General features: G+C 41.9%; 1 protein-coding gene across 1 annotated transcript; it reads left to right on the forward strand.

The window, feature by feature from the left end:
- The first annotated feature begins 32,558 nt into the window (after window positions 1–32,558).
- On the forward strand, window positions 32,559–36,929 carry LOC106571852 (amphoterin-induced protein 3-like). The gene is made up of 2 exons (XM_045695244.1): window positions 32,559–32,989; window positions 34,340–36,929. Exon 2 carries the CDS (start codon window positions 34,359–34,361, stop codon window positions 35,766–35,768), a length of 1,410 nt encoding a protein of 469 aa, XP_045551200.1. The 5' UTR covers window positions 32,559–32,989; window positions 34,340–34,358; the 3' UTR covers window positions 35,769–36,929.
- The last annotated feature ends 35,160 nt before the right edge of the window (window positions 36,930–72,089 follow it).

The following is a 72,089-nucleotide window of genomic DNA, read 5'->3' on the forward strand; positions in this document are numbered from 1 at the left end:
AAAAAAAGAAGTGGTTTGCTAATGACAACGTTGTGAACAGTGACCCATGGTGGCGGCGAGTTAATGGTATTGGCAGGCAAAAGCTATGGACAACGAACACAATTGCATTTTATTAATGGCAATTTGAATGCACAGAGATACTGTGAAGAGATTTTTATTTTATACATTTTTATTTATTTAACAATGTAGGCCAGTTGAGAACAAGTTCTCATTTACAACTGCGACCTGGCCAAGATAAAGCAAAGCAGTGCGACGAAAACAGCAACACGGAGTTACACAAACAAACGTACAGTCAATAACACAATAGAAAAATATATGTACAGTGTGTGCAAATGTAGAAATGTAGGGAGGTAAGGCAATAAATAGGTCATAGAGGCGAAATAATTACAATTTAGCATTAAAACTGGTGTGATGTACGGCCCCATGTGTACGGCCCCATGTGTCAAATATCTGTACAGAATTCCTGGAAGCTGAAAATGTCCCAGTTCTTCCATGACCTACACACTCACCTGAGATGTCACCCATTGAGCATGTTTGGGCTGCTCTGGATTGACGTGTACAACAACGTGTTCCAGGTCCCGCCAATATTCAGCAACTTCGCACAGCCATTGAAGAGGAGTAGGACAACATTCCAAAGGCCACAATGAACAGCCTGATCAACTCTATGCAAAGGAGATGTGTTGCGCTGTTTGAGGTAAATGATGGTCACACCAGATACTGACTGTTTTTCTGATTTTTTTAAGTCTCTGTGACCAACAGATGCATATCTGTATTACCAGTCATGTGAAGTCCATAAATTAGGACCTAATCTATGGATTTCATTCATTTCAATTCACTGATTTCCTTATATGAACTGTAACTGAGTAAAATCTTTGAAGTTGTTGCGGTTATATTTTCATCAGTATATGTTTCACCTGGATTAATTTAGGAGAAGGTGCAGGTGACAGTTGAAAGAAGGTGGCATCCTCACAAGCATACAGGAAGCTCAGCTGTAAAATGAAGCAGCATGTAGCACAGGTGTCATGAAGAAGGCAATCATCCAAATGAAGGAAGTCTATAGTATAATAATAATAATAATACACCCATAGTGATTCATTGCACACACATTGAAACAAAAATATCACAAAGTTAATCTCATACAGATGTTACTTATTTCAGAGAATACAGTTCCTGGAAAAGAAGTGGTCAAATTCACACAAAAAATCGACAGGCAAATGCAAAGCAGGCAAGACTAAAAGCCATCAAAACCAAGTAAATTGTCGTCCCATAGATTGGAATTACACATACTGTATATATAAATGTACTGTATAAACACACACACAGTGCCTATAGAAAGTATAAACCCCCTTTCGATTTCTTCACATTTTGTGTTACAAAATGGGATTAAAATTGATTTGTCATTTTTTGTCAACAATCTACAGAAAATACTCTGTCAAAGTGGAAAAACTAATTTTTGGGGGGGATTCATGAAAAATATAACACTAATATACCTTTATACCCTCCTGAATCAATACATTTTAGAAACATCTTTGGCAGCGATTTCAGCTGAGTCTTCTTGGGTAAGTCTCATAAGAGCTTTGCAATATTTGCCCATTATTCTTTTCAAAATTCTTCAAGCTTTGTCAAGGTGTTGGGGATCATGGCTAGACAGCAATTTTCAAATCTTGCCACATATTTTCAAGCAGATTTAAGTCAAACTGTAACTTCGCCACTCAGGAACATTCACTGTCTTCTTGGTAATCAACCTCTGGTGTAGATCTGGCTTTGTGTTGTAGGTTATTGTCTTGCTGAAAGGTGAATTCCTCTCCCAGTGTCTGGTGTAAAGCAGACTGAAGTAGGTTTTCCTATAAGATTTGGACTGTGCTTAGAGCCATCTTGATTATTTTCATACTGAACCCCCCCCCCCCCCCACAGTCTTTGCTCAAGCATACACATACAGTACCATGATGCAGCCACCACCATGCTTGAAAATAAGGAGCCAATTCCCCAGTTACGTGTTGTGTTGGATTTAGCACCAAACATGTTTTTTTTCAATACTACTTTAGTGCCTTGTTGCATATATATGAATGTTTAGGAAAAAAAATCTGTATATTTTTATTCTTCTTTTCACTATCATTTAGGTTATTTTTGTGAAGTCACAACAATGTTGTTCATCCATCTTCAGTTTTCTCCCATCACAGGCTGTAGCTGTTTTAAAATCACCAATGGCCTCATAGTGGTATCCCAAGCCGTTTCCTTCCTGTCCTGCAGCTCTGTTCTGAAGGACGACTACATCTTTGATGTGTCTGGGTGGTTTAACACGTCATCCTCAGCATAATTAACATTACCATGCTTAAAGATATATTCCATGTCTGATGTTTTATTATTACCCAGCTACCAATCACTGTCCTTCTTTATGAGGCTTTCGTAAAGCTCCCAGGTCTTTGCAGTTGAATCTGTACTTGAAATACTTGACTGAGGGACCTTACAAATGTTGTATGTTTGGGAGGACAGTGGAAGGGTCATTCAAAAATCATGTCAACCCCTACTATTTCCATATAACTTGTGTTATTTGTTAAGTGAAATTAAGCCAAAAGCAACATGCAACAATTTCAACGAGTTACAGATCATATGAGGAAGATGTCCAAGAGAGATTTACAGAGTTATCGAAACGTCACACCAGGGTAAGCCTACATGAAACAGAGCCCTTATTTTAAGCATTTCTAAAATCCCCTATGGGAAAAATGAATGGTGGAAAAACTATTGGAAACATTTCCCTGTTTGACACCTAGGTTTTATGGGTATTATGACCAGGGGTGCAACTTTGGTTTTAGAAGTGGAGGGAACATAAACTAGCCAGGGAAATGTGCTTAACTTTTCTTATGCTTTAAGCTCGCTGTTTCATTAAATAATGAAGACACACAAATGACTCAAGAGGGAGCCAGAGATCAAGATAGCTTAACCAGAAGGAAAAAAAACTGTTTCCAGTCCTCCTTCTCCCACTGCTGGGCTTAGCAGGTTCTGCCGTTATGCTCCTGAAGTTGCCGGTAATAGGCTACACCAGCGGTCGGCAACCTTTTCCATTTGGAGTGACAATTTATCTTGCCATTTCAACCAATCTGCGTGCCAGTTATGATTTTCATATGCACATTTTCGTGGAACAGTTTAATTTCATTTTTAATAGTCTTTGTATCTCAAAATCATTGAATGTGGCTAATCTACATTCTATCTAAAACCACATGAACATGATACAAATCTAAAAGTAACTTTTATTGCCATTGCCAACTATGTAATAATAACCTACATAAGGCCAACACATAAAAACATTGCACGTAGAAAATATCCTGATAAAAATAAATATCCTATGAATCACATTGGCAACACATGACCTGTCTGCAAAGATCTTGATTGTATAACATATTCGGGGCCCTCAGAGTTTCCCACACCAGTGAGCTTGGGACAGACAGAGCTGTAGGTTATTTGTGGAAGGGATACGAAGTAATCAGGTGTTTTATGACTTTTCCACTGGATCAGAGCATTACAGTTTTCCGTTCATGCCGAGTGGTTATCGAAAAGGCGAGATCTGGAAATATTGTTCAAATACGTTGAGGAACCATTGTCATTCTCAATTGATTGTAAAAACATACTTATTTTACTTGCTGTTTGAGGTGAATAATAATTACTTTGAGGAGCTCCACAGCTCCCCAGCTAGCACAGAACATTCTTGGAATGTTCCCTAAAGGTTCTGGGAACATTGTGGGAAATAATTTTTCTAAGGAGCAAAGGAGAACCTTTAGGGAACGTTGCATTTTTGGTAGAAACACATTGTTCTGAGAACGTTGATATTACCGCATAAAATAACTAAATTTTTTGTTGAATTAGAACTTTTACGTAATGTTCCCCTGTGGTTCCGTTCAGTTGTTGGAAGAAAACATGTTTTCAGCTCTCCTTTACAATGTATTTACAAGGCAAACGTTCATGTGACACCTTGGTCACCATAGCAACTGTTGACAGTTGGGGAAATGGCTGCTAGTCAGATTAGCTTGTTTCAAGTACTGCTAATATTACTATTTTTACAGCTAAGGAGTCAGAGAAACATACCAAAACTACAACACGTGTTTATATGTACATTTTAGGGTGTAGCATAGTTATTTTTGAATGTGTTGTGTATGTTGTGTACGTTGTAGCTTAGCTAGCAAGTTCTCCAGCTGTATTGGCTGCTAGCTAGCAAAAAAAATTGTTTCCATGGAGAATGACAAATGAGGTCTGATAACCCTCTCGCTATGTTATCATTTGAGTATTTTTAAACGAGTGGCGATAGATTTTATTTATTGGATCACTAGGCTACATGGCTAGTACCTGACGATCGTAACCAAGTCACATGACCCGTCATGGGCAAATAAGGAAGTGATTGCAATTCAATAGTAAAGAGAGGTTTAAAACAATTGTTCAATGGGATATCACATTATTCCCACTGAAATGCATTAGAAATTAATTAAATTGGTCACAATTGATTAAAAAAACATTTAATTAAATAGAAATGTATTCTTTTAACATCAGTTTCTGTTTTACTTTTAGCTTGCTTGGACAGTTCCCCAACCTGCACCATGTGAGTTATCTTCTAGCCACTGTAATTCTCTACCTTGTATTTGACGCAGTTTAGCAGAAGGCCACTACAGAGTTGATAAGTCCATTTTGTTCATTTTGTATCCTCTTGTCCTTTAAAAAGACCAGGCTCACACGTCGGAGCGAGTACTCTGGTGGGCCACATGGATAACTTTCCTGCTGCCCTTGCTCACACCCCTTATCGGTTTCTGATTCTTTGTCTCATTTGCAGCTCCATTTTGTCCAGAAGTCTACTAGTTAAAGGGGAGCAGGTTTACTTTACTACTACAATGTACACTCATCATACAGTTTATTAGGTACAGCACGACATTCACAAAAATGGATTGCTTCTACAGCTACTAGTCTGCTTATCTAATCTCTTGGCTACCGTTTTTCATTTTTTACAGATGAAGCAATTTTGCGACAACACCGCTTATGAACACCTACTCAACCACTAAGGTAAATTACTTACAGTAACTTGATAGCAATGGACCTTATTTTGTTGTTATAGGTCCAATCCCAAATGCACCCCTTTACCAAAGATTTTTTTAACTAACCCAAGATGGACCACATCCTGTTGTTTCCAGTGGGAGGCAGGTGAGCTGAGTAGGTGGGATGAAGTGTGGAGATGGGTTTTTCACAGTCGTGTTTATTGGTCTATCAGATGTCAGTCAGATGGCTTAATGACATAATTAAATACATCGTCGTCACATTCAAATGAAGTTCAAATGAGATGCAGACGTTGGACTGGAGACTTGGAGGAGAGGAACTTCACCACTTGAGTAACTATTCGTTGTTGAAGACCTTTATAATGCTACAAAGCTAGAAAAGCTAGTTACAAGTATATAGTTTAAGGTTATACATTTAATAGAAATTAGATTTGAAAAGGTTTTGTATTATGCGTTTTTTGGCGTTAGCTAAAGTAACGTTACTGTTTGTAGGTAGCTAAGACTTAGCTAGCTAATGTAAAATGCACGAGAGAAAAAAGTGTAGGTAAAGTAACTAGCTAATTAGATATTTTCTGTTAAAAAAACATGCTGAAGAACTAACGGTGGCTACCAGTTAGCTAAATCAATAACGTTAAATTCGCTGGGCTCCGCACATGCAATAAACAATATGTCACACCCTGATCTGGTTTACCTGTCTTTGTGATTGTCTCCACCCCCTCCAGGTGTTGCCGATCTTCCCCATTATCCCCTGTGTATTTATACCTGTGTTCTCTGTTTGTCTGTTGCCAGTTTGTTTTGTTCATTTATACCTACCAGCGTTTTCCCCCTTGCTCCTGTCCTGTCTATAGTGCCTGTTTTCTAGTTTTCCCGGTTTTTACCTTTCTGCCTGCCCTGACCCTGTGCCTGCCTACCGTCCCGTACCTTTGCCCCACTACACTGGATTACCGACCTCTGCCTGCCCTGACCCTGAGCCTGCCTGCCATCCTGTACCTTTGACTGCGCGTGTTTGAGTTAATACACTTTTGTTACTTCGACATTGTCTGCACCTGGGTCTTACTTTCAAATGTGTTAGTACGAACTGGCCATGACTGACCCAGCATCCTGCTTCTTGGCATTATGGAGGGGGTCCAAATGTTGGCTGAACGCCACGACCATTGGACATTTTGCTGGAGCAATTCGTGGGTTGTCTGAGAGGCAGCCTACCATGGTGGTAACCCCACAGCCCCTCAGTAACACAGATGATAACAACGCCGTCTCATCGGTCAATTCACCTTCTCAGGAGCCTTGCTTACCCCCCCTCCCCGCGGAACACTCCAATGGAGAGCCGAGCAATTGTTGGGCATTTCTAGCTCAGTGTGCCCTCGTTTTCAAGCTTCAGCCCTCCTCCTTCCCCTCGGATAGCTCCCAGATAGCTTATCTCATCACGCTGATGTCCGGGAGGGCTCTCACCTGGGCTACTGCTGTATGGGAACAACAGCTGGCCATATGCATTTGTCTGAAGGGGTTCGTGGGAGGTTTTTTACGCCCCGTTCTCTGGGAGAGAAGCTGCCCAGAAGCTAATCCAGCTTCGGCAGGACTCCCGCAGTGTGGCAGACTATCCGGTGGATTTCCGCACTTTGGCAGCATAGAGTGCTTGGAACCAGGAAGCACTGTTCAATTTGTTCCTGCACGACGTCTCGGCTTGCTGCTCGGGAGTTGCCTACGGATCTCAAATCCCTCATCGCTTTGACCATCCGAATTCTTTGTGGAGAAGAAGGACAAGACCCTGCACTCGTGCATCGACTACCAGAGACTCAATGACATAGCGGTAAAGAACCGCTACCCACTACCACTCATCTCCTCGGCCTTCGAGCTGCTCCACGGGGCCACCGTGTTTTCCAAGCTGGATCTACGGAATGCCTACCACCTGGTGCGGATATGGGAGGGGGATGACTGGAAGACCACTTTCAACACGGCCAGCGGCCACTACGAGTATTTGGTCATGCCATTTGGCCTCACCAACGCCCCTGCTGTGTTCCAGGCTCTGGTAAATTGTGTTCTCCACGACATGTTGAACTGGTTCATCTTCATCTACTTTGATGACATCCTTGTCTTCTCCCGCTCCCCCCAAGAACATGTGCTCCACATCCGCCAGGTTCTTCAACGCCTCCTGGAGAACCAGCTGTTTGTTAAGGCAGAGAAGTGCAAGTTCAATCGCTCCACCATAACCTTTCTGGGGTACATCTCCGCTGGGAATGTCCAGATGGATCCTGGGAAGGTGAGAGCGGTGGTGGATTGGCCCCAGCCTTCATCCAGGGTGCAGCTGCAATGTTTCCTGGGGTTTGCCAACTTCTATCGCAGCTTCATCCGGGGTTACAGCACCCTGGATTCCACCCTGTCAGCACTCATCTCTCCCAAGGTTCCGTTCACATGGTCCCCTGCTGGTGACTGGGCGTTCCGGAACCTCAAACACCGCTTCACCACTGCTCCCATCCTGATTCATCCTGACCCTTCCCATCAGTTCGTGAAGAGGCCTATGTGTCTGATGTAGGAGTGGGGAGAGTCCTGACCCAGCGTTCTGCCCTGGACCTGAAGCTACATCCCTGGGCCTTCTTCTCCCATCATCTCAACACCACGGAGAAAACTAAGATGTGGGAAATCATGAGCTTCTCGCAGTGAAGATGGCGTTAGAGGAATGGAGGCACTGGCTGGAAGGGGCGGAACGCACGTTCATCAGATGGACTGTTGACAAAAATCTGGAGTATCTCCGCACCGCCAAACATCTCTTCTCCGGCTATTACCCCGGAGCCTGGGGACCATTGGTAAAATATTGTGTGAGTTTAACTATAGCTAACCCATTTCTCTTCTATTAATACATTTTATAATGTCACATGAGCAAGAGAGAAATAGTAGGTAGCTTGATATATATACAGTATCAGTTAAAAGTTTGGACACCTACTCATGCAAGGGTTTTTCTTTATTTTTACTATTTTCTACATTGTAGAATAGTGAAGACATCAAAACTAGGAAATAACAATCATGTTGTAACCAAAAATTGAATCATGTAGTAACGAACAAATCAAAATATATGTTTCATTTTAGATTCTTCAAAGAAGCCACCCTTTGCCTTCATGACAGCTTTGGAAAGTCTTGGCATTCTCTCAAATAGATTCATGAGGAATGCTTAGAAAAAAGTGTCAGTATTTTTTCTATAATATATTATCCATTATTGGGGGTGTTGCTAATCAGGCAATGGTTGTTGTGGTGCTCTCACAGAAAGGAATGTGTCAGTTTTGATTGAAGAGAAGGAATGTGACGTAGACCCCAGAAGTCTGCAGACTACAGGGATGAGTCCATATACACTAACTATAGCAGGATACGTGTTAAGCGGAGCGACACAGGAACCCAAGAGCAGACTCAGATGAGGAAACAGGGATGAATGAACCAAAATATTTATTGTTACACAGGGAGATATGGAGTGCAGATCGGATGAGTTGCAGAAATCGGATGAGTTGCAGAAAAAACAGATGTGGAGACTGAGGTTGGAGTTAGCTGAGTAGAACAGGGTAAACAGGTCCTGAGGGGAATCCAAGATAGTGGTGGTCAGTAAAATCCAGAGCAAGGTAGTTGGGTGGTGAGATGTGGAACAGGAGACAAAGACAGAGCTAGGTAAACAATGAACCATAATCCCAACTCATGACGTTACTACCCTGCATGAATCTGATGGTAGCTAACCAACCAGGTTCAATGTTACATTTACATTTACATTTTAGTAATTTAGCAGACGCTCTTATCCAGAGCGACTTACAGTAGTGAATGCATACATTTCATACATAATTTTTTTTTTTTCGTACTGGTTACTGGTTTTGGTTTTTCGTACTGTTTTTTTCGTACTGTTAGCTAGCTTACATTAGGATATAACTAGCCAAGCAAATTGCTCTGAGATACAAATAATAAGATCATACACGTAATGTTAGCTAGCGAGATAGCCAGCTAACTAGCTAACAATACACTTTAACTTGAAATTAAAAGACTATGTCAAAATTAGAAATGTGTAATATCTGAAAATGTAGCTAGCTAGAATATCTTACCAGTATACATCATGGTTGGACGCTTCTCACTGTCACAAATGCCATGGTTGCCCTTAGTTTGAAGACGTAATCCAGAGACAGGTGTTTTTTCCATCTCCTTAGCTATCATACTCTAATTCCAATGATTTCAAAACTCGGCCCTCCAGAAAGTGGAGAGCAACACTTATGCAGTTTGTCACGCCCTGACCAGGTGAACTCGGGTATATTGGGTCAGGGTGTGTCATGTTAGGTATTTTTCATTGGTTTGTGTTTGGTTTACGTTTTAGCCTTGTGTAGGCTCTAGGTGGGTTATTTCTATGTTGGGTTCTGTCGATTCCCAATCAGAGACAGCTGTCGCTAATTGTCTCTGATTGGGATCACATTTAAGTTGCTGTTTTCCCCACGCTGTTTGTGGGGTGTTGTCTCTTTGTTTGAGCACGTGACGTATCTGCATTTTTCTTGATTTTTGTGTACATGTTTAATTCCAGTGTGTTGAATAAACATGTGTTCGCTCCCAGCTGCGTTTTGGTCCGCTTCCTCGTCACCAGGCGACGAACGTTACAGAACACCCCACCGAACCAGGACCAAGCAGCGGGAGGAAAAGGAGCGCGAGAGATGGGCTCGCGAGGGGAAGGAGTTCTGGACCTGGGAGGAGATAATGTCGGGGAAAGGACCCTGGCGGAAGGATTCCCAGGTCGAGGAGGTAAAGCCAGCCGGTAGACGGAGTCGCAGGCGGCGGTCGAGGAGGCCCGGAAAACACCCCCAAGAAATTTTTTTGGGGGGGCTAATGGGGTGGTCCGGAAGGGCAGAGGAAGAGCCCAGACCACTGCTCTCGTGGGGGATGACGGCGGAGGAAGAGACGAAGATGATGAGGCAGTTGATTGAGGACCTGCAGACGGAAGATCTGGAGGAGGAACCATGGTATGCGGAGTTGCGCGCTGTGTCGCCAGTGCGCCCGCACAGCCCGGTGCGTCCGGTGGACATGCCCAGCACATGCCGTGCTAGGATGGGCATCCAGCCAGGACGAGTGGCTAAACCGGCTCCACGCTTCAGGTCACCAGTACGTGTTCACAGTCCTGTCTGGCCCGTCCCTGCTCCCCGCACCAGGCTAGTGGTGCGTGTCCACAGTCCTGCCCGGCCCGTCCCTGCTCCCCGCACCAAGCCATGGTATGCGGAGTTGCGCGCTGTGTCGCCAGTGCGCCCGCACAGCCCGGTGCGTCCGGTGGATATGCCCAGCACATGCCGTGCTAGGATGGGCATCCAGCCAGGACGAGTGGCTAAACCGGCTCCACGCTTCAGGTCACCAGTAAGTGTTCACAGTCCTGTCTGGCCCGTCCCTGCTCCCCGCACCAGGTTGGTGGTGCGTGTCCCCAGTCCTGTCCGGCCCGTCCCTGCTCCCCGCACCAAGTCAGTGGTGCGTGTCCCCAGTCCTGTCCGGCCCGTCTCTGCTCTCCGCACCAGGTTAGTGGTGCGTGTCCCCAGTCCTGTCCGGCCCGTTCCTGCTCCCCGCACCAGGTTAGTGGTGCGTGTCCCCAGTCCTGTCCGGCCCGTCCCTGTTCCCCGCACCAGGTTGGTGGTGCGTGTCCCCAGTCCGGCCCGGCCCGTTCCTGCTCCCCGCACCAAGTCAGTGGTGCGTGTCCCCAGTCCTGTCCGGCCCGTCCCTGCTCCCCGCACCAAGTCAGTGGTGCGTGTCCCCAGTCCTGTCCGGCCCGTCCCTGCTCCCCACACCAAGTCAGTGGTGCGTGTCCCCAGTCCTGTCCGGCCCGTCCCTGCTCCCCGCACCAGATTAGTGGTGCGTGTCCCCAATCCTGTTCCGGTCGACGGCTCCGCTCCGGAGCCTGAGCATGCCGCTCCACAGTGGTCCAGTCCGGGCCAGAGGGGTAGGGTTAAGGGGAAGGCGGGGGAGAGAACACGCCCGGGGCCAGAGCCACCGAGGGTGAGGCGCCCACCCGGGTCCCCCCCCCTAATAGACTTAAGTTTGGTGCGCCGGGAGTACGCACCGTTGGGGGGGGGGGGGTTCTGTCACGCCCTGACCAGGTGAACTCGGGTATATTGGGTCAGGGTGTGTCATGTTAGGTATTTTTCATTGGTTTGTGTTTGGTTTACGTTTTAGCCTTGTGTAGGCTCTAGGTGGGTTATTTCTATGTTGGGTTCTGTCGATTCCCAATCAGAGACAGCTGTCGCTAATTGTCTCTGATTGGGATCACATTTAAGTTGCTGTTTTCCCCACGCTGTTTGTGGGGTGTTGTCTCTTTGTTTGAGCACGTAACGTATCTGCATTTTTCTTGATTTTTGTGTACATGTTTAATTCCAGTGTGTTGAATAAACATGTGTTCGCTCCCAGCTGCGTTTTGGTCCGCTTCCTCGTCACCAGGCGACGAACGTTACACAGTTCTACTAAGCAATACATTTTTTTTTAAAGAAGTGTTAGAAAGGATTACCCTCACGTACTAACCTGCTTTTCTGAAACGGGTTACATATGTGGTAACTCCTTCAAGACTGTTGTAAAAGCATTCCAGTTGAAACTGGTTGAGAGAATACCAAGAGTGTGCAAAGCTGTCATCAAGGCAAAGGATGGCTACTTTGAAGAATCTCAGATATCAAATATATTTTGATTTGTTTAACACTTTTTGGTGACTACATGATTCCATATGTGTTATTTCATAGTTTTGATGTCTCCACTATTATTATACAATGGAGAACATAGTAAAAATAAAGAAAAACCCTTGAATGAGCAGGTGTGTCCAAACTTTTGACTGGTACTGTATGTGTTATTCCAATCTATAGGACGACGACTTACTTGGTTTTGATGGCTTTTAGTCTTGCATTTGCCTGTCAATTTTTGTGTGATATTGACAGCTTATTTTCCAGGAACTGTATTCTCTGAAAAAAGTAACATCTGTATGAGACTAACTTTGTGATATTTTTGTTTCAATGTGTTGGTTTGAGAATATTGATAATATTAAATATACTTATTCATGTCACTGTGGGAGAAAGGGTAATGTATAACATTTACATTATGTCAGGATATGTTATTGTTAGCCATCAGGGATCATATGGGAGGGATCCTCTGGGAGGAGTGGGGTGAGTAAACTTGTTTTAAGCTTTCCTAGTGTCAAGCTCTTACACTGATATTTAGAACCTAACAAATGTGTGTGCAATCAGCCACTGCGGGTGTATTATTATTATTACAATAATAATAATAATTCTGATTATTATTGTACTATAGACCTCCTTCAATTGGATGATTGCCTCCTTCATGACACGTGCTACATATTGCTTCCTTTGACAGCTGATCTTCCTGTATGCTCGTGAGGATGCCTCCTGCCACCTCTGTCACCTGTCAGACCACCTCCTGCAGACCACCTGCTGCTTCCTCTGCTATATCTGATTCCCTGTCCTCTCCTTCAAAAATAGAATATTAAACCTGTTGTATTGATATAAAACAAAAACGATGCATCTTTATTTGCTACCAACTTTGTAGTCGGCTTAGTTCTTTTTCTACTATGCCGTGCATCTGTTTCAGATTGAGTGGGTGGATTCCTGCAATTTATTCTGGTAGGTACTGCCTTGGAGGACAGTGTCTTCTGTGAACCCAGTGGAAAGAGACACATTTTTACCAGAAAAGTATCATACAGAGTTGAAGTAGGAAGTTTACATACAATTAGGTTGGCGTCATTAAAACTCACTTTTCAACCACTCCACAAATGTATTGTTAACAAACTATGGTTTTGGCAAGTCAGTTAGTACATCTACTTTGAACATAAGTAATTGTTCCAACAATTATTATTTTACCTTTATTTAACAAGAACAAATTCTTTTTTTCAATGACCGCCTAGGAACAATGGGTTAACTGCCTTGTTCAGGGGCAGAACAACAGATTTTTACCTTGTCAGCTCAGGGATTTGATCTTATAACCTTTCAGTTACATGTCCAATACTCTAACCACTCGGCTACCTACCGCCTCAATTCTTTACAGACAGATTATTTCACTTATAATTCACTGTATCACAATTCCAGTGGGTGAGAAGTTTACCTACACTAAATTGACTGTGCCTTTAAACAGCTTGGAAAATTCCAGAAAAGGATGTTATGGCTTTAGAAGCTTCTGATAGGCTAATTGACATAATTTGAGTCAGTTGGAGGTGTACCTTTCTTTTCTTCACAAAGATAGCTGTACCGTAATCAGAATAAAACACTCTTCAGAGTGTTCCTCGCCCACAGCATAACCCCCTTTCTTTAGGTACTCAAAGGACTTCTGCAGGCGGATGTCCCTACGCCTAATGTTTCTCAGCCATACAGTGGTTGCCCAACTAAAAGTTTTGCAATTATGACTTACAGGTAATTTGTGGTTTAGTACTGTACCATGCTTCACTACTTCTTTGCTCCAGACCAGCGCAAGGGGGAGTTAGAGCACCGATTATGCTTTTGGGTCCCAAGGCGCTACTGTGTCTCTAACTGAATGGGCGACATAAACCAAATAGAAACTGATAATTGTGCACGACTTCAGTATAACTTACTAAAAATGTTGTTACAATAAGGTTATTATTCTAAGACTACAATTAGGCTGTGGAAATGTTAGGATTATTTTGCTCTTACTGTAGTCTTACTGTTTTACTGTAGCCTACTCCTGACCAGTGGCGCGGTAGTCTAAGACCCTGCATCACAGTGCAAACTGCGTTGCAGCAGATGCTGGTTGTGCCGGCCACCTGTGCCGGCCACGACCGGGAGACCCATAAGGTGATGGTGGGCCTCTAAAAACAAAAATAAATAATTCTAAACAACAACCTGGTTTTATTTACAAATTAGTAACAATGTCTCACCCCATGTTCAAGAATGGCCTTATTCTCACTCACTTTACATTATTTAAAAACTAAATCATCATCAAAATATAGTTTATTATCATCATTATTAATTAATTTAGAATTATATAAAAGCCCCTTAGATATTCTCACAGATCAGATTTGCCCTAACGAAATATGCCCCTTAGAAAATAATTTAGAATCCTCCAATCCTCTAAATCTAATCATTGCCTGAGAGTCACGTCATTGAAAAAAAAAATGGATATACTGTAGGTCTACCGTAGGCGACATGAGTCTCACTAGTGTTGAGTAATGTGCTGTTAAAAGTGGTGTAGGTCTTATTTATTTAAAAAGCATATTGAAGTTAGAAGCAATAGAATTTGAAGAAATATGGTCAACTGTGGTCAACTGTTTCAGCACCAATTCGCGTTGCTCTGAGACAAGCATGGGGACTGGACTTGATAAATCAATGAGATTTTTATATTCACTGAATCTCCATTTAGGTTTGGGTTAGACTACAATTAGGGTGTCCAAATGTTATGCTCTTAGTACTGTAGCCTACTCCGGACCTTCACGTTGTACAGCACCATATTTTCCGTTCCATCATAACGGAAACCCTGAGGGTTTCGCTGTTCCTTTTTCTTGGAATAGAAACACCATAATATTAATCAAATTAATAAAGCTAAATTTCTCAGGAAGGAAATCCTTGCCCTGAGCTTGTCAGCTTTATTATCCAGAGACTGAACAGTAGCGAGTAATATACTCGGAAGAGGTGGGTGGTGTGCGCACTTCCTGAGTTGGACTAAAAGTCCACTCCAAGTACCGCCGGCGGTGTTTTGGAACAGCCTCTGGAATCAGTTCAATTGCCCTGGGGGGTACGAACAAAGGATCCGGTTTGGGAAAGTTGGATTCCTGGTTGTCATGCTGGTGAGTTACCAACGCTCTGATATCCAAAAGTTCTTCCCGGCTGTATGTAATAACACAACAAAAATTCCTGGGCTAATAATTTAAGAAATAACACTTAAAAAATGTCCTTAGAGCTAGAAACAAGGCAGCCATATCCATCGGCGCCATCTTCCTGTAATGTATCTTAATTTTTGAAAATGTTCCCAGAACTTCCCACAACAATGTGTTTTAAACAGGGGCAGAACTTTGGTTTTAGAAGTGGGGGAGACATAATTGTTTTTAAAAAAAAAATGTTTTTTTTAGGAAGAAGATCAGCTTTAATATTGCAGATAGATTGTGGCCTCCAACAATGTCATAGATATATTTAAAAAATATATATTTTCCTCTATTATATTCTCTTAACCCTACCATCCCTCCCCTATTGGAGTAAGCTAATGGACAACACTTAGGTTTCTACTTCCATCTTATGCATACTATATACTTTAAGGGCACGGTATATTTTACAATAGTTATCTTTTGTTTGTTTATAGTCAAATCAAATCAAATGTATTTATATAGCCCTTCTTACATCAGCTGATATCTCAAAGTGCTGTACAGAAACCCAGCCTAAAACCCCAAACAGCAAGCAATGCAGGTGTAGAAGCACGGTGGCTAGCAAAAACTCCCTAGACAGGCCAAAACCTAGGAAGAAACCTAGAGAGGAACCAGGCTATGAGGGGTGGCCAGTCCTCTTCTGGCTGTGCCGGGTGGAGATTATAACAGCACATGGCCTAGATGTTCAAATGTTCATAAATGACCAGCATTGTCAAATAATAATAATCATAGTAGTTGTCGAGGGTGCAACAAGTCAGTAACACAAGAGTAAGTGTCAGTTGGCTTTTTCGTACCCGATCTTTGAGAGTATCTCTACCACTCCTGCTGTCTCTAGAGAGTTGAAAACAGCAGGTCTGGGACAGGTAGCACGTCCGGTGAATAGGTCAGGGTTCCAGCAGGTCTGGGACAACAAGTCTGGGACAGGTAGCACGTCCGGTGAACAGGTCAGGGTTCCATAGCTGCAGGCAGAACAGTTGGAACTGGAGCAGCAGCACGGCCAGGTGAACTGGGGACAGCAAGGAGTCATCAAGCCAGGTAGTCCTGAGGCATGGTCCTAGGGCTCAGGTCCTCCGAGAGATAGAAAGAAAGAAAGAGAAAGAGAGAATTAGAGAGAGCATATTTAAATTCACACAGGACACCGGAAAAGACAAGAGAAATACTCCAGATGTGACAGACTGACCCTAGCCCCCCGACACATAAACTACTGCAGCATAAATACTGGAGGCTGAGACAGGAGGGGTCAGGAGACACTGTGGCCCCATCCGATGAAACCCCCGGACAGGGCCAAACAGGTAGGATGTAACCCCACCCACTTTGCCAAAGCACAGCCTCCACACCACTGGAGGGATATCTCCAACCACCAACATACCATCCCGGGACAAGGCCGAGTATAGCCCACAAAGATCTCTGCCACGGCACAGCCCAAGGGGGGGCGCCAACCCAGACAGGAAGACCACGTCAGTGACTCAACCCACTCAAGTGATGCACCCCTCCCAGGTACGGCATGGAAGAACACCAGTAAGCCAGTGACTCAGCCCCCGTAATAGGGGTAGAGGCAGAGAATCCCAGTGGAAAGAGGGGAAACCGGCCAGGCAGAGACAGCAAGGGCGGTTCGTTACTCCAGCCTTTCCATTCACCTTCACACCCCTGGGCCAGACTACACTTAATCATAGGACCTACTGAAGAGATGTGTCTTCAGTAAAGACTTAAAGGTTGAGACTGAGTCTGCGTCTCAGGCAGACTATTCCATAAAAATTTAGCTCTATAGGAGAAAGCCCTGCCTCCAGCTGTTTGCTTAGAAATTCGAGGAACAATTAGGAGGCCCGCGTCTTGTGACCATAGCGTACGTGTAGGTATGTACGGCAGGACCAAATCGGAAAGATGGGTAGGAGCAAGCCCATGTAATGCTTTGTAGGTTATCAGTAAAACCTTGAAATCAGCCCTTGCCTTAACAGGAAGCCAGTGTAGGGAGGCTAGCACTGGAGTAATATGATACAATTTTTTGGTTCTAGTCAGGATTCTAGCAGCCGTATTTAGCATTAACGGAAGTTTATTTAGTGCTTTATCCGTGTAGCCGGAAAGTAGAGCATTGCAGTAGTCCAACCTAGAAGTAACAAAGGCATGGATTAATTTTTCTGCGTCATTTTTGGACAGAAAGTTTCTGATTTTTGCAATGTTACGTAGATGGAAAAAAGCTGTCCTTGAAACAGTCTTGATATGTTCTTCAAAAGAGAGATCAGGGTCCAGAGTAACGCCGAGGTCCTTCACAGTTTTATTTGAGACGACTGTACAACCATCCAGATGAATTGTCAGATTCAACAGAAGATCTCTTTGTTTCTTGGGACCTAGAACAAGCATCTCTGTTTTGTCCGAGTTTAAGAGTAGAAAGTTTGCAGCCATCCACTTCCTTATGTCTGAGACACAGGCTTCTAGCGAGGGCAATTTTGGGGCTTCACCATGTTTCATTGAAATGTACAGCTGTGTGTCATCTGCATAGCAGTGAAATTTAACGTAATGTTTTCAAATGACATCCCCAAGAGGTAAAATATATAGTGAAAATAATAGTGGTCCTAAAACGGAACCTTGAGGAACATCGAAATTTACAGTTGATTTGTCAGAGGACAAACCATTCAAAGAGACAAACTGATATCTTTCCGACAGATAAGACCTAAACCAGGCCAGAACTTGTCCATGTAGACCAATTTGGGTTTCCAATCTCTCCAAAAGAATGTGGTGATCAATGGTATCAAAAGCAGCACTAAGATCTAGGAGCACGAGGACAGACGCAGAACCTCGGTTTGACGTCATTAAAAGGTCATTTACCACCTTCACAAGTGCAGTCTCAGTGCTATGATGGGGTCTAAAACCAGACTGAAGTGTTTCGTGTACATTGTTTGTCTTCAGGAAGGCAGTGAGTTGCTGCGCAACAGCTTTTTCTAAAATGTTTGAGAGGAATGGAAGATTCCATATAGGCCGATAGTTTTTTATAATTTCTGGGTCAAGATTTGGCTTTTTCAAGAGAGGCTTTATTGCTGCCACTTTTAGTGAGTTTGGTACACATCCGGTGGATAGAGAGCCGTTTATTATGTTCAACATAGGAGGGCCAAGCACAGAAAGCAGCTCTTTCAGTAGTTTAGTTGGAATAGGTTCCAGTATGCAGCTTGAAGGTTTAGAGGCCATGATTATTTTCATCATTGTGTCAAGAGATATAGTACTAAAACACTTTAGTGTCTCCCTTGATCCTAGGTCCTGGCAGGGTTGTGCAGACTCAGGACAACGGAGCTTTGGAGGAATACGCAGATTTAAAGAGGAGTCCGTAATTTGCTTTCTAATGATCATGATCTTTTCCTCAAAGAAGTTCATGAATTCATCACTGCTGAAGTGAGAGCCATCCTCTCTTTGGGAATGCTGCTTTTTAGTTAGCTTTGCGACAGTATCAAAAAGGAATTTTGGATTGTTCTTATTTTCCTCAATTAAGTTGGAAAAATAGGATGATCGAGCAGCAGTGAGGGCTCTTCGATACTGCACGGTACTGTCTTTCCAAGCTAGTCGGAAGACTTCCAGTTTGGTAGTCCCATCCTTCAGCTCCACTCAACCCCTCCCATCTATATCTGAACCCCATCCAGTGAACCCCAACCCAAGAAAAAGGTCTGAAATGATATGAATATGACTGGGCATTCTAACATGTCTGTATCCTTTCATCATCATCAATAGCGTCTCCCAGGTCTTCCTAAAATTTTTGTTTTACATGTTTTGTGTTGGGAAAAGCCTCTATCAACCCTTGATACAGTTTGGAAATAAACTTTGGGGGTTTGTCAGACTACCTTAAAATAGCATCTGGCTTTTGCTGGACAGAGAGAATAAAGTGTTATATCTGCAAAAATTCACCTCACCTCTGTCACTTACTGGACTTCGCTGGCTGCCTGACTCTGCTGAGACCAGTCACCATCTGATCCTCCTAAAATGAGGCATGACAAAAATGTACCCTTGGGTACATTTATACATTATATTATCCAAGAACAGAATCAATGGTCCAATAATTGAAATAACCATTATTCCCAGATCCCAGACTGTAGTTTTAAGCTTAAACTGCTGTCCTGTGGCTACTGTAGGTCTACCCATCAATCCAAGATGGAACTTTCTATCTTTTAAATGTTTTATTATTTAACCTTTATTTAACTAGGCAAGACAGTTAAGAACAAATTCTTATTTACAATGATGGCCTACCCCAGCCACACCCTAGCCCGGACAATGCTGGGCCAATTGTGCACCACCCTATGGGATTCCCAATCAGGGCCGGTTGTGACACAGCCTGGAATCAATCCAGGGTCTGTAGTGACGCCTCTAGCAGTGAGATGCATTGCCTTAGACCGCTGCGCCATCATATACTGTAAAATTCACCTGAGCTCTGTAGACTGGTCTTCCCTGGCTGTCTGACCCCGCTGGGACCCCTGTCACCGTCTGATCCTGCTAAAATGAGCAGTGTGTTGGGTACTGACTGCACTAGAGGGTTGCATTCCAGCAGGATGCCTGTGGGACCTGCGCATCCGACAGAGATCGTTGCTGAGTATTCTGCATTTTTCATGCGGGAGCAGGCGTTAAGACAGACAACTTTGGGATGAAAATATTTTTGTTGTCCCACAGATTATTTTGAAATGGTCCTCTTTCTGCTTTGTATGCGTTAGCCTACATATTGTATTAAAATACATATTTTTTTGCATTATTCACACACTCAGAATTCGCTGTTTCAACTTCAGTAGCCTACCTCTCCTAGTTGGGAATGAGAGTTCAAGTGTGCCTAGTATGTGTGGTCTCAATGAAATAGAGTAGGCTGCCTACATGGGCAGAGAATCACGTGTCAGTTCACTTGAATATGAAATTAACTTAAATATGATTAGACTGTAGTTTACTACAGTGTCTGTAAATAAATATTCATAAAGAAAAGAAGTGGAGGGCGCTCAACCAACTTGAGTCGAAGTGGAATCAAAAAATGTAACCAAAAAGGAAAAAGCACCACATTAGGTTAGGCTACTATGGTGAGCCGATTGTTGCGCCTTTTCATTTTCAATAAGTATGGATTACCCATTTATTTGTCTCTGCTTGCAAATCGTCCTCCAAGAAGGTAGGCTATATCCTATAGGACTATGCAAAACATAGCAAGTGTTGCTGTCATCATTCTTGCTGCTTCCAGTTCAGTAGCCACACCTGCGAGATAAGGTGCGGGTGTGACTCAATTAAATACAGTTGGCTATAGCTTATGTTTACATGGGCAGAAAAGCATGGGCAGTTATCTCTCCAAGGAAATGTACTTCCTAAATAGGCCTATGACTAGGCTTTAGTTCACTACATTGCATAGAAATAGACCTAAATATTGATCACCCATATTTCTCCGTCTGAAAATCTTCCCACTCCTAAACGGTAGGCTATAAAAATAGCTCAAGAGAAAGTGCAAGTCTCTCCAACTCTGCTCTCTTCAAACTACATCTAGCATAGTGGCTGATATTGCCCAGTAATACAATGTAAGGGCCATATGAGAATCTCTGGTAATTTAACCTATTTATGAAGTTATTTTTGCACATTTGATATTGCCTATAGGGCACAAAATTGCTGGGATCATGGCTGGCAAGTGAGCTGCATCACCACATACGCCTAAAATAACATTGCTGGACTGTGGTTGGATGTGGGACCAGTTCTTGCGGTTGCGGGTGGGAGTCGAACAGAAAGCAGACCACTACTTTTACATTGAAGCCTGTAACATTAGAGCTGTTTATTACTACAGTACATTCAGAAAGTATTCAGACCCCTTGACTTTTTCCAAATTTTGTTAGGTTAAAGTGGATAACTTTGACTTTTTTCTTCATCAATCTACACCCAATACCCCATAATGACAAAGCAAAAACAGATTTTTATACATTTTTGCAAATGTATAAAAAACAACATCACATTTACATTAGTATTCAGACCCTTTACTCAGTACTTTGTTAAAGCACCTTTGGCAGCGATTACAGCATCAAGTCTTCTTGGGTACAAGTTTGGCACACCTATATTTGGGAAGCTTCTCCCATTCTTCTCTGCAGATTCTATCAAGCTCTATCAGGTTGGATGGGGAGCATCGCAGCACAGCTATTTTTAGGTCTCTCCAGAGATGTTTGATCAGGTTCAAGTTTGGGCTTTGGTTGGGCATCCAGAGACTTGTCCTGAAGCCACAAGGATCTCTCTTTACTTTGCTTCGTTCATCTTTCCTTCGATCCTGACTAGTTTCCCAGTCCCTGCTGCTGAAAAGCATCCCACAGCACGATGCTGCCACCACCATGCTTCACCTTAGGGATGGTACCAGGTTTCCTCCAGACGTGACGCTTGGCATTCAGGCCAAAGAGTTCAATCTTGGTTTCATCAGACCTAATAGAAAAGGGACTGAATAGTTATGTAAGCAACATTTTTCAGTTTTTTTATTTGTATTAATTTGCAAACATAAAAAAAAAAAAAATGTTTTCTCTTTGTCATTATGTGGTATTGTGTGTAGATTGATGAGGAAATCAATTTTAGAATAAGACTATGACGTAACAAAAAGTGGAAAAAGTCAAGGGGTCTGAAAACTTTTCCGAATGCATTGTGTGAAAAGTAGCAAATTAGCTTGGGAAACTGACAGATCAATAACGTTACATTGACATACTGACTAATACAACTCCCATTGTACTGAAAAAGCATCAGAATATCAATCTTCAATTCTTTTTTCGTAGATGGTTTCATCGTTTGATTAAGGTCTAGTTTGATTGAGGCAAAAATTTGAGCTAATGTAAGCCAACTTTTGGCCAGTTCTCCCTGTAACGATACATCAACTGGCAAAAGCTTGCCATGTTCATTTACTTCTGAAACGTGACAAATCAAAGGCTACAAAACATTTCCATAAAAACAACTGTTGTTAGATATTAACAATAGCCAGCTCATATTGCTATCTGACAGATAACTAGAGGCTAGAGCTGACCTGGCTGTGGTAGCTACTCACTAGCGTATTCATTCACCTCAGTCAAGAGGGGATGAAACAATAGCTAAAGTTACATGTCTTCACACATGCCTGTTGCCCGCTCTGTGGTGTCTGCGTGGTCCTAAATCCAGTCGGAAAAATACACCAAACAGCCTACTCAACCGCTAAGAGGCGTCCACATGGTACAAAAGCGCACCGTTGTCACTATTTGTATCACATTCCAATTATAAAACTGAGGGGGACAAAAATGCAATGTGGGGGGGACAGGTCCTCCCAGTACCCAGTGAAAGTTGTGCCCCTGGTTGTAAATCAGAGTATTCAGGACGATGGGATAACTGCCACTCAATTTTGTCTGTCATTTTAGATCCATTACTTCTGTTCCCTGGGGGGAAGGGACCTCAATACCATGGTGTGCAAGGTCCTCGGCAAAATTGCTACCAATTATGTCCTCAAACACTACAGCTTGGGAGGGAGGTGGGAGAAGCGGTCCTTCCAGGACCTGGTGATTTGAGGGTTAATTTGGCTGGATGTCCTTTGGTTGGTAGACTATTCTTTACACACATGAGAAACTGATGAGCATGAAAACCCCAGCAGCGCTGTAGTTGTACACAAACCAGTGCGCCTGCCACCTACTAACATACCCCCTTCAAAGGCACTTAAATGTTTTGTCTTGCCCATGCACCCTCTTTATGGCACACATACACAATCCATGTCTCAATTGTCTCAAGGCTTAACCCATCTCCTACACTTCATCCACACTGATTGAAGTGGATTTAACAATTAACATCAATAAGGGAACATAGCTTTCATCTGGGTTCACCTGGTCAGTCTATGCATGGAAAGAGCAGGTGTTCATAATGTTTTGTACACTCAGTGTATACAGTATGTTTGTCTATGGTTGGAAAATTCTGGGAACTTTCAATAAATTCCCTTGCTTTCCTGAAATCCCGGTTAGAGGATTCCTGGAATCAGAAGGGAATAAGCAGGAAATCCGTAAACCTCCATACAGGTTTTCTAGGAATTTATTGAAAGTTCTATGCAACCCTATGTCTGTCTGAATCTTCAGTACCCGTTTTTGTAACTTTGACCACATCATAGCCATGCTGAAATCTGCATAACCCACGTAATCTTGATCTATTGCTTTTCTTAAATGATAGACTACATCACTATATTTTTTATACAGAAAGTAATAGAAAGATAGTATTTTCTGTTGCATTTTTCTCATTTGTTCCTACAATCCTGTCTCTATAACTCCCCTTCTACTAAACCCCATAGAAACACATGGAATAACACATTCATAAATGGCAAAAAGGACAGTCAAAACAAGGTTTTGAAGTGTCTGTCCTAAATCTAGGAGATATATACATAAAAAAACGACCTTCATAATTCCATTAGTTTTTTAATACTGGTACCAGTTACCTTCAGACGAGTCCCGTGACACTTGTGGCAGTTGTAGAGCAAAACTGAGAACACCATGGTGTTGGTGAGGATCTCCACTTTCCAATTAGTTTGTAGCCCAAACCGTTCGGGCACTACAAAACAGAAGTTGGCACATCGACGGTACCAAAGTCAGACAAGTTTACTGACACTTGTGGGGGTCATAGAGCAAAACAGAGAACACCATTGTGTTTGTGAAATAGATCCAATGCAAAAAAAACATCTAGTTTAAACTGAACAATTTTGATGGGGATTATTTTGTTATGTAACTTAGATTGACGCACCAGTTTAACTTGTTCAGATAAAAATTAAGAAAGGACCAGCACTCAAATGATATTATTTGCAGTTAAAGCTTTGTGTTAATTTTCTTAAATTCATGGTAGCAAAATGTCTTAATACACTACACGGATATGCTTGCAACATTCTCAGTGCTGTGTGCAGTTCTTGGACTTGCTTCCTGCCCCAACATGAACAGATGATTTTGATGGTTAGTAAGGGCTATTGGTTTGGTTGAGTGGCAGGCAGAGTTCCTATGAGCAGCCAGAATAGATCCCTCTTCCTGTAGAAAGGTGATCTTCTCCTTGTGCTCCACTATGTGACCATCTTCACAGATCAAACCAGATAAATGGGGTGTATTTTCAGTTAGAGTTAGGAGAGTTTGACTTCTGGGGTCTACGAAGGGCCTGAGTCTACTGGTGGAATCAAGGGCTCTGACAGATATATGGTTGAGCCCAAACATTTCTGGGTGTCTGATTGAGACATGGGCCAGAGGCATAAGAGAGTCAGGAGTTCTAGAGGATTCATGGTACTGTGTGTACTGTATATCCTATCCTTAGGCTGCACATTCTGAGTGTGTGACATGGAATGAGAGTTTGGGTTTTGTTTCAGTGTTAGCCACTGAGCAATGAGGTGTTTTGTTGTGAGTCCATCCTAGTGGAAGCATTCATGTTGCCCCTCATGTCACTCCTCTCCTCACTGCTTTTAAACATTGAGGGCACTAGTATTGCTAGATAGTTGATGTCCAGTTCAAGCTGCCCACTTTTCCTTCTGTTTCTTTTCTCCCCCTTATTCCTTCAACACAAGTTTCTCTTGTGGGCAGGAGCATGTACAGCAGTAGTTGCCATCCCTGCCTTAGTCATTGTGAGGGCAGAGACGTTTGATGATGTAGTATAAAGGCTTCCCCTCCTTGATCATTTGATTGCAGAATTTGACACACTGCCATCACAACCAATTACACTGCTACACAGAAAGTAATCATCCTCAGTGCACTTTCTGCGGTGTGCAGTTTTTTGAATCACGACCACAGACTGGCAAAATAGCTTTTACAAAGTACACCAACAGTCAGTGACAATCTGGCCCAGGTGGTGATCGTCTTTCCCGGTCAGGGTTCTGCTGAGGTCCTACTCCCAGTCTGCTTTCTGACCAATACAGCATTTTCTTTCTCATCACCTTTGTGTATGCAGTATGTGACATGATTTGTGTTATGTCCCGATTCTCTACCTCAGGGGTTCGGCTCAAGACCCAAATTTGGAATTACCTGTCCTCCAACACACCAAATTAAGACAAAATAGTATTCTATGTGATTATAAATGTATTACCTTGCGACCCACCTCTCACATACCCAGGGCCCACTTTGAGGCCTGACCCATAGTTTAAGAAACCCCACTCTACCTCCCTAAGTGTGCACCAATGGCATCCTTCATTAAAGTATTGAATTGAGTCATGTTTTTTTTCCATTCTGGTTTGGATTTAAAACCCAGCAAATGCATATGATTTCAGATTTTTCTGGTTGAAAGCACTGATTTTTTGCTAAACATAAATTAATTAAATAGCAATGAACTACCTACCAATGTACAATGCTAAAATGTTGGGAAGGACACAATATGCATAAGATCCCTGATAATAGTATTTAACTAAATAAGATCTCTTTGTTTTAAAGGTTGCAGAGAGGGTTGCGGAGGAGGTTGTGGAGGATTGAGCCCTTGACTCCCCTGTACCGTAGATGGTGTTCAGACAAGAGAATTGTGTAATCCTGTGTGTGTGTGTGTTATGTATGTGTGTGTACGCCAATTAGATTGCATATTTCTGAATTGTTAACTAAAAATAGAAATGTGATAACCTGTTGGGGGTAGGGGGCAGTATTGACATGGCCGGATAAAAAACGTACCCGATTTAATCTGGTTACTACTCCTGCCCAGTAACTAGAATATGCATATAATTATTGGCTTTGGATAGAAAACACCCTAAAGTTTCTAAAACTGTTTGAATGGTGTCTGTGAGTATAACAGAACTCATATGGCAGGCAAAAACCTGAGAAGATTCCTTACAGGAAGTGCCCTCTCTGACAAGATCTTGTTCTTCTTGTCTCTGTTTATTGAAGACTGAGGATCTTTGCTGTAACGTGACACTGCCTACGGCTCCCATAGGCTCTCAGAGCCCGGGAAAAAGCTGAATGATATCGAGGCAGCCCCAGGCTGAAACACATTATCGCTTTTGGCAAGTGGCCGATCAGAGGACAATGGGCTTAGGCGCGTGCACGAGTCGACCCCGTGCTTTATTTTCTTTCGTCTTTTTACCTAAACGCAGATTCCCGGTCGGAATATTATCGCTTTTTTACGAGAAAAATGGCATAAAAATGGATTTTAAACAGCGGTTGACATGCTTCGAAGTACGGTAATGGAATATTTAGAATTTTTTTGTCACGAATTGCGCCATGCTCGTGACCCTTATTTACACTTCGGATAGTGTCTTGAACGCACGAACAAAACGCGGCTATTTGGATATAACGATGGATTATTTGGAACCAAACCAACATTTGTTATTGAAGTAGAAGTCCTGGGAGTGCATTCTGACGAAGAACATCAAAGGTAATCAAACTTTTGTAATAGTAAATCGGAGTTTGGTCAGGGCTAAACTTGGTGGGTGTCTAAATAGCTAGCCGTGATAGCTGGGCTATGTACTCAGAATATTGCAAAATGTACTTTCACCGAAAAGCTATTTTAAAATCGGACACCTCGGAAGCACAAAGGAGTTCTGTATCTATAATTCTTAAAATAATTGTTATGTTTTTTGTGAACGTTTATCGTGAGTAATTTAGTAAATTCACCGGAGGTTTGCGGGGGGTATGCTAGTTCTGAACGTCACATGCTAATGTAAAAAGCTGTTTTTTGATATAAATATGAACTTGATTGAACAAAACATGCATGTATTGTATGTATAACATAATGTCCTAGGTGTGTCATCTGATGAAGATCATCAAAGGTTAGTGCTGCATTTAGCTGTCTTCTGGGTTTTTGTGACATTATATGCTAGCTTGAAAAATGGGTGTCTGATTATTTCTGGCTGGGTACTCTGCTGACATAATCTAATGTTTTGCTTTCGTTGTAAAGCCTTTTTGAAATCGGACAGTATGGTTAGATTAACGAGAGTCTTGTCTTTAAAATGGTGTAAAATAGTCATATGTTTGAGAAATTGAAGTAATAGCATTTCTAAGGTATTTGAAAATTGCGCCACGGGATTACACTGGCTGTTGCGTAGGTGGGACGATTTCGTCCCGCCTAGCCCAGAGAGGTTAAATAAGCATGCCCCTTTCAAGAAATTTAGAACCAGGAACAGATATAGCCCTTGGTTCTCCCCAGACCTGACTGCCCTTAACCAACACAAAAATATCCTGTGGCGTTCTGCATTAGCATCGAACTGCCCCCGCGATATGCAACTTTTCAGGGAAGTTAGAAACCAATACACATAGGCAGTTAGAAACGGCAAGGCTAGCTTTTTTAAACAGAAATTTGCTTCCTGCAACTCAAACTCTAAAACGTTCTGGGACATTGTAAAGTCCATGGAGAATAAGAACACCTCCTCCCAACTGCCCACTGCACTGACGATAGGAAACTCTGTCTCCACCGATAAGCCCACTATAATTGAGAATTTCAATAAGCATTTTTCTACGGCTGGCCATGCTTTCCCCCTAACTACCCCTACTGCATTTAACAGCACTGCACCCCCAACAGCTACTTGCCCAAGCCTCCCCCATTTCTCCTTCTCCCAAATCCATTCAGCTGATGTTCTGAAAGAGCTGCAAAATCTAGACCCCTACAAATCAGCTGGGCTTGACAATCTGGACCCTTTCTTTCTAAAATTATCTGCCGAAATTATTGCAACCCCTATTACTAGCCTGTTCAATCTCTCTTTCGTGTCGTCTGAGATTCCCATAGATTGGAAAGCAGCTGCTGTCATCCCCCTCTTCAAAGGAGGTGACACTCTTGACCCAAATTGCTACAGACCTATATCCATCCTACCCTGCCTTTCTAAGGTCTTCGAAAGCCAAGTCAACAAACAGATTACCGACCATTTCGAAACCCACCGCACCCTCTCCGCTATGCAATCTGGTTTCAGAGCTGGTCATGGGTGCACCTCAGCCACGCTCAAGGTCCTAAACGACATCGTAACCGCCATCGATAAGAAACAATACTGTGCTGCCGTATTCATTGACCTGGCCAAAGCTTTTGACTCTGTTAATCACCACATCCTCATCGGCAGACTCAGTAGCCTTGGTTTCTCAAACGATTGCGTCGCCTGGTTCACCAACTACTTCTCTGACAGAGTTCAGTGTGTCAAATCGGAGGGCCTGCTGTCCGGACCTCTGGCAGTCTCTATGGGGGTACCACAGGGTTCAATTCTTGGGCCAACTCTTTTCTCTGTATACATCAATGATGTCGCTCTTGCTGCTGGTGAATCTCTGATCCACCTCTACGCAGACGACACCATTCTGTATACTTCTGGCCCTTCTTTGGACACTGTGTTAACAACCCTCCAGACGAGCTTCAATGCCATTCAACTCTCCTTCCGTGGTCTCCAACTGCTCCTAAACACAAGTAAAACTAAATGCATGCTCTTCAACCGATCGCTGCCTGCACCTGCCCGCCCGTCCAGCATCACTTCTCTGGACGGTTCTAACTTAGAATTTGTGGACAACTACAAATACCTAGGTGTCTGGTTAGACTGTAAACTCTCCTTCCAGACTCACATCAATCATCTCCAATCCAAAGTTAAATCTAGAATTGGCTTCCTATTTCGCAACAAAGCGTCCTTCACTCATGCTGCCAAACATACCCTCGTAAAACTGACCATCCTACCAATCCTCGACTTCGGCGATGTCATTTACAAAATAGCCTCCAATACCCTACTCAACAAGCTGGATACAGTCTATCACAGTGCCATCCGTTTTGTCACCAAAGCCCCATATACTACCCACCACTGCGACCTGTACGCTCTCGTCGGCTGGCCTTCGCTTCATAATCGTCGCCAAACACATTGGCTCCAGGTCATCTACAAGACCCTGCTAGGTAAAGTCCCCCCTTATCTCCGCTCACTGGTCACCATAGCAGCACCCACCTGTAACACGCGCTCCAGCAGGTATATCTCTCTGGTGACTCCTAAAGCCAACTCCTCCTTTGGTCGTCTCTCCTTCCAGTTCTCTGCTGCCAATGACTGGAACGAACTACAAAAATCTCTGAAACTGGAAACACTTATCTCCCTCACTAGCTTTAAGCACCAGCTATCAGAGCAGCTCCCAGATCACTGCACCTGTACATAGCCCATCTATAATTTAGCCCAAACTACTAACTCTTCCCCTACTGTATTTATTTATTTTATTTATTTTGCTCCTTTGCACCATATTATTTATATTTTAACTTTGAACTTTCTTCAAACTACAAATCTACCATTCCAGTGTTTTACTTGCTATACTTTATTTACTTTGCCACCATGGCCTTTTTTGCCTTTACCTCCCTTATCTCACATCATTTGCTCACATTGTATATAGTCTTATTTTTTTCTACTGCATCATTGATTGTATGTTGTTTTACTCCATGTGTAACTCTGTGTTTTTGTATGTTGTCGAACTGCTTTGCTTTATCTTGGCCAGGTCGCAATTGTAAATGAGAACTTGTTCTCAACTTGCCTACCTGGTTAAATAAAGGTGAAAAAAAAAATTCATGCTAATAAAGCTTATCTGAGAGACAAGAGAAAGAAAGAGAGAGGGACATTGGCAGTTTACACACACACACTGTATCCCTCTCTTAATCCACAGGGATTTAGTCGATCCATCAGTATGAACATTTTAAGTATAACACACTGTCAAATAGGTGCCATCAGAAAGTATTTACACCCCTTGGCATTCTCCACATGTTGTGTTATAACCGGCAATTAAACTGGATTACATTTCTGTGTCATTGGCCTACACACGATACCCCATAATGTCAAAGTGGACTTATGTTTTCGGTACTTTTTACAAACTAATTAAAAATGAAAAGCTGAAATGTCTTCAGTCAATAAGTATTTAACCCCTTTGTTATGGCAAGCCTAAATAAGTTCAGCAGTAAAAATGTGCTCAACAAGTCAAATAATAATAGACTGTGTGCAATAAGTGTTTAACAGTTAAAACAGTTGGGAGAAAACTGAGCTGGATCAACATTGTAGTTATTTGACAATATGACAGAGTGAAAATAAGTAAGCCTGTATACAATACAAATATTCTAAAACATGCAATAAGGCATTAAAGTAAAACTGTAAAAAAATAATAACTTTAAGTCCTGAATACAAATAGTTCTTTTTGGGGTGAAAACCAAGGCACATATCACTGAGTAACACTTCATATTGTCAAGCATGGTGGTGGCTGCATCATGTGTATGCTTGTCATCGCCAAGGACTAGGGAGTTTTTTTAGGATAAAAAGAAACTGAATAGAACTAAACAGACAAAATCCTAGAGGAAAACCTGATTCAGTCTGCTTTCTAACAGACACTGGGAGACAAATTCATCTTTCAGCAGGACAATAATCTAAAACACAAGACCAAATATACGCTGGAGTTGCTTACAAGATGACATTGAATGTTCCTAAGTGACCTAGTTACAGTTCTTACTTAAAACGGCTTGAATATATATGGCAAGACTTAGCTGTCTAGCAAAGAATAATGTGCAAATATTGTACAATCCAGATATGCAAAGCGCTTAGAGACGTACCCAGAAAGACGTACAGCTGTAATCACTGCCAAAGGGGATTCTAAGATGTATTGACTCAGAGAATGGAATAGTTATCTAACAAGATACAGTTGAAGTCGGAAGATTACATACACTTAGGTTAGAGTCATTAAAACTCGTTTTTAAACCACTCTACAAATTTCTTGTTGACAAACTATAGTTTTGGCAAGTTGGTTAGGACATCTAGTTTGTGCATGACACGTCATTTTTCCAACAATTGTTTCAGACAGATTATTTCACTTATAATTCACTGTATCAAAATTCCAGTGGGTCAGAAGTTTACATACACTAAGTTGACTGTGCCTTTAAACAGCTTGGACAATTCCAGAAAATGATGTCATGGCTTTAGAAGCTTCTGATAGGCTAATTGACATCATTTGAGTCAATTGGAGGTGTACCTGTGGATGTATTTCAAGGCCTACCTTCAAACTCAGTGCCTCTTTGCTTGACATCATGGGAAAATCAAAAGAAATCAGCCAAGACCTCAGAAAATAAATGTAGACCTCCACAAGTCTGGCTCATCCTTGGGAGCAAATTCCAAATGCCTGAATGTACCACGTTCCCATGTATAAACAATAGTACGCAAGTATAAACACCATGGGACCACGCAGCCGTCATACCGCTCAGGAAGGAGACGCATTCTGTCTCCTAGAGATGAACGTACTTTGGTGTGAAAAGTACATATCAATCCCAGAACAACAGCTAAGGACCATGTGAAGATGCTGGAGGAAACAGGTACAAAAGTATCTATATCCACAGTAAAACGAGTCCTATATCGATATAACCTGAAAGGCCGCTCAGCAAGGAAGAAGCCACTGCTCCAAAACCGCCATAAAAAAGCCAGACTACGGTTTGCAACTGCACATGGGGACAAAGATCATACTTTTTGGAGAAATGTCCTCTGGTCTGATGAAACTGTTTGGCCATAATGACCATCGTTATGTTTGGAGGAAAAAGGGGGAGGCTTGCAAGCCGAAGAACACCATCCCAACCATGAAGCACGGGGGTGGCAGCATCATGTTGTGGGGGTGCTTTGTTGCAAGAGGGACTGGTGCACTTCACAAAATAGATGGAATCATGAGGTAGGAAAATTATGTGGATTTATTGAAGCAAAATCTCAAGACATCAGTCAGGAAGTTAAAGCTTGATCACAAATGGGTCTTCCAAACAGACAATGACCCCAAGGATACTTCCAAAGTTGTGGCAAAATGGCTTAAGGACAACAAAGTCAAGGTATTGGAGTGGCCATCACAAAGCCCTGACCTCATTCTTCTAGAGAATTGTGGGCAGAACTTAAAAAGCGTGTGCGAACAAGGAGGCCTACAAACCTGACTCAGTTACACCATCTCTGTGAGGAGGAATGGGCCAAAATTCACCCAACTTATTGTGGGAAGCTTGTGGAAGGCTACACGAAATGTTTGGCCCAAGTTAAACAATTTAAAGGCAATGCTACCAAATACTAATTGAGTGTATGTAAACTTCTGACCCACTGGGAATGTGATGAATGAAATAAAAGCTGAAATAAATCATTCTCTCTACTATTATTCTGACATTTCACATTCTTAAAATAAAGTGGTGATCCTAACTGACCTAAGACAGGGAATTTTTACTAGGATTAAATGTCAGGAATTGTGAAAAACTGAGTTTAAATGCATTTGGCTAAGGTGTATGTAAACTTCCGACTTCAACTGTATATTTGTGTTTTATTTTTCATCAAAACATTTTTTTATGACACTACAGAGTATTTTGTGTAGATCGTTGACCCCAAAAATTACAATTAAATCAATTCTAATATTCCTTGTAACACAAAAACATTTGGAAAAAGTCAGTGTGAATACTTTCTGAAGGGACTGTAATGGTCACCGCATTAAATGTTAAATGTTAATGTTTTAAGCCTCCAAACCCCATCCTCTGTTAATGGCAAAAAGAAGGCAGATTGAAGAGGGAAAGAGAGAAAGAGAAAAGGGTCACGAGAGAGAGGCGGCGAGAATGGGGAGAGAGAGAAAAAGAAGGCACAGTAGTAGAGAGTAAGGAGGGAAACAACCATCATTATTTAATCATGAGAGTGGTGGAGAAACATGGTATGCTCTATATGAGATTGTGGGAGATTAAGTGAACTGTGTTGTGCTTGTAACACACAGCAAAGCACTGCAGGATGTTTATAAAGCACCGCTCGCAGCGGAGGATGGATAAAGCCCTCAGAGCAACTTTCACAGCGGACAGAGACTGAGTGAGTGAGAGAGAGGCATCTCTGCTCAGGATTCCACCTGGGGAGAGGGATCAGAAGCTTTCACTTCGAACTGAACAGTTGGGTACATGCGGATAGCTTATAATGAAGTACAATTTTGGGGTCCTGAAGTTAGAAGCAACAATTGGATACTTCTGTGAAGGATTGCTTATAATGAAAAGTACTTTGGGGAAAGAGAAAACAAACAGGATTCATCATCTTTGAGAAGTTTGTTTGAGCAGGTCTTGGAGGTGTCGTAGAGTAAATATCTGATAGTGTGATTAACTTCTGGTCATGTTCTTTAATCTTATTCATGACACTTATGTGTCAGTGGTAGCAATCAAGTTTTAATAGCATTTTGGTGACGATGAAGACAAACCATTGAATCACTTTTACAGGAGGGGAGTTACTCTTCAGGTAAAATGAACTGCTATTCTGTATATTAACCCCTGGTACTTTTACTCTTGACTACAAAGACAGAACATTCTTAATGAAAACATGCATCAGGATATCGCAAAGTGTTGTTACTGTGACTGTTTGTTTCCTCATAAATAAAATATTTGGTAGTTTCACTAGAATGAGTTAAATGCATATAATTATCAGGGTATATATGCGATAAGTGGATAATAAAAATCACTGGATAATAAAAAAAGGGGGCACGGATTATAAAACTTCTAGACAGAGAGGTAATTTACAGATTATAAAGGCTTTCTATGGTTTATTTAGTGATACATTTTTCATGCTTAGCCCTGTAAAAGTATTCTGACCATCCACTATTAAGATCTCTCTTGGGCATTTCCATGTAAAAAGCCCCATGATCAGTAGGTTTATAGGAGCACATCACACTTGGTGTCAAATGGAAGCTAAGAGTCTATATTTGAGAAATTAAGGCATATATATATATATATACACAGTTCCAGTCAAAAGTTTGGACAGACCTACACATTCAAGAGTTTTTCTTTATTTTTACTATTTTAGAATAACAGTGAATAACAGTGAAGACATCAGAACTATGAAATAACACATATGGAATCATGTAGTAACAAAAAAGTGTTAAACAGATCATAATGTTTTATATTTTAGATTCTTCAAAGTAGCCACCCTTTGCACACTCTGTAGACATCTTTGCACACTCTTGGATTTTTTTTTTAACACTTTTTTGGTTACTACATGATTCCATATGTATTATTTCATAGTTGTGATGTCTTCACTATTATTCTACAATGTAGAAAATAGTAAAAATAAAGAAAAACCCTTGAATGAGTAGTAGTGTCCAAACTTTTGACTGGTACTGTATATATAATTTTTCAACCATTTTCCATCCAAATGATTCACAGTACAGTATAGCACAGTACACATTAGTACATTACAGTAAAGAAAAGTAGAGTACGGTATAGGTCAGTATAATACAGTACAGTAGAGCACACTAGAGTACAGTATAATTTACTGTATTGTACTGTGGTGTGCTCTACTATGCTCTACTCAGTACAAAACTCCATCCCACCAAAACAGACTGAAATTTCAGGTGGTCTTTTCAAACAGCTCTTACACTAAATGGGCATTGTCATCATTTTCACAATTTCACAGTATTCCAACCTCAGTGTGGAAATATATATAAAACACAGCAAATCACATTTTTGATTGCACTGGGCCTTTAAAGTGAAAGATCGGAGTCTCAGCGTCATTCTGTTACCTCAGAATTTCCCTCTACTGTTTTCATTTAACCAGGGAGCCCCATTTAAATAACAAATCTCTTTCCTTGCCTAGGAGACTGGGCCAGAGCAGAATGACCTCTCACTTCCCTCCAGTTACCACTGTGGTGCTGCTGTGTCTCCTGCTACACTCCACCGATGGGACATGTCCCTCCATCTGTCTCTGTACCTCGGACACACTGAGCTGTGGCTCCCAGGGCCTCACCAGACTTCCCCTCCTCCTGCATCATACCACTGCCACCCTGGACCTCAGCTACAACCGGCTGGGTTGGATTGGCCCAGGCAGCTTCTCCAGCCTGCCCAGACTGGACACCCTCCGCCTGGCCAATAATCAGCTCTCCACCATAGGCCATGGGGTCTTCCACAATGCCTCCAGCCTCCGCCACCTGGACCTGTCCTCCAACAGGCTGCAGGTGATGGAGCAGCACTGCCTGCAGGGTCTGTGGAGGCTGGAGGAGCTGCTGCTCTACAACAACCGTATCGCCCACGTGGAGGGTGGGATGCTGAGCGGTCTGAGCAGCCTCAGGAAGGTTTACTTCAGCCTCAACCAAATTACAGAATTCCCTTTCTTTTCCATACAGGACCACAGTCATCCGTTTCTCACCATGCTAGACCTATCCTCCAACCGTCTGACCACACTACCCTGGGAGGATGTGAAGGCACTACCGGGGTCAGTTCAGAAGGGACTGTACCTCCATAACAACTCACTGGTGTGTGAGTGCTCCATGTACAGTGTGTTCTGGCACTGGGAGCAGAGGGGTTTTGACTCAGTCCGGGAGTTTACAGAAGAGAACACCTGTCTGATCTACGGCGAGCCCCGCTCCTCAGTACAGATCCTCCAGCACTCCCGCTACTTCCAGAACTGTACGGTGGGGAAGGTGGTCTCACTGCCTGTGGCTGTTCTCATCTCCAACCTCATAGTGTACGAGGGGGAGAGGGTGCAACTGGACTGCCAAACCTCCCTTCGAGGTAAAGAGCTGTCATACATGTGGGTCTCACCAAATCAGGAGCATCTGACCTGGACAAGCTTCAATGACACCCTCATGAACGTGTTCCCTAATGGGACTTTGGAGATCCCAGCAGCCAGGGTGAATGACACGGGAGTCTATGTATGCATGACCCGGGACAACAAACACATGCTGAACGCAACTAGGGAGGTGAATGTCACCGTGGTCAGTGCCATGCCTTACTCCTTCAGCACAGGCTACACCACCTTGCTGGGCTGTGTGGTCTCCCTGGTTGTCATACTCATGTACCTCTACCTGACACCCTGCCGGTGTGGGTGCTGTAAGCAGCCCCAGGCCATCCCCATCCCGGCCTACAACCCGGGCACCCTGGCCTCCATCTTCTCCCCCACACTGAGCAACAAGCACGTGGTGTTCATAGAGCCCATGCTGGAGGATCAGAACGGGGGCCTGAGGGTGGCTCTTGCCACGGAGCGGTCCACACTGCAGTGGGAGTGGGACACCAGCGGACTCACCTAGTTAAACTATGAGAACCTGCCGCTGACAAATAGCACTTTGACAATTGAGCCCCTAACTGACAACATACATGTAACAGGTAGTTCTAATGGAAGACTGTAATTACATCCTCGTTCCTCTCCTCTTTGTCTCGTGGAAGGCTTCATCTAACCGGACTATCCTTGGGAATAATCGCTGAGCCATGAAGAGAGTGAAAGAGAGCTCCTCACAGGACTGTACAAGGGCTCTTACTAATGTTCCTCCTGTTTCCTCTCCTCTTTGCCTCATTAAAGATCAGGCATTGAGTTTTGCTGGATTAGACAGTATAATATTTCCCATGCTATTGGGAAGGGTTGGAGCAAAGTTGATTGAATTCAGCCAACATTCCAGTGGCACACTAAAGAGTCTGGACTATGAAGCTGTGGCACTGGAGCCATTTTTATCTGCTCTCAGTTAATACAGTAAATTCTCCTATTCTCAGAAACATGAACTCCCCTTCTGTGTGGACTCATTCTACTCCCTTCACAAATGTAAAAGCCTTACATTGGTGTAAGGATGGGCAGATTGCAGACAGATTTCCACTAACATTAGTTTTTTCTCAAATTTGTCAACATTAGTTAATTCAATTCATTTAAAATCCAAAAATGGGGGTGTTTGAGTGGACACGTGTGTGAAAGGGGTGGAACAGAATTGAGCAACAGTGAAGAGGATTCCTATTGGGAGATATATTTTGGACTTGGCCAACTTCCACGAAAGCTCATAGAGCAATAGAGTGTGTTTGGAATTGAAATGATTTTCATGGGATTATAGTTAAGTGTGATTACAGGTAGATGTCGATGTATCTAAAGCAAATGGTAAATGTTGATGCTTCCCTGTGGCTCAGTTGGTAGAGCATGGTGTGTGCAACACCAGGGTTGTGGGTTTGATTCCCACGGGAGGCCAGTACAAAAAAAGAAAAATGCATGAAATGTATGTATTCACTACTGTAAGTCGCTCTGGATAAGAGTGTCTGCTAAATGACTAAAATGTAAATGTAAGTGGTTTTATATCAAGGGAAATTAAGTAGATTACAGCTAGAAGATAGTTGGATAAAGTTCACTATATTTTGTTGTTTCATTAACCTTATTAATTCTGTACAGTTAATGTAACCACATTGATATAAATCATTTAGGTACTCTATACAAACTCCTGATCCTGATGTATTAATAAATCTTTATTGGACCCTTAAATTAAAATGTGTGCTTGTCATTGTTGGGACTGAAAGCATGTAAAAAAGAAGATACAGAATGTATTAAAATACTAAGACAAAATCCAGCAGGATTAACAAAATTTTGCTGTAGGAAAATAGGCTACCCGCACTTTGAAATATTGGACTGCAAAAGAGGAATTATCATGCCGTGTAATCTGATAATCCTAAAGTAGGGCCTTTAATAACATATAGGTTGCAATTTAATCAATTAAATTCATGTTTACACAGTGTCCTAGTTACAAACCCTTAAAACCACAATCCTCTTCCTGTAAGGTGAGTCTACCTGTGTTACTAGCATACCTAGCACAGGAGGTTGGTGGCACCTTAATTGGGGAGGACGGGCTTGTGGTAATGACTGGAGGGGAATTACTGGAATGCTATCAAATACATCAAACACATGGTTTCCATTTGTTTTATGCCATTCGATTTTACCCTTATTTTACCAGGTAAATTGACTGAGAACACATTTTAATTTACAGCAACGACCTGGGGAATAGTTACAGGGGAGTGGAGGGCGGATGAATGAGCCATCCTCCCCTCAGCAGCCTCCTGTGCTACTTAGTAACATTCAGATTCTACAGAACCCAAAATGTAACCAATGTTGAAACTCCTAGAAACACTAGACCACACATATCTCCTATCAACTTGTTGCAACGCAATCTAGCCCCGACAATAATGACGTTAGTTCTATGATGGTCATGTTTATCTGGCATGTGGCACTGGCAGCACAGGAACCTCAATAAGCATGTCAACAACAAGCCAAAAACACACCACCAACTTTAATAGGCCACAAAGACTGCATCTCTTCGATCCATCAGAGCAGAACACTTTGGTACGGACACCCCCAAACAAGCCCGAAGTGACAAATTATAAGATTTGTCACTTTCTCCAAGCAAATCTGAAGTTAAATATTATGGTTTGTTTTTGTTGTGATGTTTTAATCTAGCAGGCTTTAAATGGCAGACTCGCTGCAGTATTAGAAACGGGGGTGCGGGTGCACCAATAAACGGGGGCAGACACACACACCAGAAATGGATGTAGAGCTGTGATAGGAGAATTCAGCAAAGCTAAAGACTCTGACAGTGAGAACATTATGGCAGTGGCAAAGAGACCACCCAGCTAACACATTTGGTTCATTGGAAGTTGTGGGAACGTATGTTTTTGGTTTCCCATTGGTTCTGGGAACAAAGCCATATGTTTCCTGATCGGTAAAACTTAAACGTTTTTTAAACGTTCTGAGAACGGGAGTGAAAATTTCGCCTGTTCTGGGAATGTTTATTTTTAGGTTGCAGGGAGGATCTGAGAACGTTTTACTCTGGTTCCTTGAACATTTTCCTGGGAGGTTTTATTGACGCTCTGAGAATAGAAACTACAGGGTATTTGGAGGTTTTTAATAACTTCCTTAAAACTTTCACCGAATGTTCCAATAACACTCCAAGCAAAGATAGGACACATAGAAATTAATTCTTAGGCATAAATCATGCACAGACATTTATTTTTTATTGTGATACGGCATATGTGAGATTCAAACCGATAACCTTCTGTTCTCTATCAATGGAATTAGTCTATTACGCCAACAGAATGGGGCTAGCATGCCATGTTTTTTTACTCATGCAAAGCTGTTCATTTTAGTCTATTCAAACAGACCCTATTTCAAAGGAAACAAGCACTCATTAAGATCAGGTGTGGTCAATTAGTGGCTGCATCCAACTCACCTGGACACACTTTACAAGAGTGGATAGAGTTTTGTTGATGCTGAGAACGAAATGTATACACAATAGAAAGATGAGTGGGAGGCCCCGGTGCACAACTGAGCAAGAGAACAAGTACATTAGAGTGTCTAGTTTGAGAAACAGACACCTCACAAGTCCTCAACTGTCAGCTTCATTAAAGAGTACCCCCAAAACACCAGCCTCAACGTCAACAGTGAAGTGGTGACTCCGGGATGCTGGCCTTCTAGGCAGAGTTGCAAAGAAAAAGCCATATCTCAGACTGGCCAACAAGAAGAAAAGATGAGCAAAAGAACACAGACACTGAACAGAGGAACTCTACCTAGAAGGCCAGCATCCCGGAATTGGCTATTCACTGTTGACATTGAGACTGTTGTTTTGTGGTACTATTTAATGGAGCTGGCAGTTGAGGACTTGTGATACGTCTGTTTCTCAAACTAGACACTTTAATGTACTCGTCCTCTTGCTCAATTGTGCACCAGGGCCTCCCACTCCTCTTTCTGTTCTGGTTAGAGACAGTTTGCGCTGTTCTGTGAAGTGAGTAGTACACAGCGTTGTATGAGATCTTCAGTTTCTTGGCAATTTCTCGCATGGAATAGCCTTCATTTTTCAGAACACAAATAGACTAACGAGTTTCAGAAGAAAGTTATTTGTTTCTGGACATTCTGAGCCTGTAATTGAACCAACAAATGCTGATGCTCCAGATACTCAACTAGTCAAAAGAAGGCCAGTTTTATTGCTTCTTTATTCAGGGCAACAGTTTTCAGCTGTGCTAACATAATTGCAAAAGGGTTTTCTAATGATCAATTAGCCTTTTAAAATTATAAACTTGGATTAGCTAACACAACGTGCCATTGGAACACAGGAGTGACGGTTTCTGATAATGGGCCTCTGTACACCTATGTAGATATTCCATGAAAAAAAATCAGCAGTTTCCAGCTACAATAGTCATTTACAACAGTAACAATGTCTAGAGGATTGGAGAACTCTAAATTAATATCTAAGTGGCATTTTCCGTTAGGATCTGTGAGAATATCTGTGAATATCTAAGGGGCTTTTATATAATTCGAAATTAATTAATAATAATAGCTTTGTTTAAAAAGTAACAATATTTTGGAGATTTTTTTCCATTTAACCTAAGTTAAATGCGAGAAAAAGGCAATTCGAGCGAGAAAAAGGCTATTCTTGAACATGGGATGAGACATTCTCACTAATTTGTAAATAAAGACAGTTTGTTATTTAGAATTATTTATTTCTGGAGAAACCTAACTTGATTATTTAGCAGACATCACTTGCTTAAATTCATGAAGATGATGAGCAATCGGCAAAAGCAATCTGTAATCTGCTGGCATCACGGCACAACATCAACATCGCTATAATTACAGTCAGAAGACAGTTGAAGAAACGTGCGTGGACTTATGGAAAGGCTCAGTAAGAAATGTTTTATATATATATATATATATATACACTGCTCAAAAAAATAAAGGGAACACTTAAACAACACAATATAACTCCAAGTCAATCACACTTCTGTGAAATCAAACTGTCCACTTAGGAAGCAACACTGATTGACAATAGATTTCACATGCTGTTGTGCAAATGGAATAGACAACAGGTGGAAATTATAGGCAATTAGCAAGACACCCCCAATAAAGGAGTGGTTCTGCAGGTGGGGACTACAGACCACTACTCAGTTCCTATGCTTCCTGGCTGATGTTTTGGTCACTTTTGAATGCTGGCGGTGCTTTCACTCTAGTGGTAGCATGAGACGGAGTCTACAACCCACACAAGTGGCTCAGGTAATGCAGCTCATCCAGGATGGCACATCAATGCGAGCTATGGCAAGAAGGTTTGCTGTGTCTGTCAGCGTAGTGTCCAGAGCATGGAGGCGCTACCAGGAGACAGGCCAGTACATCAGGAGACGTGGAGGAGGCCGTAGGAGGGCAACAACCCAGCAGCAGGACCGCTACATCCGCTTTTGTGCAAGGAGGAGCAGGAGAAGCATTGCCAGAGCCCTGCAAAATGACATCCAGCAGGCCACAAATGTGCATGTGTCTGCTCAAACGATCAAAACAGTCTCCATGAGGGTGGTATGAGGGCCCGACGTCCACAGGTGGGGGTTGTGCTTACAGCCCAACACCGTGCAGGACGTTTGGCATTTGCCAGAGAACACCAAGATTGACAAATTCGCCACTGGCGCCCTGTGCTCTTTACAGATGAAAGCAGGTTCACACTGAGCACATGTGACAGACGTGACAGAGTCTGGAGACGCCGTGGAGAACGTTCTGCTGCCTGCAACATCCTCCAGCATGACCAGTTTGGCGGTGGGTCAGTCATGGTGTGGGGTGGCATTTCTTTGGGGGACCGCACAGCCCTCCATGTGCTCGCCAGAGGTAGCCTGACTGCCATTAGGTACCGAGATGAGATCCTCAGACCCCTTGTGAGACCATATGCTGGTGCGGTTGGCCCTGGGTTCCTCCTAATGCAAGACAATGCTAGACCTCATGTGGCTGGAGTGTGTCAGCAGTTCCTGCAAGAGGAAGGCATTGATGCTATGGACTGGCCCGCCCGTTCCCCAGACCTGAATCCAATTGAGCACATCTGGGACATCATGTCTCGCTCCATCCACCAACGCCACGTTGCACCACAGATTGTCCAGGAGTTGGCGGATGCTTTAGTCCAGGTCTGGGAGGAGATCCCTCAGGAGACCATCCGCCACCTCATTAGGAGCATGCCCAGGTGTTGTAGGGAGGTCATACAGGCACGTGGAGGCCACACACACTACTGAGCCTCATTTTGACTTGTTTTAAGGACATTACATCAAAGTTGGATCAGCCTGTATTGTGGTTTTCCACTTTAATTTTGAGTGTGACTCCAAATTCAGACCTCCATGGGTTGATAAATTGGATTTCCATTGATTATTTTTGTGTGATTTTGTTGTCAGCACATTCAACTATGTAAAGAAAAAAGTATTTAATAAGATTATTTCTTTCATTCAGATGTGTTGTTTAAGTGTTGGCTTTATTTTTTTGAGCAGTATATATATATATTATTTCAAAAAAATTCTCAAAACATTAATCATGTGTGTTCACTTGTTTTGTACTGTTCTGTAGTTTCGACCCAATGATTCGTCTGACAAACAAAGAACTTTGCGTCCTGCAGGCCCAGGCATGGATCAAAACTGACAAGACATTCAATAATGTCATCTTCACAGACTAATCAACCATGGACCTTGAGCAATTTGCTTCAAATTGCTACAGAAAAAAAGGATGAAGATCAAGCAAGCGAGTCCCAAGCATCCTCTCAAACTCCATGTGGGGGGAAATTTCTTGCTAGGGACCATGCCCATATTTGATTTTTGATGGTACGTTTGACTATTTACAAAGCAAAAGGTACATAAAATATTGTAGCCTACACCTCACAGACTTATGTGTTCCACAATAATTCACTCTTGCCTCCTTTTCAGGTATCATGGCTCGAGATTTCTTTGAGGAAGAAATCATCAAGAGATATGCTGGACCGTATGTCAGGGAGGTGTTTCTGGGTACACATTGTTTCTTTCAAGGTAGGATTCTAGCAATATTTTGTTACGTTTAGGCCTATTTACATGTATATTTCTATTATTGTACCTAATTTTGGCTGTTAGGCTAAATGTATTTTTTTCTTCTCCAAATGCAGACAATGACCCAAAACACACTGCCGCCTGGGTTTGCATTGCAAATTAGGGCATAAACTGGGTCAAGACACCAGCAGAGTAAGTAGACCTTTATGTAGTAAAATAAAGATTAAATAAAAATAAATTAGTTAATAACTGGCCACCCCTCATAGCCTGGTTCCTCTCTAGGTTTCTTCCTAGGTTTTGGCCTTTCTAGGGAGTTTTTCCTAGCCACCGTGCTTCTACACCTGCATTGCTTGCTGTTTGGGGTTTTAGGCTGGGTTTCTGTACAGCACTTTGAGATATCAGCTGATGTAAGAAGGGCTATATGAATACATTTGATTTGATTTGAATAAAAGACCTACAACACCTTCGTTAGGCCTACAGTATATCTAAAAATATTTTTTAATCTCTACATGCGTCTCCTGATTTAAACCCAATCGAACTTGTTTGGCATCAACTGAAAACATTCAGCCGTAACTGTGAAGCCGACAAGCAAAGATTAATTGGTCAAGGCCATCAAGATGTTTTGGCATGAGAAATTGACGATACAACAATGCAACAAATACATTGATCATCTCAGCAAGGTTTTACCTGTGGTCGTGGAGCTGGGTGGAAGTGCGACTAAAAGGTAGTTTATATAAACATCTGCGTTTGAATGTCTTTTTTCTCGTTATTTTATTAACGAAAGCATAAAGATGTTGATGAAGAAATACTGTACTGCTGTTTTGACTTAGAAATGTAACACTTTGGAGTACTTAATAAGGATCGAATACATTGCAAGTTGAGGGATTTTCACAACAGTAGCTGGGCTATAAAAAGTATATTTTCCTGCTAATAGCATGATGGGCTACATTCTTTATTGTAACCACACAATGTCACAAATCATTTGTATCTACCTTTCTAATTACTTTTAGAGTTTGGGATTTACAAATGTGAGCTTTGAATTATTAGTTACATTGCTTTAGTTCGAACGTGCTGACTTTTTTCTTTAAATTATTGTTTTATGTAGGATGCCACATTTTTGACCAGTTGCAATTGTAAGTAGGCCTAATAAAAATAATCCTACTTCTATTAGGCTGTAAGCCTCATAGCCTACCTCAGCCAGTTAAGTTATTTTATATACAGTGGTTCCTCCTTTAAAAGTTGCGAACTTACACCACAGGACTTAGAGGTACCCAGCGTCACGGCTTCATTGCTTCAGACCTCCACAAGGGGGAGTTAGAGCACTCATTGTGCATTTGGGTCCCAAGGATTTTATATGACCAATCATATCGAGTGGTTCCAATGACGAATTTGATGCGAGCCACCCTTCCCTGGTGACTTTCTTCAGCAAAGATGGCTGAAAAACATTATGGTGGAAGCAAATTTCAGTAATTATAACCTCATAACGAGTCAAGCAAAAAATTTACAATTGAGAGGAATATGTTAGGTAATGTAGAGACAAACGATTGTGCATATTTTTTGTCATAAAGTTAATTTCCAAAAATCGTTATTTAGTACGTTTTTTTTCAGTCATATTCAATACCAGGTGTATCAAACTCTATTCTTTGAATTTAAAATATATATATATATTTTACCTTTATTTATACAGGTTTATTCTCATTGAGATAAATATCTCTTTTCCAAGAGAGACCTGGTCCAATAGCAGCAAGGGGAACAACGTTTCAGATAAACCAAATTACATACACAACATTAAACAAAACTATAAACACACATACAGTACAACAAAAACATACTACATTTAAAAACATAAACATCTTGACTAAAAACAGCTGGCCTAAAAACAATTACACTCTTGTGTAATATATACATCGATCAAGTGTTTGAACTCCGCCAACGAAACTAGATCATCACATTTTAAAATGTTCAAAAGAGAATTCCAGGACCACGGTGCTAAGTAAGTAAAACTATTTCTACCATGACCTGTTCTAATTTTTGGTACTGTTAGAAGCAAATCAGAATGGGACCGTAATTGATTCTTATTTACTGACCTAACTAAAAAAGAACAGAGATAAAATGGCATTTTACCCAATATGGCCTTATAAATCAGTGTATACCAGTGTTTAAGCCTATGCGAGGTCAATGACGACCAGCCAACAGCGCTGTAGAGATCACAATGATGTGTTAGACGTTTCTGATTTGTAATGAACCTGAGGGCTGCATGATACACTGAATCAAGTGCTCTCAGGTTAGTGGCTGAGGCCTGCATATATATAACATCACTAAAATCTAAAACCGACAGTAATGTACATCGTACCAGCTCCTTCCTGGCCTCAAAAGAAAAACATGCCTTATGCCGGTAATAAAATCCTATTTTCAGCTTCCTTATCAAGTTCTCTACATGCACAGTGAAGCTCAGCTTATCATCAATCCACACACCCAAATATTTGTACACTTTAACTTGCTCTATATTAAGTCCAGCCAATGTAGCAATGACATGATTTGTAACATGCCTGGCATTTGAAAATACCATGCATTTTGTTTTCCCTGAATTTAGAATCAGCTTTAAATCATACAGATGTTGTATGACGTTAAATGCTCTTTGGGCATTTTCAAAAGCTAAAGATAAACTACTACCACTTGAATAAAGAACAGTATCATCTGCATAAAAATGAACATCCGCTGTTTCAATAAGATCACCAATGTTGTTGATATACAAAATGAATATTTTGTATATCTCCTGCTCCTGGGACATCAATAATTACACGTTGTAACTATGCAATAGACTACAAACATGTTTAAGTAAAGGCAGATTAGTAATTCATATACAAAGAATTAAAAAGCAGTACATCCTGCCAGCACGCCCACAAGCGTGCTGAATGACGTGTGGAAGAGAGCGAGGAACGAGATGTGAGTAACAATCCAGGCTATTTGCTCTATGTCCAGCATAATAATGTAATGAAACATGCAGGGAGCATGCTAGCATGCTAGCCCAATTTCAGCATGCTATCGACTGTGCCCAAATGTATTAATTTGGGTTTGGGCCGATTGTGGCAAAAAAATACTTTAGCGGTCTAAGGCACTGCATCTCGGTGCAAGAGGCTTTACTACAGTCTCTGGTTCGAATTCAGGCTGTATCACATCTGACCATGATTGGGAGTGCCATAGGGCGGCGCACAATTGGCCCAGAGTCATCTGGGTTTGACCGGGGTAGGCCGTCATTTTAAATAAGAATTTGTTCCAACCTGACTTGCCTAGTTAAATAAAGGTTACATTTAAAAAACAGCTGGCTGCAACAGCAGTGGCTGGTGCTGAAAATATAGTTAACTTGTTATGCAAGTGTTGCACACCAAGAGATGGAGAAAACCTACACCAGTCGAGCAATTCATTTCAACAATCATCTTTATTTTAATTTGACGTGATAAACAACAAGAGGGCTTAATTGGAGTCTATTTCTTCAGAGCCTAGACCTATATAAAATAACTTAACTGGTTGACAGCTTAACAGCCTAATAGAAGTAGGATTATTTTTATTAGGCCTACTTACAATTGCAACCGGTCAAAAATGTAGCATCCTGCATAACATAATCATTTAAAGAAAAAAAATCAGCACGTTCGAACTAAAACAATGTAACTAATAATTCAAAGTGCACATTTATAAATCCCAAACTCTAAAAGTAATTGGAAAGATAGATACAATTGATGTGTGACATTGTGGTTACAATAAAGAATGTAGCCCATCATGCAAATGTTTCCTATTTGCAGGACAATAGACTTTTTTATAGCACGGCTACCGTTGTGAAAATCCTTCAACATGCAATATATTCGATGCTTAAGTACTCTAAAGTGTTACATTTCTAACTCAAAACAACATTTCTTCAACAACATCTTTATGCTTTCGTAATCTTCTTGATCTTCTTCCTTTTTTTCTGTAGCAATTTTGAGCAAATTGCTCAAGGGCCATATTTGATTAGGCTGTGAAGATGACGTTATTGAATGTCTCGCCAGCTTTGATCCACGACTGGGCCTACAGGACGCAGAAACGATGTGTACCAAGAAACACCTCTCTGACATAGCATATCTCTTGATGATTTCTTCCTCAAAGAAATCTCAAACCATGATACCTGAAAAAGGTATGTATATATATATAAAACATTTCTTACCGAGCCTTTCCATAAGTCCACGCAGGTTTCTTCAGCTTTCTTCTGACTGTAATTACAGTGATGTTGATGTTGTGCCGTGATGCCAGCAGATTACAGATTGCCCTTGCCAATCGCTCATCATCTTAAATAATCAAGCTAGGTTTCTCCAGAAATTAATCATTCTAAATAACTAACTAGCTTTATTTACAAATTAGTGAGAATTTCTCACCTGATGCTCAAGAATTGCCTTTTTCTTGCTCACTCTAGGTTAAATGAAAACGAAATCTCCAAAATATTGTTACTTTTTAAACAAAGCGATTATTATTATTAATTCATTTAGAATCATATAAAAGCCCCTTAGATATTCTCAGATATTCTCACAGATCCTAACGGAAAACGCCACTTAGATATTAATTTAGAGTCCTCCAATCCTCTAAATGTAATTATTGGCGGAGAGTCATGTCATTGAAAAAATATTTGTTAATATACTGTAGGCCTACCAAAGGCTAAATGAGTATCAATAGTGTTGAGTACAGCCTGAATTCAAACCAGGGACTGTAGTAAAGCCTCTTGCACTGAGATGCAGTGCCTTAGACCAATAGATAAATATGTATTTTTTTCAGAACATTAACCGTGTGTAGGTAGATAGGTGTGAAGGTAGATGTGGAAAGAAGGTAGATGTGGAAAGATAGATACAAATGCAAGTTGGGGGGTGTTTCAAACCTAGCTTGGCTATTAGACAATTCTTTAGTAAACGTTGAATAGTCTATTGTTCAGCTAATAGCTCATCCTGCTATGCATGTGAAAAACTAATAATAATACTTTACCCCCCATTCCACATGTTAAAGATTCCAATTGATAAAGTGCTTTTAACCACAATCGGCCCCAACCCCAATTAATACATTTAGGCACAGTCGATAGTGTGCTAGACTTCAGGCTAGAATGTTGAGGGTTTGAAACCTGCTCCCTACATGTTTCATTACATTATTATGCCGGACTCAGAGCAAATAGTGGGATTGTTACTCCCATCTCGTTCCTCGCTCTCTTCCACACGTCATTCTTCGCCTGAGTGGCTCGCTTGTGGGCGTGCTGGCAGGATGTACTGTTTTTTATTCTGTATATATGAATTACAAATCATGTTTCTAGTCTATTGTATAGTTACAATGTGTAATCATTGATGTCCCAGGAGCAGGAGTTGTAAACACTGTTGAAGTGTATAATTGTAATACATACATGCAGACACAGCATCATTCAAAGAATGGAGTTTGATACACCTGGTATTGGATGACTGAAAGAAACTTGCTAAATAGCGATTTTTCGTAAATGAACTTCATGACAAAAAAATATGCACAATCGTTTGTCTCTACATTACCTAACATATTCCTCTCAATTGTACATTTTTTGCTTGACTTGTTATGATGTTATAATTACTGAAATTTGCTTCCACCATAATGTTTTTCAGCCATCTTTGCTGAAGAAAGTCACCAGGGACGGGTGGCTCTCGTCAAATTGGTAATTGGAACCACTCGATATGATTGGTCATATAAAAACCTTGGGACCCAAATGCACAATGAGTGCTCTAACTCCCCCTTGTGGAGGTCTGGAGCAATGAAGCCGTGAGGCTGGTTACCTCTAAGTCGCGTGGTGTAAACTCGCAACTTTTAAAGCAGGAACCACTATACATGGGAGCATACGGCAGGTTTTCTTGTCATAGTCATACATTTTTAAGCATAATTTCTCTTTACTTGATATTTGAGGAATGCCTATCACTTTACAAGATCCCTGTAACCCTTAAAGATTTTTGCAATTGTTTTAGATGCCATTCCCTCAGATGTTGCTTTGTTATTCAGTAACGTGTCAAGACCTAAGCCTGGTTGAATAAAATATCTTAAGCGTTCCCCTTAAGGGTGTACCTTAAGGAATAATTGTCCCTTACCTAAGGTAATTGTTTAAGGGTGTTGTATAGAGCCCTTCAAACATTTTTGAAGGTAAGGCATAATTTAAGGGTTTTACGGTAGATTGAAGGCACTTATGACAAAAGTGTCTGGTTACCATGAAGACAATGTGATTCACTGACTGAACTTCTCTTCAAAGAGATCGCAGTTATTTTGGGACATTGCAAAATAGAACCTCTACAGTACATTCAAGACGAGAAACAAATTGATTCAGAAGATAATAAAACAAGTTTCTTTCAGTTACTTTTTTCTCAAACTTTCTAGAACGTCAAGCTAACTTACAGAGTAGGTAGCAAGCTAGCTTTGTAGACATAGCCAAAGGAAGTAGGGGTACTGAGATTGCTGCAGCACCCCTGAAAAATTTGAAGAAAAAAATATGCATTAGGAAAGTATTTAGACTTTTTCTACATTATGTTACATCATGGTCTTATTCTAAAATTAATTAAATAAAACATGTTCCTCATGAATCTATTCACAATACCCCATAATTACGTAGCAAAAACAAATGTATTAAAAATGTAAGAAATACCTTAACATAAGAATTCAGACCCTTTCCTATGAGACTCTAAATTAAGCTCAGGTGCATCCTGTTTCCATTGATCATCCTTGAGATGTTTCTACAACTTGATTGGTGTCCACCTGTGGTAATTTCAATTGATTGGACATGATTTGGAAAGGCACACACCTGTCTATATAAGGTCCCACAGTTGACAGTGCATGTCAGAGCAAAAGCTTGAAGGAATTGTCCGTAGAGCTCTAAGACAGGATTGTGTCGAGGCACAGATCTGGGGAAGGTTACCAAAACATTTCGGCAGCATTGAAGGTCCCCAAGAACACAGTGGCCTCCATCATTCTTAAATGGAAAAAGTTTGGCGCCACAAGACTCTTCCTAGAATTGGCCACCTGGCCAAGCTGAGCAATCAGGGGAGAAGGACCTTGGTCAGGGAGGTGACCAAGAACCCGATGGTCACTCTGACAGAGATCCAGAGTTCCTCTGTGGAGATGGGAGAACCTTCCAGAAGGACAACCATCTCTGCAGCACTCCACCAATCAGGCCTTTATGGTGGAGTGGCCAGACGGAAGTGACTCCTCAGTAAAAGGCACGACAGCCCACTTGGAGTTTGCCAAAAGGCACCTACCTAAAGACTCTCAGACCATGAGAAACCAGATTCTCTGGTCTGATGAAACCAAGATTGAATTCTTTGGCCTGAATGCCAAGAGTCACGTCTGGAGGAAACCTGGCACCATCCCTACGGTGAAGCATGGTGCTGGCACCATCATGCTGTGGGGATGTTTTTCAGCGGCAGAGAATGGGAGACAAGTAAGGATCGAGGTAAAGATTAATGGAGCAAAGTACAGAGAGATCCTTGATGAAAACCTGCTCCAGAGCGCTCAGGACCTCAGACTGGGGCGAAGGTTCACCTTCCAACGGGACAATGATCCTAAGCACACAGCCAAGACAATGTAGGAGTGGCTTTAGTACAAGTCTCTGAATGTCATTTAGTGCCCTGGCCACCCTAATTGTAGGCTAACCAATACCCAAATGGAGATTCAGTGAAAATAAAAATCTCATTGATTTATCAAGACCAGTCCCCATGTTTGTCTCAGAGCAGCATGAAACGGTACTGAAATAGTTGACCACTATTGCTATTGCTTCAAATCCTATAATAACAATTGGATGACTTTGGGTGTTCCAGTAAGCAACAATTAGTTGCCTTCTTACTTTATTGTGAAAAATTAATCCATAACTCTGCTAAGCCTACAATCAAGAAACTGACAATACAACAATGCAACAAATACATTGATCATCTCAGCAAGGTTTTACCTGTGGTTGTGGAGCTGGGGAGAAGTGCAACTAAAATGTAGCTGAGATGTACTGTATAGTAGTTGAAATAAACATCTGCATTTTGAAAGTCTTTTTTATCATTATTTTATTAATAACAAAAGCAGAAAGATGTTGATGAACAGATACTCTGTACAACTTTAGAGTACTTAAGCGTCGAATACATTGCAAGTAGGGGGGATTTTCACACCTACAGTAGCCAGGCTATTAAACTAATCGGTGGATAACAGATCGGCTCTCGGAACTCATTAACATGCGTTTCTCTCTTTCTCTCTCACACGCACGCACACGCACTTTCTGTCTTGACCTCTGAATGCTCAGCTATTTAAAAGTCAACTGACATTTACTCCTAAGGTGCTGACCGGTTGCACCCTTTATAACCACTGTTTATATTATTTGACCCAGCTGGTCATCTATGAATGTTTAAACAGCTTAAAAATTGATCTAGCCTTTATGGCCATGTACTCCAACCAGTTCGGATTTAAGTATAACTTTTGTATGACTGACACCTTTAGTGAGAGGTCTAATGCTTTAATATTTAATCATTTCTGCCCTTCGATTTTATATTCATTATATAAATAGGCCCATGTGCACCTTCATCAGATTAACCGCAACATGTCGGCTAAACCGATTTAATTCATGAATGCATTAGCTATTCTGTGTTTTTATTTACAGCAGTGATGGACAGCTGGAGGCATTTTGTTTTTCACAAGCGTGGTTTTAGAGTACTTAAGCATTGAATACATTGCAAGTTTGCCCATTTTGGCCTTTAGGCTACACTTTACAATAGGACAAATATGTCATTGAATTCGATTAAAAAAAACTGTTTTAAAATGCATATGTTTATTAAGTAGTCTTGCTTGTCTCAAAGCAGTGCGAAACGGTGCTGAAATAGTTGACCACACGCAGGTAGTCTATTGCTTCAAATCCTATTATAACAATTGGATGACTTTGGGTGTTCCAGTAAGCAACAATTTGTTGCCTTCATTAGCCTACTTTATTCCAATATTTCTGTCATTCAGTGATATTTATTCCCATAGTAATTCATTATGGATCCATCCAGATGTGGTTAGAAAACAATGCATTTTGTGGACTCGGTAAGATGGACTCACTGATGGTTGAAGATGATGAGCGATCGGCAAAGGCAACAAACATCGCTCTAATCACAGTCAGAAGACAGTTGAAGAAACGTGAGTGGACTTACGGAAAGGCTCTGTAAGACATTATATATAAGAACAGCTGCTCTTTCCATGACAGATTGACCAGGTGAAAACTATGATCCCTTACTGATGTCACCTGTTAAATTCACTTTAATCAGTGTAGATAAAGTGGAGGAGACTGCAAAGCTGCTGGGTTTTTCATGCTCAACAGTTTCATTTTACATTTACATTTACGTCATTTAGCAGACGCTCTTATCCAGAGCGACTTACAAATTGGTGCATTCACCTTATGATATCCAGTGGAACAACCACTTTACAATAGTACATCTATATATTTTTTTTTTTTGGGGGGGGGGGGGGTAGAAGGATTACTTTATCCTATCCCAGGTATTCCTTAAAGAGGTGAGGTTTCAGGTGTCTCCGGAAGATGGTGAGGCGTCGTGAGGGAGCTTGTTCCACCATTGGGGTGCCAGAGCAGCGAACAGTTTTGACTGGGCTGAGCGGGAACTGTGCTTCTGCAGAGGTAGGGAGGCGAGCAGGCCAGAGGTGGATGAACGCAGTGCCCTTCTTTGGGTGTAGGGACTGATCAGAGCCTGAAGGTACGGAGGTGCCGTTCCCCTCACAGCTCCGTAGGCAAGCACCATGGTCTTGTAGCAGATGTGAGCTTCAACTGGAAGCCAGTGGAGTGTGCGGAGGAGCATTTTTAATCAGCTACAGTCAGAAGACAGTTGAAGAAACGTGTGTATCAAGAATGGTCCACCACCCAAGAGACATCCAGCAGCTATAAATGCTGAGACCCAACTCTTGTTTGTTGGGCTCTTAACTCTGCAATGTTGATGAGTGTATTATTAACCAGCTCCAGATTTGCAAATCTTATAATAAAAAGGTTTTGTTTTGAAGAATCTGCAGTCTCTCTTCCTTTTGATTAGAATTTCCACAACAAATGCAATAGTAGAAAGCTGTTCCTTATGTTTTGTACACTCAGTGTACATGGCTAAATGCAATGCAATTTTATCGTAAATACACAACTTGAAGTAACCACATATTTAGCCATTGAGCATGTACCAATTGGCCAGTGAAGGGCCAAGCATCGACACACCCACAAATTGTTTATTCATCAAAACCCAGCCCTTTCATGCCACCGTCAGATACTCTGGGCATATTTCCAGTTGTGGAAATAGCTAAAATATACTGAACAAAAATATAAACGCAACATACAACAATTTCAAAGATTTTACTGAGGAAATTGAAATAAATTCATTAGGCCCGAATCTATGGATTTCACTTGACTGGGAATACAGATATGTATCTGTTGGTCACAGATACCTTTAAAACAGTGGGCCTCCTGACAGGTTTTGCATATCAAGAAGCTGATTAAACAGCATACTCATTACACAGGTGCACCTTGTGCTGGGGACAATAAAAGGCCACTAAAATGTGAAGTTTTTTCACACAACACAATGCCATAGATGTCTCAAGTTTTGAGGGAGCGTGAAATTGGCATGCTGACTGCAGGAATGTCCACCGGAGCTGTTGCCAGAGAATTTAATGTTAATTTCTCTACCATAATCCGCATACATCATTTTAGAGAATTTGTCAGTGTGTCCAACCGGCCTCACAACAACATACCGCGTGTGTGGCGTTGTGTGGGCGAGCAGTTTTCTCATGACGACGTTGTGAACAGAGTGCCCCATGGTGGCGGTGGAGTTATGGTATTGGCAGGCATAAGCTATGGACAAGGAACACAATTGCATTTTATAGATGGCAATTTCAATGTTCAAAGATACCGTGACAAGATACTGAGGCCCATTTTCGTGCCATTCATCCACCTTCAACACCAAATGATAATGCACGGCCCCATGTCGCAAGGATCTGTACACAATTCCTGGAAGCTGAAGATGTCCCAGTTCTTTCATGGCCTGCATACTCACCAGACATGTCACCAATTGAACATGTTTGTGATGCTCTGGATTGACTTGTACGACAGCTTGTCCAGCCAATATCAAGCAACTTCACACAGCCATTGAAGAGGATTGGGACAACATTCCACAGGCCACAACAGCTGCATGTCTGTATTCCCGGTCATGTGAAGTCCATAGATTAGGGCCTAATGAATTTGTTTCAATATTCTGATTTCCTTAGATGAATTGTAACTCAGTAAAATCTTAGAAATTATTGCATGTTGCTTTTATGTTTTTGTTCAATATGAATCAGATATGGTGACGGTCTTCTCAAAATCAAGTCGAGGCTAATTATAATTATCCTCATTATCATCTGTTACCATCATCTTCTTGAACCCCATCATCATCATCACAAATGCTTAGTATGGAACACGAGAGCGCCTGATTTCATGACATCATGCACACTGAATAAATGCAAAGCATCAGAATCATCACCACTCCAATCTCAAGGGAGAACACATCACCCTCCCAACAACTAACACAGACTACAGAGTGTTGGTCAATAAATACATGATCTCAGTACATTTTAAAGATGGACCTGTACCCTGCACCAGACTCATAATTACAATGATATGCATGTCATTCTCCCTTTAAGCATTATGTCATCTACACTACATGACCAAAAGTATGTGGACACCTGCTCGCTGAACATCTCATTCCAAAATCATGGGCATTAATATGGGGTTGGTCTCCCCCTTTGCTGCTATAACAGCCTCCACTCTTCTGGGAAGGCTTTCCACTAGATGTTGCAACTTTGCTGCAAGGACTTGCTTCCATTCAGCCACAAATGCATTAGTGAGGTCAGGGACTGATGTTGGGCGATTAGGCCTGGCTCACAGTCGGCATTCTAATTCATCCCAGAGGTGTTCGGGGGGATTGAGGTCAGGGATCTATGGAGGCCAGTCAAGTTCTTCCACACTGATCTTGACTAACCATTTCTGTATGGACCTTGCTTTGTGCACTGGGGCATTGTCATGCTGAAACAGTAAAGGGCCTTCCCCCAAACTGTTGCCACAAAGTTGGATGCACAGAATCGTCTAGAATCTCATTGTATGCTGTAGCGTTAAGATTTCCCTTCACTGGAACTAAGGGACCTAGCCTGAACAATGAAAACAGCCCCAGACCATTATTCCTCCTCCACCAAACATTACAGTTGGCACTATGCACTGAGGCAGTTAGTGTTCACCAAACACAGATTCAGCCATCAGACTGTCAGATGGTGAAGCGTGATTCATCACGCCAGAGAACGCATTTCCACTGCTCCAGAGTCCAATGGCGGGGAACTTTACACCACTCCAGCCGACACTTGGCATGGTGATCTTAGGCTTGTATGCAGCTGCTCGGCCATGGAAACCCATTTCATGAAGCTCCCGACGAACTGCTCTTGTGCTGACGTTGCTTCCAGAGGCAGTTTGGAACTAGATAGGGAATGTTGCAACTGAGGACAGACAATTTTTACGCGCTACTTGCATCAGCACTTGGCAGTCCCATTCTGTGAGCTTGTTCGCGGCTGAGCCATTGTTGCTCCTAGACGTTTCCACTTTACAATAACAGCACTTACAGTTGACCAGGGCAGCTCCAGCAAGGCAGAAATTTGACCAACTGACTTGTTAGAAAGGTGGCATCCTATGACGGTGCCACATTGAAAGTCGCTGAGCTCTTCAGTAAGGCCATTCTACTGTAAATGTTTTGTCTGTGGAGATTGCATGGTGGTGTGCTCAATTTTATACATCTGTAAGCAACGGGTGTGGCTGAAATAGCAGAATCCACTAATTTGAGGGGGTGTCCACATACTTTTGTATATATAATGAATAACACTATATTTAGTATCTGTCATGACCAGTTGTCATGGGTTTTTGCATTAGAGATGATTTTAGGACAGGGCTATTGCATGAGAGCTAGGGTCATGTTTTAGGGAGATTACCACAGGGATAGAACCAGGTGCTTTGTCAATTATTCCTTTGCTAAATCCCTTTAATCTTACATTTGTTCCCCACCATTCCAACGCATAAAACACAGCAGGGATGAGAGTCCTGTTGTTCTGTTGTTGTTTGGATGAGAATGGATGTTAAAGCATCCGCATGACTGCAATGTGACCAAGTCAGGCTGTTAAGAGTGGCGGTTAGCCTCAGAGAATCTAGATATTTTTTCGAATGTCTCTGGATTACAAGCAAATTGTACTATATTACGTATTGGATCACAAAAAATGTTAACTATTACATTACTGTGTAGTTTACCTATAAAATGGTCTGACGGTGAAGTGGACATACTCGGTATTCACATCCCAAAAGAAAGAAATGATCTCTTTACAATACATTTTAATAGAAAGTTATCCAAATTACATAAGATCTTGCTGCCATGAAAGGAAAATACCTCTATTTGTGGAAAAATCACTCTGATTAACTCTTTAATCATATTCCAGTTTACCTATTTGCGTATGGCCCTGCCTACTCCTAACGACTTCTATAGTTTTTATAGTTTTTTTAACTATATGAGCAAAAAATATTCCAAGGCTTCAGTCATACAAAAGCTATTCAAATGGCACATGGTTGATGAACTGATACACAAAACACCAACAGATTTTTCAATATAAATTATTATACAAAATGATTGCAACAAACAGAATGTTCTAAAGATGGTGGATACATTTACATTTACGTCATTTAGCAGACGCTCTTATCCAGAGCGACTTACAAATTGGTGCATTCACCTTGAGATATCCAGTGGAACAACCACTTTACAATAGTACATCTATATCTTTTTTGGGGGGGAGGGGGGTTAGAAGGACTACTTTATCCTATCCCAGGTATTCCTTAAAGAGGTGGGGTTTCAGGTGTCTACGGAAGGTGGTGATTGACTCCGCTGTCCTGGCGTCGTGAGGGAGCTTGTTCCACCATTGGGGTGCCAGAGCAGCGAACAGTTTTGACTGGGCTGAGCGGGAACTGTGCTTCCGCAGAGGTAGGGGGGCCAGCAGGCCAGAGGTGGATGAACGCAGTGCCCTTGTTTGGGTGTAGGGCCTGATCAGAGCCTGAAGGTACGGAGGTGCCGTTCCCCTCACAGCTCCGTAGGCAAGCACCATGGTCTTGTAGCAGATGCGAGCTTCAACTGGAAGCCAGTGGAGTGTGCGGAGGAACAGGGTGACGTGAGAGAACTTGGGAAGGTTGAACACCAGACGGGCTGCGGCGTTCTGGATGAGTTGTAGGGGTTTAATGGCACAGGCAGGGAGCCCCACCAACAGGGAGTTGCAGTAATCCAGACGGGAGATGACAAGTGCCTGGATTAGGACCTGCGTCGCTTCCTGTGTAAGGCAGGGTCGTACTCTGCAAATGTTGTATAGCATGAACCTACAGGATCGGGTCACTGCCTTGATGTTAGCGGAGAACGACAGGGTATTGTCCAGGGTCACGCCGAGGCTCTTAGCACTCTGGGAGGAGGACACAATGGAGTTGTCCACCGTGATGGCAAGATCATGGAAAGTCAAAACTGGAAGGTGTTCAGAGATACAGTTGAAGTCGGAAGTTTACACACACTCCACAAATTTCTTGTTAACAAACTATAGTTTTGGCAAGTCGGTTAGGACATCTACTTTGTGCATGACACAAGTAATTTTTCCAAGAATTGTTTACAGACAGATTGTTTCACTTATAATTCACTGTATCACAATTCCAGTGAGTCAAAAGTTTACATACACTAAATTAACTGTGCCTTTAAACAGCTTGGACAATTCCAGAAAATTATGTCATGGCTTTAGAAGCTTCTGATAGGCTAATTGACATCATTTGAGTCAATTGGAGGTGTACCTGTGGATGTATTTGAAGGGCTACCTTCAAACTCTGTGCCTCTTTGCTTGACATCATGGGAAAATCAAAAGAAATCAGCCAAGACCTCAGTAAAAAAATTGTAGACCTCAACAAGTCTGTTTCATCCTTGGGAGCAATTTACAAACGCCTGAAGGTACCACGTTCATCTGTACAAACAATAGTACGCAAGTATAAACAGCATGGAGGACTGGTGCACTTCACAAAATAGACGGCATCATGTGGGAGGAATATTACGTGGATATATTGAAGCATCGTCTCAAGACATCAGTCAGGAAGTTAAAGCTTGGTCTCAAATGGGTCTTCCAAATGGACAATGACCCCAAGCATACTTCCAAAGTTGTGGAAAACTGGCTTAAGGAAAGTCAAGGTATTGGCGTGTCCATCACAATGCCCTGACCTCATTCCTATAGAAAATTTGTGGGCAGAACTGAAAAAGCATGTGTGAGCAAGGAGGCCTACAAACCTGACTCAGTTACACCACCTCTGCCAGGAAGAATGGGCCAAAATTCACCCAACTTACTGTGGGAAGCTTGTGGAAGGCTACCCGAAACGTTTGACCCAAGTTAAACAATTTAAAGGCAATGCTACCAAATACGAATTGAGTGTATGTAAACTTCTGACCCACTGGGAACGTGATGAAAGAAATAAAAACTGAAATAAATCATTCTCTCTACTATTATTCTGACATTTCACATTCCTAAATAAAGTGGTGATCCTAACTGACCTAAGACATAGAATTTTTACGAGGATGAAATGTCAGGAATTGTGAAAAACCGAGTTTAAATGTATTTAGCTAAGATGTATGTAAACTTCCGACTTTAACTGTAGATAGGAGGGGATGAGCGTAGCTGAAGGACGGGACTGAAAGCAAACAAAAGATAACTCATTTAAAATATACAGTGTCCGTAAAATGTATTTAGTATGTATAAGCTGGAAGTAGAACCCTAAGTGTTGTTGCCCATTAGTTTACTCCAATTAGGCGAGCGGCGGTAGGGTTAGCAGAAAATAATACGGGGGGCGGGGTTGGGCTCACCTGGAGTGACAATGTCTCAATGTTTTTCTTGCAGGTCAATGTCCCTAGAGTTGGAAAATGTGTGATAACAGTGCAGTAATGTTAGCTTTCTTTGTGTTATCACTCTTTTTGAATCCCTCTTTCCCATTCATTTTTCCCATAGGGATTTTACCCATTGACAAAAAAAGTCAGTAAACAACAAATTATTGCTCATATATAACCTTAATCATATGTTATGTGATTCACAGCTATACATCAGATTCATTTTCATAATGTTCAGGTCAACAGAACTTTGACCTTTGAAATCTAGGGTATATATCAGAATTACCTGTATAAATAACTTTAAAAAAGAAACCCTGATATTTTTAAGTGGTTCTGAAAGGTCATGAAATTACCTTTCAAATTATATATAACATAACCACCTTTGGAAATCAACAGCTACTCTTTAAAAATTGCAAATATTGTGCATTCACAAAGGAATGTTAACCATTAGAATTCCAAGGTAACTGGGCAGCTGTGATTTAGGATTGGCACTTTGGTGATAGAGGCACCAAATTTCACACACAGCTAGATCAGTGTTTCAAAAACATGTATAGATTAAAGATGGGTCCAACAGAGAGGGCTGCCTCGCTTCTAGTCCTTAGGAAATTTAGCAGTATTTTGTTTTTTATGTATTATTTCTTACATTGTTATCTCAGAAAATCTTAAGTGTTATTACATACAGCCGGGAAGAACTATTGGATATCAGAGCGACGTCAACTTCCCAGCAATACGTCCAGGAATACGAATTTCCCAAAGCGGATCCTTTGTCTGCACCACCCAGGGCGTTTCAACTGATTCCAGAGGCCAACCCAAAACAACGCCGCCGGAGAAGAGAGAGACGGAGCGGTCTTCTGGTCAGACTTCGGAGGTGCGCACACCACCCACCGCTTCTGAGTATATTACTCACTCCAGTCCCTAGATAATAAGGTCGACAAAATCAGGGCAAGGGTTGCCTTCCAGAGAGACATCAGGAATTGAAACATACTCTGTTTCATGGAAACATGGCTCTCTCGGGATATGCTGTCGGTGTCGGTACAGCCACCTGGATTCTCAATGCGTCGCACCGACAGGTATAAACATCTCTCCGGAAAGAGCGGGTGTGTATGTTTCATAATTAACAACTCATGGTGTAATTGTAACAACATACAGGAACTCAAGTCCTTTTGTTCAGCTGACCTAGAATTCCTCACAATCAAATGCAGACTGTATTATCTCCCAAGAGAATTCTCTTTGGTTATTGTCACAGCCATGTATATCCCCACTCAAGCTGATACCAAGACGACCCTCAAGGAACTTCACTGGACTTTATGCAAACTGGAAACCACATAACCTGAGGCTGCATTTATTGTGGCTGGGGATTTATCAAAGCAAATTTGAGAACAAGGCTACCTAAATTCTGTTAGCATATCGACTGTAGCACTCACGCTGGAAAAACACTGGACCACTGTTACTCTAACTTCCGCAATGCATAAAAGGCCCTCCCCCGCCATCCTTTCGGTAAATCTGACCATGACTCCATTTTGCTCCTCCCTTCCTACAGGCAAAAACTCAAACAGGAAGTACCCGTGCTAAGGACTACTCAACACTGGTCTGACCAATCGTAATCCAAGCTTCAAGATTGTTTTGATCACGTGGACTGGGATATGTTCTGGGTAGCCTCAGAGAATAATATTGACGTATACGCTGATTCAGTGAGTGAGTTTATAAGGAAGTGTATAGGAGATTTTGGACACACGTGGATAGATAGCCGCATTCGTGCAAAACGGAAAGTGCGAACCAGGTGACTGGGAATATGGCCAAATACATATGGAAAGGTGACTGGGAATATGGCCAAATACAAACAGTGTAGTTACTCCCTCCGCAAGGCAATCAAACAAGCAAAATGCAGTATAGAGACAGAGTGTAGTCGCAATTCAATGGCTCAGACACGAGACGTATGTGGCAGGGTCTACAGACAATCACAAACTAGAAAAGGAAAACTAACCACGTCACGGACACCGACGTCTTGCTTCCAGACAATCTAAACACCTTTTTTGCCCGCTTTGAGGATAATACAGTGCCACCAACGCAGACCGCTACCAAGGACTGCGGGCTCTCCTTCTCTGTGGCCGACGTGAGTAAGACATTTAAACGTGTTAACCCTCGCAAGGCTGCCAGCCCAGACGGCATCCCTAGCCTGTGACAGGAAGGCCAAAAAGATCATGAAGGGCAACAATCACCCGAGTCACTGCCTGTTCACCCCGCTACCATCCAGAAGGCGAGGTCAGTACAGGTGCATCAATGCTGGGACCGAGAGACTGAAAAACAGCTTCTATCTCAAGGCCATCTGACTGTTAAACAGCCATCACTAGCACGGAGAGGCTGCTGCCTACGTACAGAATTGAAAAAATTGGCCACTTTAATAAATGGAACACTAGTCGCTTTAATAATGACACTATAATAATGTTTACATATCTTGCATTACTCATCTCACATGTATATATTGTATGCTATCTATGCATCTTAACCTATGCCGCTCTGTCATTGCTCATCCATATATTTATATTTATATATTCTTATTCCATTCCTTTACTTAGATTTGTGTGTATTAGGTATTTGTTGTGGAATTGTTGGATATTATTTGTTAGATATTGCTGCACTGTCAGAACTAGAAGCTCAAGCATTTCGCTACACTCGCAATAACATCTGCTAACCATGTGTATGTGACCAATAACATTTTATTTTATTTACAATCGCATAATTAAACTGTTAACCCCAGTGTTGGGTAGGTTACTTTCTAAACGTAATCCGTTACAGTTACTAGTTACCTGTCTAAAATTGTAATTGGTAACATAACTTTTGGATTACCCAAACTCAGTAACGTAATCTGATACTTTCAGATTACTTTCCCTTTAAGAGGCATTAGAAGAAGACAAAATATATGTTACAAATCAATGTTAAAGTTTATATAGCTGGCCATACATTTTTCTTTATGGGTTGGTTATGTTGGCTTTTTCTAACCCATTGCTTTCTAATACATGTAATAATACGATTAAACAATATCTTTACATTAATATGTTTAATTTATAAATCCAAAAATGGATGTAGCAACTACAGATTGCCCCTTTAAGTCTATCAAAAGTGTGTGAGTTTCAGCCTGTGTCCGTTAGGACTATGGATTTATTTTAATTTTTTTATCAGCATGATTTTTTATTGCCTTTATTTAACTAGGCAAGTCAGTTAAGAACAAGTTCTTATTTTCAATGACAGCCTAGGAACAGTGGATTAACTGCCTTGTTCAGGGGCAGAACAACAGATTTGTTTTACCTTGGCAGCTCAGGGATTTGATCTTGCAACCTTTTGGTTACTAGTCCAACACTCTAACCAATAGGCTACCTGCTTGAGCATTAAAAGCCCACCTTTTATTCCATAGGCTGGGATCCGCACAACGCAGCTGTTGCAAGAGTGAATTTTTCACTTTTTGTCGACTGGTATAAAAAACAATGATTGATAGGCAGCTTAAACTTCTTAAATTCAACCATTATTGGGTTCAAATACACATTTAGATTTGTGAACAGCCATCCATAAAAACCACAATAGGTAAGGCGCAAATAGTTAAATGAGAGAGCAAAAGTGTGATTCACATCAATGTGCTATGTAGATATTGTCAGCAGTTGATGTTATTATTCAATAACACAGACCTCAAAGCAAATCAGGGGGAGAAAAATAGGTTTATTCAAAGATAAAAAATGTTAGTTGTTACGCTGGGAAGTAGATGGTCATTCTTCCCTGTTCTCAATGATTCTCCACAGAACAAAGTGACAGGATGTAATTTATAACCCAACCTTAGCCTGTGGTTGACCAATTAGAATTCCTTGCAATAAAACTGTGCCAATGGTCAAATAACAAGTATTCTGTTTCTGGCTCAATGTATAGACAATTCGGACCAATGAGAACTTGCCACATGTAGCTATGAGTCCCGGACAGAAATTCCTCCTGTGTCTCTGACCCATTAATCATTAATTCCCTATGAAAGAAAAACAACTATTTCCATTTATCATTAATTCCCTCTTGACCTTTAGTCCTCTGGCGCTGTGTATTTATCTTCAGATATTCGTACAATATCAATAATAAGTGATATCCATATCGCCGTAGACTACACATCTGCTGTCATCCTTACCACCAAGCGTTTATTCAAGTTGGATAATCTTTGGATGCCGACAGCAGTCGCACCATTGGAAGACAGAGCTTGGACTGTAGCCTACAAAAGTCTACTCCTGCTCTTTTCCTGCGATCCATCAAACACATTGGGTGTGTCATCATAGTGGTCTCTGACTTGTGGTCAGACTTGCTCAGGTGGAACAAACTTAAATTTGCACCTTTTTACAATTATGATTTGAATGTCATTGAGAAAACAGAGAAGTCAAAGATTTTTTTCCCCGCAAACATCCTTTCTGAATTTAAAAGTAATCCTCAAAGTGATCATCTAGTTTTTCAAAAGTATCTGTAATCTGATTGCAATATTTTTTTGCTGGTAAAGTAACGGATTACAGTTACTGTTTTTTTTGTAATCCGTTACTCCCCAACCCAGTCTTTTCCCAAGTCAACAAAGAAAATTAAATGAAAATGAGACAAATTAGGCAGTGGTTTCAAATCACAAAATATATTTGCTAAAATAGTTACATTTTTTGTTAATTTCTGTTCAATACATTTAAGAGTATATTTCTGGAAAATGTACACTGAACAAAAACAAACGCAACATGCAACAATTTATACGATTTTACTGAGTTACAGTTCATATAAGGCCCTAATCTATGGATTTCACATGACTGGGAATACAGCTATGCATCTGTTGGTCATAGATATCTTTTAAAAAAGGAGGGGCATGGATCAGAAAGGTAGTTAGTATCTGGTGTGACCACCATTTGCCTCATGCAGCGTGACACATCTCCTTCGCATAGAGTTGATCTGGCTGTTGATTGTGGCCTGTAGAATGTTGTCCCACTCCTCTTCAATGGGTGTGCAAAGTTGGTGGATATTGGCGTACACGTTCATCCAGAGCATCCCAAACATGTTCAATGGGTGACATGTCTGGTGAATATGCAGGCCATGGAAGAACTGGGACATTTTCAGCTTCCAGGAATTGTGTACAGATCCTTGCGACATGGGGCCAAGCATTATCATACTGAAACATGAGGTGATGGCGGCAGATGAATGGCACGACAATGGGCCTCAGGATCCGGTCACGGTATCTCTCTGAATTCAAATTGCCATCGATAAAATGCAATTATGTTTGTGGTCCATAGTTTATGCCTACCCGTACCATATCCTCCACTGCCACCATGGGGCACTCTGTTCACAACATTGACATTAGCAAGCTGGTTGGACTTACTGACAAATTCTCCAAAACAACGTTGGAGGCGGCTTATGATAGAGAAATTAACATTACATTCTCTGGCTACAGCTCTGGTGGACATTCCTGCAGTCAGCATGGCAATTGCATGTTCCCTCAAAACTTGAGACATCTGTGGCATTGTGTTGTGCTTATTGATATCCCACACCTGTCAGGTGGATAGATTATCTTGGCAAAGGAGAAATGCTCACTAACAGGGATGTAAACAAATTTGTGTACAGAATTTGAGAGAAATAAGCTTTTTGTGCATATGGAAAATTTCTGGGCTCTTTTATTTTAGCTCATGAAACATAGGACCAACACTTTACATGTTGCATTAATATTTTTGTTCAGTGTATTGTTGGTGACATTGTAGTGGAAACTTCTGAGTTCAATAGTCATATTCATCATCTAGATTTTCCTGTTCTATTCTTTCATCTTAATCTGCATCTGATGACTGGCTTTCACAGTTTTGAAGTCTGCATGTCAGTGCACCTAAGCCCATTTGCCAGGCAGACTGACCCTCAATCCAATTGATTACCAACTGCTCAGTATTCTGAACCCTCTCCATTTTCCATCCCTATATGAATACCTATGGGAAGATGAACATCCTCCAATGGATGAAACATTCACCTTCTACCATACCCCAAGACATGCTAACCTCCACTGTTATTGGTAATGGTGAGAGGTTAGAGACCATACCCCCAAGACATGCTAACCTCCCCTGTTATTGGTAATGGTGAGAGGTTAGACACCATACCCCCAAGACATGCTAACCTCCCCTGTTATTGGTAATGGTGAGAGGTTAGAGATAATACCCCCAAGACATGCTAACCTCCACTGTTATTGGTAATGGTGAGAGGTTAGAGACCATACCCCCAAGACATGCTAACCTCCCCTGTTATTGGTAATGGTGAGAGGTTAGATTATACCCCCAAGACATGTTAGTCTCCCCTGTTATTGGTAATGGTGAGAGGTTAGATTATACCGCCAAGACATGCCAACCTCCCCTGTTATTGGTAATGGTGAGAGGTTAGAGATCATACCCCCAAGACATGCTAACCTCCCCTGTTATTGATAATGGTGAGAGGTTAGACACCATACCCCCAAGACATGCTAACCTCCCCTGTTATTGGTAAAGGTGAGAGGTTAGACCATACCCCCAAGACATGCTAACCTCCCCTGTTATTGGTAATGGTGAGAGGTTAGATTATACCTCCAAGACATCCTAACCTCCCTGTTACTGGTAATGGTGAGAGGTTAGAGACCATACCCCCAAGACATGCTAACCTCCCCTGTTATTAGTAATGGTGAGAGGTTAGATCATACCCCCAAGACATGCTAACCTCCCCTGTTATTGGTAATGGTGAGAGGTTGACATGTCTTGGCCATGTGATTTTTGACCCTCTGTAACTTTCTCACTCATCATTATTCACTATTCAATCAGGATTATCAGTAATCATGGTAGCATCCACATTAATGTAAAAAATGTTAGAAACATATTCTATTGCCATTTACAATAAAAGTAACTTCGAAATGACACAATTTACCACTAACCATTAATGAACTGCGAATGAGTCACAAGCTTGATGTAGTCATTGCATGCTAGGAATATGGGACCAAATACTCAACTTTTGACTACTTTATTTATAAGAATCTTTAGGGATGTCAATAATGTTGACCCCTACCTTTTTTAGATAAAAAAGTATTGTTAAATAAAATCTCTTTCTCTGAGCAATTGTATTAGTATAAAATAAGGGGACGGACTGGGAAGGAAAAATGGCCATTGACTTTTTGACTCAGACCGGCCCACCAAAACTCTCCCAGCGATTCTCCACCACCCACACAACACACGCCACACTTTATGTAAACACGATTACTGAACAATATTTAGAACGATAACTTTAGTAAAATAGATGTAAAATAGAACAACGGGAAGGAGTTGCTCTTTGGAGGAGGCTGGCAAAAAGGAGCACATATTGGCACAATGGCACTGGAAGCAAGGTGGCAAGAATCTCTGGAACCATCTGACCAGTAAAATAAATAAAACAGGCAGAAATTTGTTGGTGAGTAGGCAAGTCATAAAATTAAAATAAACATATTTCCTACATATTTCCTACCTTAAATTAGCAATATCTGCAGCAGCTACCTTCTCTCAGCAATGCCATCTATAACCAGGTCACTGTCCAGGGCCATTAAAACATCTCGCTCAGTAGCCATGAGCATAAAAGCCTCCAGGTGCTGTTCAGATAGATTGCTCCTGAGCCTACTCTTGATGAATTTCAGAGTAGAGAAGCTTCGCTCGCTACCTGGGTTACTGACAGTGTAAGTAGGAACTTGTAAGCAAGGCCCAGGATGTGGTATGCGTCGGCCAATAGGTTGTACTGACTAAGAATACGGTAGCAACACACTGGACAGTCCTTGCAAGATGAACAGCTCTTGTTCACCATCTCCATGAGTCCATGATCTTCCATAGTCCTGGTTGTGTATTCTTCAAATCCCAATTGTTTTAACCTAGTCCACTATTCTGCCAGACTCATGAGCTCACTGTAAATTGGCCACCGTTGCTCTGCTGTCAAATTTGATCAAACATTTGCTTAGTTCTTGAAGGGCTCCGTGGAAGGCCACTGGCACTGGATGTTAGCTGACTAAGGTTTTTAGGGTCCAGAAGAGCCATGTCGGCATACAAAGTGCCATTACTCAGAAATTGCAGATGGATGCTATCTATAACTGTATCCAGAATTTGATTATGGACACCAATCCTGTATCCACCCTTTTTGTTGGCAGAGTGGTCTCTAACTCCAGCTCCGTTTCCTCATCCCATTCCTGCAACTTCCTGTTGGCCCACTGAACAAATGTGTCTGCAGCTGCCTTGACCTTTTCTAAATCTCTTGCCATTCCTTTCAGCTGCTCCTCTGTAGACACAACCATAAGATGCGCAGAAAGAATGTCCATTCCACTTGCTTGAAGATATTTTGAGACTGGTGAGGTGACCTGAAATATTCAGAGGAATATCTGAGCTGTAGGTATTGTTTCATACTTCAGCAACCCCTCAATGTATCCTTGTGCCTTGACCTGTGCAGTAATGTTGATGTTTTTCTGATCTTGTATGGTTGAAAGAGTGAGAAGGACATCAACATACAGACCCTCATCTGCATTTCCAAAAGCTCCAAAGACCTTCTTTAAGGCCCTGTATTTAGCCCACCAGGGTGTCTCTCCAATTGGAGCAAGAGGTCTATGTCTTGGGTCCTTGCTCTCCTTCTCCCAAATGTTCACCCTCTGGTAGGATTCACGGAAGAACACAGCTATGTTGTTAATGAGAGAAAAAAGTGACCCACTTGCCAAGACACTCTTTGTCAGGTCTGCCAAAACAAGGTTCAAAATGTGTGCATAGCACCACACATGCACTTGATTGGTTGACTTTGCAGAGAGCAGGGCAGAGAAGCCTTTATACTGGCCTTGCATACTGGAGGCTCCATCAGTGGAATTGCCATGGCACTTGCTGATGTCAAGCTTCATGTTTTCCAGTACTTCACTCAGTACCTGGACAAGGTATTGTCTAGTGGATGCCTCACATTTCACCACAGCCACAAGCCTCTCATGGATGACGTTTGTCACATATTTGACTATGACAGAGCATTGATCTTGTGTTGTAATGTCCTGTGTCATGTCAATATGGATTGAAAACATACCATCTTCCTAGATTTCACTTGCTATGGTGGCCTGCATTGTGTGTTGGATGGTGGTAATGACGTTATCGATGGTACTAGAGTGATTAGAGAGACTCTGCCCCCTCTTGACACAGTTTTTTGCTTTTCTCTATGCAGGCAGTGAGATGCTCTTTTATACACAGGTTGTACTTTCCCAGCAGAATGATGATCTCTAAAAAGTTGCCAAGTTGTCGTCTAGCATATAAACTACTTCAGACTGCATGCCTCTGTAGCTCAGACCCCTCTTGCCTATGACTTTAACAACATCTATAATGCGCTCTAGCATTATGATGAACAAGCCTCAATGTTACCTTTGGAGGACCTTAGAAAGTAGGCATCAGCATAACCTCTATGCATAATGCGCTTCTCATGCTCTTCCACTCTCTGATGGATATGCTTCCAGTCTGCCATTCCATTCATGAAAGGGTTTTTCTCTGTGGGCTTTGCAAATGCCAAACAAATGAAGCAGAATAAAGCATGGTTCTCTTCACTGTATGACAGTGTTATGGCTGTCGTAGAGAGAGGACCAAAGCGCAGCGTGGTAAGTGTTCATTATTATTTCTTAAACAATGAACCACTAGAACAAAGAAACAAAACTAAAAGCCAAACAGTTCCGTCAGGTAACGAAATACAAAACAGAAAACAACTACCCACAAAACACAGGTGGGACAAGGCTGCCTAAGTATGGTTCCCAATCAGAGACAACGATAGACAGCTGCCTCTGATTGGAAACCATACCTGGCCAAAACATAGAAATATAAATACATAGAATGCCCACCCCATATCACACCCCGACCTAACTAAACAGTCGCTGCAGGCTCCATGCCATGGATCTTCACTACAGGTTCCGCGCCATGGATCATCACTGGAGGCTTTGTGCCATGGATCATCACTGGAGGCTCCGGGCCATGGATCATCACTGGAGGCTCCAGGCCATGGATTATCACTGGAGGCTTCGTGCCATGGATCATCTCTACAGGCTCCGGGCCATGGATCATCCCTACAGGCTTCTTGCCATGGATTATCCCTACAGGCTCCGGGCCATGGATTATCACTGGAGGCTTCGTGCCATGGATCATCCCTACAGGCTCCAGGCCATGGATCATCACTGGAGGCTTCGTGCCATAGATAATCACTGGAGGCTTCCTACGTGGAGCTGGAACCGGTCTCACCGGACTGGGGAGATGCACAGGAGACTGGGTGCGCAGAGCAGGCACAGGGTATACTGGGCCGTGGAGGTGCACTGGAGGTCTGGAGCTTAGGGCTGGCACACCCGGTCCTGGCTGGATGTTTATTTTAGCCCAGCAAGGGCGGAGCGCTGGCACAGGACGGACTGGTTTGTGCTGTTGAACAGGGGGTACCGTGCGTAGAGCTGGCCACAGGATAACCTGGAGACCAGGAACGCTGAGCTGGCACGGGGAGTTGGCTCAGATCTCAACCCCGACTTCGCCAATCTCCCCGTGTGCCCCCCCCCAAAATGTTTTGGGGGGGATGCCTCTCGGGCTTCCGTTGTTGCCGTGCTTGTTCCTCATAGTATCGCCGTTCCGCTTTCGCTGCCTCTATCTCCTCTTGCGGATGGCGATACTCCCCAGCCTGCCTCCAGGGTCCCTTCCCGTCTAGGATTTCCTCCCAGGTCCATTCATCCTGCCCACGCTGCTTGGTCCTTTGGTGGTGGGTGGGAAAAGGCTGCCTAAGTATGGTTCTCAACCAGACAACGATAGACAGCTGCCTCTGATTGGAAACCATACCTGGCCAAAACATAGAAATAAAATACATAGAATGCTCACCCCATATCACACCCCGACCTAACTAAACAGAGAAAAACGGCTCTCTCAGGTCAGGGCGTGACAGACAGGCACTTCCTGTTGGTCCCATCTTTACAAAAGAAAACCTTCTGCACCACAGACTTTTCACACTTTTGTTGGGGGTGGAAACTAAAAAACATATCGGCCTCTTAAAATAATCAAAAATTGGGGTGGCAGTGGCATCCTGGCTCTGGCTCAATCTACATCTGTCCACTGCAGATGCTCTATCCTTAACCTGGATGTGTCACGCCTGCTCCCACTCCCCCGCCACGCTCCCCAGCATTATGCACTCCTGCCACCATCATTACGCACACCTGCCTTCACCCTGTCATGTGCATCAGCGATTATTGGACTCACCTGGACTCAATCACCTCTGTCGTTACCTCCCCTATATCTGTCTGGTTCCCCGCTCTGTTCCCTGCTTCAGCATTGACTGTCTTATGTCCTTGTATACCCGTGTGCTGATGCTGTTCCTGTCTTGTTTTATGTCTGTTCCTGATTAAATGTTTGACTCCCCATACCTGCTTCTCATCCCCGGCATCGGTCCTTACAGGATGAGTAATTAGCACAAATTAGTATATTAGTATAATACTATAATATGAAATATAAAGTATAATAGTAATATAATAGTATAATGTTAGTATAATATGAATATATTAATTATATAATGTTAGTATTCATATAATTTCATATAATAGTATACTTTAAACCAGTAGTATAATATTAATTCCAATTGGACAATACAGCAGTTTCAGAAATACACAACCAACATTTATCATTTTTGTAGATTTTGTTCCATCATTAATTCCATCTGCAAGAAAAATGGTCTACATTGGTGGTTAGTCTCTAATTTGTTAATGCTAAGTACTAACTTCTCAATAATCATTACCATTCATGCATAACAATGAGTTCAACATTTCGAAAGTTTGCTGTAGCACATCAACCTTTTTATAATGTCCGGCCCCATCCAGGCTGTGATTGGTCGGTTCATGAAAATTGACATTGACGAGCACTTGTTTCAACAAAAGGCACCCGATATAACTAAATAGCCAGCTAGCAAAACCCAAACATTGCTTATCTTATCCCTATTGTCTTCTGTCTTACCGCTTCAGCTGCAAAACCTTGACTAACAGTTGAACTGGTATCGCTGGGCTCAATGGGCTGCTCTCTCTGCTCTCTGCTGCCAGTGCTTTCAGGTGCACTAGGCTGAGATGATTGACTGGTAACGGCGCCAAATGAATAATTTGTTATTTTAAAACATTTGGCTGCATCAGCCTCAAGGGACTTCAACCTCTTTTCTCTTCGCTTTTTAGCACCACTTTTACCTTTTTTTCTCTTTTTGTTTGTCCATCTTTCTCCACTCCACTATTTATCCAAATGTCACCACTTAACAGAGATGGGAAAGGGGCAGGGCCCAGGTAAAGTTAGAATGGACTGGACCAAAAGTAATTGGTTGGGAGAGAGAGGCTGACAGATGTAATACCCAACCGCAGTGGCAGTGGGCCGGCAGCCCACTCGCCTGGCCAGTCAGACACACAGCATTTGGTTATTTTTATTTAAGTGGGGGGTGGGGTTATTTCTATTTTGTGTTGCATTGTCAAGCGGCCCACCGGGAAAACTACCGGTGCTCCAGATGGCCTTTCTCGCTGTTTAAAGATAAGGGCCATATGTTTCGAAAGCCGTATCGCAAACTATGATTATTGACATTTCTAAACGTTAATTCGTAAGGATTGGCGTCCCTTCAACGGGACAGTTGTAAATCATGCAGCGCCTTGTGTCACGATCGTAGATTTTAGAGAAACAACAAATGTCGGTACATATAAGTGTCTTATATCAGCTGAAAGCTTAAATTCTTGTTAATATAACTGCACTGACAAATTTACAGTAGCTATTACTGCGAAAAAATGTCATGCTGTTGTTTGAGGAGAGCTCCTAACAACAAAACACTTTTTTCACCGCGATAGGTTTGATAAATTCACCTCTGAAGGTGAAATGTGTACTTACATTCTGAAATCTTGCTCTGATTTATCATCCAAAGGGTCCCAGAGATAACATGAAGTGTCGTTTTCATATCCTGAAAAAGGTCCATATAGCATGCAAGATTGATTTTGTATTTCCACTCGTTCAATTTGCAAAGAAAGGAATCTGTGAAAATCTAACCCTAAACGTTGTTTCAACCAGTAAAATCACATTTGTATATATTCCTCAGAGATCCTAGAACGTAACCAGACTTCACTATATCATTAGGGGTGGAGTATATCCTATAGGACACCAAATTTGTTCAGAGAGCGACGCCTTCATGGCACGCCAATGATGCGAGTGGTCTTCACTTGATCGACTCTAACTTTGTCAAATAAGCACCAATCGGGGTCAAACAAAGCTACCTAGATAGCCAATGAGGTGGGCTTTACGGGCCTGAGCTAAAGGCAGTTAGATTTGGGTATGTCATTTTAGGCAACAATTGATAAAAAGGGGGCTAGGATTGTAGTTCACATGAGGCAGTCGTGGGCAAAGATAATGGCTGAGAACTGTAGAGAGAAGCCACCTAGAGTTTGAGAGCTAGGGTAGCAGTTACCCTTATGCACAGATCTAGGATAAGTTTACCCTTTACTTTATGGGAGAAGATTGACATTTGACCTGAGAAACATGGGCAACTTCATCCTAAGCTCGCAAAAAATGCCTGCTGATCCAGTGCGATCTTACCTCTCTGATGTAAATCAAAGTTTAAATAAAATAAATCATTTTTTTCCATTTCATCTGAATGGCAAGAGACAGGTAATTGAATAACAACTTGGATGCTGTATCAAAATCTTACCTGGCTGAACATCAGCAACCTGTAGATGTGTTGGTATGTCACAGCTCCATATTATCGATATTTGTGACCAAAATAATTATATGTACAACAAGGTAAATACAAAAGGCCCAAACAAAAGCATACACAAACAAA

This window comes from Salmo salar, chromosome ssa15, assembly GCF_905237065.1.
Source record: "Salmo salar chromosome ssa15, Ssal_v3.1, whole genome shotgun sequence".
In the NCBI taxonomy this organism is placed as follows: Eukaryota; Metazoa; Chordata; class Actinopteri; order Salmoniformes; family Salmonidae; genus Salmo; species Salmo salar.

Excerpts from the sequence above, each read along its gene's own strand:
- LOC106571852 (XM_045695244.1), top strand. The coding sequence starts at position 34,359 with ATGACCTCTCACTTCCCTCCAGTTACCACTGTGGTGCTGCTGTGTCTC.